The sequence below is a fragment of the Aulostomus chinensis genome, chromosome 20 (assembly GCF_037954235.1).
Source record: "Aulostomus chinensis isolate RoL2024-O1b breed Wild chromosome 20, RoL_Achi_v1.0, whole genome shotgun sequence".
NCBI classification, from domain to species: Eukaryota; Metazoa; Chordata; class Actinopteri; order Syngnathiformes; family Aulostomidae; genus Aulostomus; species Aulostomus chinensis.
In genome coordinates this window covers 4,349,699-4,421,787 of record NC_141339.1, presented here as the reverse complement: position 1 = coordinate 4,421,787, position 72,089 = coordinate 4,349,699, and the positions used below count along the sequence as shown (strand labels likewise).

Below are 72,089 nucleotides of genomic sequence, written 5' to 3'. Positions count from 1 at the left end.
CTCATGAGATTTCACAGCGAGGCTTCTCGCTGAGTGAGAGTTGGACACAGACCACAACAAACGTGGCGGGATCCAGCCGAAGGTTCAGACCGATGTTTTTTTTTCCCTTCATTATGTTGTCAGACAATTCTAATAAGAATCTGAGCATGTCAGTGAGGAAATAAGATGCTTTCCTTTAGCATAATTTGACATTAACCAGTTGCCCCATTGGGATTACATTACAGCTGCTTTTGAGCTTCAGGCAACTCTGCCCTTGCTCCATACTGGAGCGATTAAAAAAAAATAAAAATCTGTTTTCATCACTCAGACTAAAATTAGTCAGGATAATGAGGTCCTGTCTGGATGAAAACCAAAGTCCCCCTTTAACTCTGTTCATCACTTTAACCTATTAAATCCTGTGTGAATGAAGGATTCTTATGCAGGCTTCAGTGCAGTCTGTTTGTTCTGGACATGATCTTTCAAACATTCCACTTACGTATCAGAACTGTTCTTACAGAAGTGATGTTCTGCTGCTAGTTGTGGGTCATTACTGTCACGTGTGCTCCGTTGACAGGTTTTTGTTCCCCTCCCTTTGGCAGCACTCGGCAATGCTTAGACCCTGAAGTGTTAGGACACACTCCTCTGTCTTAAACACCGGACCGGCCCGATTTAACCACAGCATTGTCTGAGAAGGCTTAAACACTTCAGGTTCTCCAGCAACCTTTTGGTGCCATTGATCCTTCGCATTTAAATCTCCCATCAGTCTTCCACCACGTCTGTTTGGACTGATTTCCATGTGTTGCAACGGGTGTTTCTCCCGCTCTCACATTTTAACTTTAACGTTTAACTGATGCAGAGGAGCAATGTTATTTTTCTCTCATCACAGCACAAAAGGGCACATTTAGCTGAAGTGTAATGGAACAGGTTCATTGGTAAGATTGTTCTTTAACAAGTAACATCTCAGACTCTGGCTTAGAACCAAACATCATCCCTTTAAAATGTTTTTCTTTGAACCCAATCAGTCCTATTCCAAGGCACACTAGGAATTTCAGATCAAATATATGCAAACCCTGCTTTTGAAAGCTAGTCATTGTTTTTTACTTTGCAGGAAAAAAAAGTGGCTTCAGGAGAGCCTCATAAAGTTCAGTGTCAGTTACTGTTTCAAGAGAAACAGAGACACCCCTCACTTTGTCCGGGTTTTTCACTTCAGCGATGTTTTTGGTTTGTTTTTTTGCCTTGAAAAGATTTTTGGTGAAAATATGTTGACCAAATATAGTTTATACTTAATAAAAATGTTTCGTTGGTAAATTGCCTTTTTTTTTTTCCAATTGTCTCAAATGATAAAACATAGAAAAACAAAGCTTAGCTAATAAAATGATGCAGGAATGAGTCATACAACCCAGAAATAACTGAATAGTGTTCCTTCATCTCAAAGTTGTTTTTTTTTAGCAAAGAGGATTTTTTTTTAACTATGAAATGAAATGAAATATTACACTCATGAACAGTGATGCTTTTTAAGTGTCTTAGCAAATGGCTAAATGAGATTACAGAGGATGTTGCAGATACTAAATGTCCCAATGTCAAAAAACAGAGGAAGCACAAAACTAATTGTGTTTACGTGCATGTGTGAGTCATGCATCCATAGTGTGCTACTGTACGTTAGCAAAACGTTAACTTTGTACTTCCAATGGTTACATGCACACTTAAAAAAAAAAAAAATCAGAAAAGTTATGTTAATTTGTCAGAATTATCTCGTAAACAATACATGCAAGTGTCATACATCTTTGTTAGAGCCACCGAGTTTATTTTTGGCAATAACTTAAAAACCTTGTTCACCCCTTTTTGGAGGGAAACCATGGCGATCCTACAAAAATTGGCATTCCCTGAAGCACTCCATTCCAGGGAGTTGCAATTATCAACCAAGCCAATAATTTATTGATACAGTGTCGTAAAACATGTAGAGAATTGTAATGATTGAAAAACATTTTTGCCCATATGACAGTAAAAACATGTGTTTTGTTAAATTCAGGAATGTTTTCAGAAAATGTATGACAATCATCAGTTGTCAGAAATCATCAGCGCCAAAACAGGCTTCAAGAATAGACAATACCTTCGTACTTGCACTTCAATGCAATGTCACATCAAATATGCTGGTTCAAATTAAACTTCAGTGAGGGACTGCACAATGGGAGCATTTTACATTCAAGAAGTGATTTAAGTAATATTGATTTTAGCACTTTGTTGGAATACAAAAAAATGGGTGTTCATGTTATTGTCTGTAAAATTTGGTGACAGTGTTTCTAGATAACTTTTACAACACAGACTCCTGCAATGACTATTTTGCACCAACCTAGTGTTACTGAAGTCCTGCACAGTCTGTACTTTATATATTTATATTATTAATGACATTCCCAGATTGCTTGAACCTTCATGACTCTGCTTGCATTTAAATGTGTTGTCAATAATCACAAATGAGCTGATGATTGACTATTTTTTTAAGAATGTTATTTGGTTTCTTTGGTGGGTAAAGGATGTCATGTGACTCTGTATCCTGTCTGTACAAGGTTGACGTTACCACGGAAGCAAAGAGAAATGTGAGTTTTAATGTTCCAGAGGATAAACTGAGCTGAAAACTTTGAATCAGGACTTCAACTGATGATTATGCACACTGTAAAGTATCATAAAAGGCTGGAGTTTGTTTGCTCTCAATTGAAATGTAAAATTTTAACATTCTGAAAATCAAAAGCTGTACATATTTACAGAATAAATGTTTGTAACTGATGTGAGCAGTCTGGCCTGTCGTTAGATGTTGGAGACGAAGATGCTTTTGTACGGTGTCAAACCGAATCTCAGGTATTGGATTGTGAGTTGGTTTCGTCGGTTCCTTATCTGTTGGTTTATGAGAAATTATGTTAGTGCCAAAAATATGTCGCACATAAATGCTGCTTTCACAATTTATCATCAAAATTACTTTTGTTTCTCATGTCTGTTTACATATTTAGAGACTGATGTGCATTGTTAAAACTTGGATTTTTGGCCGTCCATTGTATAAGAACTGACAGCAACATTATGTCTGTTTAAAAATGATTAATTTTGATTGACACTCATGACAAAATGCTTGCCATCATTAATTTACCATATTCCATTAACACACTGATGTAAAAACAAAAAATAAAGAATTTTACTTTATTCGTCTAGCTTGGCTTGATTTTACTATTTCATAAACATATAATTTTGAATGGGGAAGCTGATTGATCGAATGGACAAGGTGAGTAGCCTCTCAAGCTCAAGGGCCCTCCGAGACTCCAAGGGCCGGATGTTTCTGAGACTAGAGAGGGCAGAGCCCGGCTTACTCACTCCAGCAGCTTTGTTACATGGAATTTTCCACTTTTTCCACTGAGAAATAATCTAATAGCCCTAATTTCTGATCACTTTCACTCCAGATTTGTTGTAATGTACCAGTACTTTACTCATTTTTTAAATTTGATAATGAAATAAAAAAATATATAAATATATAAAATATATTTGTAACACCATACAAAAAATAAAACAAAAACAATTCCTACTCATCTATGACCCTCATGAACTCTCTGAAGGGATCTCGGTGTTGCTGTCCTGTCAATCAAACTATGATTCTGTAATCTGTACCTGCAACAAATGTCTTGCCCCCTCAAATCAAAATTTTAGATGTTGAAAAATAAACACTTTTTGATATCCTCAAAAATTAACATATTACGAGTTGACAAAATTATCTGCAGTAGCAGAAAAATCCACTGAAAAGGTTTGTCATACAGTACAGCAACAGCTTCCTCTCATCCCTCTGTTGCTCCGCTGTGTGTGTGTGTGTATCTTCTCAGGCTGCGCGACGTGCGCGCACACACACACACACACACACACACACACACACACACACACACACACACACACACACACACACACACACACACACCCCTCCCAACCCAACCCCTCAATCAACATCCAATCACTGTTTGGATGCAAATGACCCAAGATTGCACTCGGAACATGACGTGTGTCTTTCTCTGTCTCTCTTAGGAAAATAACAGATTACCAACAAACTGAATATGGACAAGATTTCCTCCAGCAGCTGAAGCATCCACTGGAAAAGGAACAAATGAGATGATAGGTTTCTGATGATAGGGCTCTTTCCCTCATGAGTCCGTGCTCTGTTTGTGTGCAGTCTCACACAGCACCCGGCGGAGACCCCCACTCACCCTCCCCCCAGCTAAACATCCAATCATTGTTCGTATGCAAATAACCCGGTGTCAGATTGTCTTGTTTTTCTTTGTTTTTCAAGACTTGGTGAAGGGATTTTTTTCAATAACTCTGCCTACCCTTTTTAGTTTTGTTTCTATTGGCAATAGTGAGAAGTGTTCTTGTTGGGTTTGAATATATTTGATACAGGCCATCCAATAAAGGCAAAGGTCAAGTTTTTAGTTGTAATCTGATGAGAAATAATTGTTTTTAGGTTTTGTTGTTTTCTTTTTTAATTTTTCCCCAAGGGATTGCCCCCTTATTGTAGTCAGGGGGTTTGCGTGCCTCAGTGACCCTAAGAGTTACAGAAGCATAGCCTTCAGGTGGGACAGGTGGGACCAAGTTGGACAGGTCTTTGGGTAAAGGTCTGACAAAGCTCAATCCAATTACATGACAAAAAAAGTTATCCAAAGCCCACTGACCCCCCCCCCCCAACACCACCACCACCACACCCTTCCTGCCTCTGTCCCCCGTCACATTTCTGTCTACCCCTTATATATGCCTGTCTAGAACCGGCCCTGGCACGCAGTCAAATTTCAATAATGTAACTAACCAAGTCAAATACATCATGTGTAGTGTCCATCCATGCATCCATCCATCCATCCATGCATCCATCCATCCATCCATCCATCCATTTTCTTCTGCTTATCCTGTTGAGGGTCGGGGGGGGGGGGTGGAGCCTATCCCAGCGGCTTTCGGGCAAGAGATTCAGGGTTCACCCTGGACAGGTCACCAGTCCATCACAGGACCAACACATAGAGACAGACAACCATTCACACTCACAGTCACGCCTACAGTCAATTTAGAGTCTGGATTAACCTGGTCCCTCTTGATGTCTTTGGACTGTGGGAGGAAGCTGGAGTACCAGAGAGAACCCACGCAGGAACAGGGAGAACATGCAGACTCACCCAGAAAGCAGGGACTCGAACCCGGAAACTTCTTGCTGTGAGGCGACAGTACTAACCACTAACCACCGTGCTGCCTCCCACCCTCTTTTCATACTCTTCTATTTGCTAATTGTCTAATAATGTATTTGTGTGTGTGTGTGTGTTTTTAACATTTGCTTTTATATACATTTTCCTATTGTGTTTCCATGGATGTGTTCGTGTTTCCAGTAAGGTCATGTGTCTTTAATGTGCGCCGAAATGAGCTCACGATTCTGTTACCAAACCTTACAGGGATGCAGTCTCGGTCAGCATCAAGGCTGAGTCTGGAAACATATCTGGTTCAAGTAATTGCACGGGAGGTAGGAGGCATTGACCGATGGCAAATGACTCATACACTACACATACTGAGCCACATTTGTTTCGATACTGGGTCATGTTAGATTCTAGTAATGACTAGTCAGGACTCACGGGGCTGGTGTGATGCCATCCATCGATCTCACGATGTCAATTCCTTCATTTATGTTATCGTTTCAGGGTTTGGTACAACTCCACTTCATGAAGTGTTAGGTTCAAAATCAAACACTTACATTTCGACTCATGTAACTTAAACATTAGCAAAACACAAGACGCATTTATTAAAACATTAGATTGCAACCTCATGGAACATTTTTACTTTTGCTTTTGAAGTGATTATTTTGAATGGGTTTTTGCTTCTACATTGGAACTTTTAAACCACTTTCCTTGTTTTCCTTTAATTAGCCGTTCATTGCAAGTTTCTCAGGCTCTATGTGATCATGACCATCAGGACTGACTGTGAAAGACCAGTTAGACACACCGCAGTGGGACATCGTTTGTCTATGAGAAGAAAATCCAAATTTTAGAAGAGAAAGGCTTCTTTTTTAATACGAGGGCCCAAGCTCATCTTGTTTTACACTGGATTTGAGATCTTCTTAACTTTAAAACTTACAGCAGAATCTATAAAGTCACATGCAAAGTCGTGCCTTAACGATGCGAGAGCGTGGGTCAGCTGTTAAAAAAAACAGAGCATTACTAAAATGATCGATTTGAGTTAAATAGGACTTATCTCAACTGTTTATTCGAGGAGACCAAAGCTCACAAGGGAGCGCTCCTTGAAAAGCACTGATTAAAAAGCCCCCTCTCCTAAAATCAGTTCTAGTGACATTATTGATCGGGACATACCTGATCAATTAGACTCCTTTTGGTTTTGGCAACATAATCTTTCAACTTAATGAAACGCACATAAGGGCAGGCTACTTAAGTGTCATTTTCCAATTAGCATGAGCCCCATGACACCAGTGAGTAATGCTCTTTAGACAAGGAAAATTCTGTTTAAGAAATAGGTCAACCTTTATCTCTGAACTGGAGAATGTAGGGAGGACATTCGCTTAACCAAACATTTAATAAAAGACGAAAGCATGCCAAAGAGAGGTGAGTTTTAGGTTTTTGTTTAAGAGAATATAGAACTTGTTTTCTGTAGAGACTTTAGTCCCCGTTTCCTCTTAAATGAAGCACGTTGCCTGTGAATTGGGCTTCACAGGAGACCTTTGTTAAGCTCTCATGCTGCACCAAATCAAACTTCTAAACAGGATTTTAATTAGCATTTGATTTGGCAGGATGACTGTAACAATTTAATTTGCAGCAATGAAAAAAAAACAAGCGTATTTGGACAGAAACGGAGGAACTTGCTGTTATTACGTGGTTTTATTGTGTAACTTTGATTTCACAGAGAGAGTCAATGAATAGGTTATTGGATGAAAATGACACAAGCTGGAACGAAAGAAGCAAATACTATATATATATATACATATATATATGTATATATATATATCATTTTATGTGAAATAAGCAGATTTTAATTATAAATGGGTCAGACAGAAACAGGGAAGAAAGGAAGAGAAAAATTAATGCAAGTTAAAAGTGGTAATGTAGTAACCGAGTGAGGCATATTACACTGATTTACTTACATCCAGTTTTTTTTTATGCATTTGGTGAGCATGGTGACTTGTGTAATATCTCCCAGCAAGCATAAGATGGAGAGAGCTTTTCGGTTCTGTCTCTGCCCTTTGCACCCTTTCGCCGCTAGTGTAGTTGAAAGAACTGAAAAGGTGTCATGGATACAGTACAAGGTAGCTTCATCATTTTTACTTTGGCAATTCATCCTATCAGAATGGGAGTGAGAGCTTTTAAATTCATCTTTCTCATGAAGCAGAGGGGGTTTGATTGAGGCTCAAGAGTTCTGACAGCATAATTACAGGGGGAATTATCATACCTGGATATTTTACAGCTGGAATGAGATGGGAGGATGGAATCTTCAGGCTGGAATGAGGTGGGAGGATGGAATCTTCAGCTGCACACTGTCCAAGTGTCACCTGGCAATAGCGGTATAGCGGTTGAGGGAGAAGTTGGTGGTGGTGGTGGTGAAAGTGTTCTGTAAATTATGAAATCATCTGTGTGACGGCTGATTTTATGCTGTGAACTGACATCCTGAATTCCTTCAGTTTCATCATTCTGTTGCTTGTTGGCTAATTCTGCTCGTATTGTCATGCTTCCAAAAACAGGAAGAGCCTCTGTCGTGCTTTGCCACATTTTAATGAAGTGTTTACTTTTTGCTGCAGCTTGCACATCAGATTTGAATGCACCACACTCACCAACTCACCTGTTCTTAACCAGGTGGCGCCGGATTGGCTACACATATGAAACAATACTGATACACCACGAGGATGCGCTCCCCCTGTGCGGGTGGAGCCAAGAGAGTGTAAAAGACTGTGTAACCCGGACTTCAAGGCTTCTTCGACTCCATCCTTGAGGTGGTTAGACTGAAGTGTCAGCGCTAACTCTGCATCTATTCTGTGTGCTAAAATAAACATTACTGGACCAGAGAAGTTGATATGTATCCTGTTAATCTGTAGACTCAGGTACAACGATCCTGGGCAGAATGCCAGTGATTCCGTGAAAATATCGGAAAAGGACGTAAAGAGAGGCGGCACGGTGGAGCAGTGGTCAGCACTGTCGCCTCACAGCAAGCCGGTTCTGGATTGGAGGCCCGCCTGGAGCACGGGATCTTTCTGTGTGAGTCTCCATGTTCTCCCTGTTCCTGCGTAGGTTCTCTCTGGTACTCCAGCTTCCTCCCACAGTCCAAAGACATCAAGAGGGGACGAGGCTGAATGATACTCTCAACTGACCGTAGGTGTGGCTGTGAGAGTGAATGGTTGTCTGTCTCTATGTGTTGGCCCTGCCAGTCCAGGGTGAACCCCGCCTCTCGCCTGAAGGCTGCTGGGATAGGCTCCAGCCCCCCCCCCCCCCCCCCGTGACCCCTTAACAGGATAAGAGGTAGAAAATGGATGATGGAAAAAGAGGTCTTCTTTGCTTGATCACATGACAAAGTGTGAATCTTGCTCTGAGATGAATGGTGCTATGCAATTGTAGCCAGACTAGCTAGACTCAGGGTAGGTGTGTGTGGGTGAGGAGGCAGAACCCAGATGTCAGAGCAGAGATGTGGATAGCTGCATTTGAAGAATGCTCCCGTGAGTCTTGACAGATCTGACTCAACTCTTGTAGGAGCGGTCAGTTTTAATTGTGTTGCTTTTGGAGTCAACAAGATGGAATGATGAAGGGAAAATGTCTTTTGTGAAATCAGTAATTGTACAAAGTACTTGTTTTCCTTACAGAACAAAATTAGCACTGCATCAATGCATCTTTATTATTTGGCAGGCATGAATGGTACCATCGGTAATGGGTGTGGGCAAGACTGGATACATGTCTTGTTAATGGGCCCTGCTGTACAATACTTGTTGCGGATGCAGGTAGTGATTGTCAAAAATGGAAAGAATGTGGTCCCACACAGGGTCCTAGTATGGCGCAGCACTGCAGTGTGAGTCTTCATAAGAAGAGAATCGATGCAACTATCATCAGTTAGATGAAGTGAAAGTCTGCGTCATATGAAGCGTGTTCAGACTGCAGAGGAAGAGCTCAGCTAACTGTATCTTCAGCCCTGTGAGTCAAGGGCATCTATAAATGCATACCTTTTTTCATTGTGTTTTTCTACAATTTACAGCAATGACCACTCTCTTTCTGTCTGTTCTTGATCCGTAATGCTATATGAGAGTTTTATGTTGCGTGGTGACGGCATGTATTAGTTGTGCTGTGTACAAGCTGTGTGGTTAAGAGTAGAGCGTTATTTGCCCTATAGAAACAACCGAGCTGCTGCTTAGGGCGCCGCAGACACTTGGGGTCCCCAAATTTATGCATCACATGCTGAAGTTACTCTGACCTGGCAACAGGGCAGACTCACAGCCACGTCTTGAAAACCTGTATTTATCATAGTATTAAAGCATCACACTCTCCACTAAAAGAATAAAAGCTTACAGAAAGACTCTTACTTTTTAACCAAAACAAATGAATCTCAATGAAATGTGGGGAGGTTTCAAAAAAGCCAGGCCCACAAAAAGTATGGCTTGAACTGAGGCGGTCTCCTAGTTAATTACTTCCACGCATGTACATTAGTCCGACTCAAGGCAAGTTTGCAGGGTCTCTCATTAACCCTGCGTCCAGGATAGAGAGGACGGTCAGCAAGACAATGCAAAGAGTCCAAACAGCAGGAAAGCTCGGGTGGTTTTCTTCACAAAGGCTGAACACACACTGCCGATTGAACTGTTGTGAGAATACAAAGAAATACAAAAAAGCCCCCCAAAAGACAACAAAAAAATGACATCACATTGGCCAGTCATTAGACATCGTTGCAAAAACAGCAATCGTATTTAAGTGTTGAATTACTCACGGCAGGTGAAGCAACCCCAATAAACCCCAAATGTCAGCAAAACTGAGACAAACTATGATTCCTTGAGCTAAGTCTGACTTGTGTGTGTGTGTGTGTGTGTGTGTGTGTGTGTGTGTGTGTGTGTGTGTGTGTGTGTGTTACTGAGCTTCAGATAACATAATGTCACTAACAAAAATTAAGGGATTTCTCCAGGTCACGTGGGGGCTGCCAGGCTTTATTTTCCTGGTTTCCTGAATATATACTGACCTCTAGTGGCCAAACATAGATGCAGCAGTTTTTTTTCCCCTGCCACAGCCAAAGGACGCAGTTGGCATTGACTTCATAGCCAAACCACTGTTGTTTGTAGCTGTGAGCTTATATAACTGTACAAACAGATGGTACTCAAATGTGTGTAGTGGTGCTGTAATATATTTTTCTGTATTTATGAACTGCCGACTTGAAATAATGTAACATTCCAACTTGGTCAATAAAGTTGTTTTTGACAGATGAAACTATCCTGCCAGTTTCCCCTACTCCCCCAAGAATGATCGTAACCAAACACTAATTTTTGTGCCTATGAGGAGTCTGTGACATAAATACAACCTCCTCCTGTCCTACGTCAATTCAGGCTGTGCAGTTCAGTTGGAAAATGTGCCACTAGGGGGAGCAGTTGTTCTTTCTCTGAAGTTCAAAAGGCTCACAGACGGAGCCCCCCCCCCCCCTCTCCTTCAGTGATATTTTTTTCCCCATATTTTAAAAAGTTGATTTGCAAAATTAGATTAAGGATATTTTTAACATGGATGAATGGATTAAAAACAATTAAAACAAACTCATATATAATTTTTGACTGTATTTAAATTGATACTTCACCCAAAAAGTGTGTTTTGCCTTTCAAATACTCACAAAGGGTTGTCTTGAGCTGAGCGGGACATTTTCCTGCGCTCCATCACATCTTTGAGGCTGCAGAAAAGCTGGCTATGTATTTTCAGCGTGAATCACGTTGCACTGCCAGCATCCATTTACCGCCTCTCGGGTGCATCGTCAGTATGGAACGGTACTGCAAGAACATGTTGAACTGTGCCTGAAACAAAGTAAATACAAACCATCAGGCAGAGCATAGGCCTGGATGAAGAAGATGGGTTAAACCAGACAACGTGCTCCAGTTTGTTGACTGTTTGGACAGTTTTGTTGTTGCTCCTGGTTGGTAGTTTTGGGGCATCATTAGCTCCGAGCTGAATATATGTATCTGACTCTCTTCACTTTGGAGTCATGACAAAGCAGAGAGAGAGAGAGAGAGAAAAAAAAAAAAAACTTTGGGAGCTTAAGACACTTATTTTGTGAGCGCATGAAAATATGCTTTTTGGGTATAGTATCCCTAAGAGTTCAATTTTTATATAAAGAATAGATTTTCTACTGTTCTGGAATATTAACCCTGAATTTGATCCCATGAAAAAGCACAACGTTTCACTCGTGGAGAAAATGGGAGATAACGGACACGCTGCATAATGTGAAACGATGCTGCACTGTAAACCCTTCCATTCATCTCCTCCTCTCCCTCCCCACTTATTTCTCTTGTCTCCCCCTTCTCTCTCTCTAGAGAGACACCCTGTCTTCATTCCGTGTTACCCTTTCCTTCCCTTTGTGTACTCCTTTGTGCGGCAGGCAGAGCGCAGGCTAGTTAGTTAGCAAGCTGGATATCTGCAGTGGAATAAGCAGGCCAAGATGTCTTTCTTGACATAAAAGCTGTTGATTCTCAGGTACTTGTGATATTATGGTTATTTATGAATGAAACAAGAATGCCTGAATGGAGCAGCTTGAAACTCGATAAAGTTTATCGATGTAACTATGGGATTGCCGTGAGACGCAGAACATGAGGTGAGCACAAACCCTGCACACTCAGCTGAGCATACAGAGGACTCATGATATAAAGGTCGACTTGGGCTCTCGGTCGCCACTGTGTCGGGTCTCTGGGGCCAGAGATATCCTTAGTTTTCATTCACACCGTCATGTAGACAACCAGCTGGGTCTTCAGCGTGCTTGTTCATGTAGTTGTCGCATGTTAAACAAGAAGGAACACAAGACAGAAAAAAAATCCCAACGTAGAAGAAGAATGAGGAATGAGGAGGACCGTAAACTTGGGTTAGTTTATTTTATTGAAAGACGGACCAGGGATTGATGAAGGTGCTCAGGCATCTGACGACCAGGGGACAGCTTCCACCATCTGCACTGTCTCACTTTTCCAGGATTCAGTTTTAGTTCAGTTTTGCATGTTTTCCTGTCAGCTTCTAAATCGTACCGATCTCACCGCAGCAACTATGGCAAGCACATAAGTCCCAGCGCAGCGGCAGTAACGTGTCGAACAGATGTGGGTAAGTGCGGACTCGGTCGATGAACTCCTCCTCGCTGCTTCTGCTTTTCATTCGTCCAGCTTTTAACTGATCAGGTCTGCTCTGAGACCTGTCACTGGCCCTGACAGTCAGTTTTACACAGGTAGGCTTAGACTGTGGTACCCCCAGACCACCTGTCAAGATGATTACTATCGTAGGCCCTCACGAAGGAACACAGCAAACCCGCGGTGTTCTGGACTACAAAAATGGTTGATCAGCCATCAGAGTGTATCACCATGGTAACTTATGCAGCAGACCTAATCTGTTCTAGGCAAGTGGGAAGATTCCATATAAAAGCGCTGCCTCCTTCGCTGTATCATGAACAATGATGTCACTGATGGTCTGACCTCAGTGCAGGGAGCGTGGGAGGGTCTCTCAGGAGTTACAGATTTTAAAATCGAATTCATTCATTCACGATCACAGTCGTTAGGTCTTCCATTCTCTGTTTGAAAGCCTCAGCTTTTCTCAGTAACACTTTGAAGGAATTTTCAAAACATCTTCATACAATCCACCTGTTACGTACAATGTGGTCTGACTGGCAACGTCAGCGCAAACACCTTGAAATGACTACACTTGAGTGAATGAACTGAAAATACTGATATAAAAGGAGACATTACAGCCTGGTGTCATCGTTCCCAAAATCTCTGTTACACGCGTCTGCTTTAAAACAACAGTGTTTTTTTGTTCTTTCTTGACGGACATGATTGAGAAAAAAACACGTTTTAAATTAATAAATGTAACTCTGAGGATCTACACCATGAAATGGGAAAGGAATGAGGGACGAGGAGCCGCATGCAGATCAGTTATCCTCACTGCTTTTTTCCTTTTCTCAACATTTTACTTCATTCCATCATTTATTAGCCACTTTGCACAGTGAGTTTCAAACAAAAGAAATTAAACTGCCCAAGATTTTAGAGCACTCTCACAGTTAATGCCACTCAACAAGGGTCGATTGAAGTACGGCTTCTGGTTAAATATATATTCCTATATCCTTCTAATCCATTCAGTGCCAGAAGTCTTCAGGACCTATTTTCGGTGGCGAGAAAGAGCGAGTAAAGGGGAGAATTTTCAGAAAGTAATTATCACAGCAGCCCTCGGCAGCAGGAACTCAGAAGACTTCAGAATGATGTGAAGAAAAAAATGTGTGAAGGAAGGCGAGAGGGTGGAGGGATACATTACAAGGTAGGCACTGGTGTTAACAGGGTGATTGATTTATAGTTTTTTTTATTCAGAGAACACGTGGAGAACATGACTATCAAACCAAATGAATAAATGATAGACATGATTGATCTCTATTGGAGCACACAGTGGAAGACACAGGGATCAAGCAGGCATGATGATATGACACAGAGGGGAGGGCTGGCGGGGCTGTTAAAGGAAGTGGCACAGGAGGGAAGCCTGGAAAAATGTGGAAATGAAGCTGAGAAAGAAGGAGGGGGGTGGGGGGGGGGCATGAATAATCCACTGGAGAATCACGACAGGATTAAGACAAGGTGGGAGCCAAAAATATCCAGGGCCAAGGCAGCTTGGCGCAATAACGCAGCCGCGGAGCACAACATGACAGCAGCTACTCCTGCTGCCAGTCTCTGTCGGCTCACGCCGGAAGTTAAATATTTGGGGGATTAAAAAAGAAAAAAAGCCTTGTGCAGTCATGTACAGAGCACCTTTATTTTATGAATCATGCTCATGATCTCTTAATCCAAGTTTTGAAATGAGGAGCCAGAGCCTCACTGATGGATGCAAACATCCTCCTAGAAAAAAAATAATAAAATATTTACTTCAGAAAGAAGTAGGAAATTCAACTCTTTGGTCCAAAAGCTGATCTCCTGAACAAGTAGGAAGCACAGAGGCTGCTCATGTTGGCTGGCTCAAGATGACGTGCTTGCTCTCAGGATTAAAATCTAAACTGGTGAAGCTTCAGTTGCTCTGCCCCAAATCAGCAACAAGAAACTCTAACATGAAATAGATGATAGCGTTTGCTCTGTATGTCATGCTTGTTTTGTTTTTAGTCATTTTAAGGAACTCACCAACTTTTTGGGACATACACTTAGTGTCCTTCATTTTTAGAACAAGAAAAGCAGATTGACATCGTCTTGCCTCCGTGTGTACATTGCAAACATGCACCAAACTGGACCACAGCTGGGAGCCTATTGCGTCGTACCGTCAGCACTTCTCAGCACTGATGCTCTTTTCTTCAACTTCACTGCTTGTCCACAGGAGACAGACATCAGACCCTTCCAGTAAAGGAGAGACACTCAGTTCAGCTCGTAGCAGACAGGCAGTGGCGATCAGCCACCCTGCACAGTAACACAAAGCAGTTGTGTAGCAGAAAGCTAACGTGTTGTTTACGCGTTTAGAATGCTTTTGTTGGATGGTTTTACAGTTAAAACAGATTTTAGCAGTACTGCTGAAACTGATGTTAGCCGCAGGTCTGCATGGCTAGACTCCATTTCATAACTTGCTCTGGACCACCTGAACCTGCAGTAACGTAACAGAAGACATGCGGCTGATCCATTTACTGTACAGTCCCTTCTGAGTTTCAGTAAAAATATCGCATATCACCAACTCAATTCACTTGGGCTTTTGGCGCGGTTTGCTCCCTTCATGACAAATGCTAGTTTGCATTACAACCAAACCAGTTTAAGCCAGACGCCCAACTGGGCAGAGTGAAAAATTCTTCTTCTCGTTTCATCCTTTTGTTTCAAACGTTCTTTCAATAGCAACAGCTGACAAAATTCTTTGCAGTGTTTACCAAACCCTGTTTTCCACATACACCTCTACAAACATCAGACCCGTCTGTCTGCCAGTTAGCTTAATCTCACAACTTTGATCAGTAGTTTAGGTATAATCTTGTCTTCCACCACAGTGTGCAGTTAAACCTCTGATAATGTGTGCTCATGTCACGTCACTCTATATTTTCCAGACAACATGATTTCCTGGAGAACAGCACGAGCGGCGTGTTTCTCCGCGAGCTTCAATTTGTCTGGCTCAGCCAATTCAGAGACATGGCACCAGGATGTGACTGTGCGTTCTTTAATTATCAGGCCGTCAGATCGGTGTCCGTCCTCTCTCAGTCCCTGCTCCGCTCTGCAGCACATACATGAGCCCTGGGAACACCCACACGGTCTTTGCAGTGGTCTTGCATGATTCAAACAGAGCCCTTCCATGTTTCAACATCACGTTCAGTTCACTTGGCATGACTCAACATGGGAAAACATGATCAGCGGTTGTTCTCTGTGCTCTGGAGAGAGCGTTCCAAAGCTCACGGTGAAAGAAGAATTTGGTTAATGCTAATTTTGGGATGCATTCTGGGAAATGTGGCATCCAGTGAAGCACTTTTGAGTGAGCCCGGATTGCAGTCGGGACCCTATCATGAAAGCTCCAGGTTGTTTGTGTGGATTTTAACTCATAAATTCCAAATGTGCTTGTTAACATTTTAATGTCCTTGCTATTCCATTTTAAAGATAGAGGAAGTATATTTATAATTGATAAGTCCTGACTTACACTGACATCAACCATATTTCAATGGATTTTATTCTGGAGAAATCTGGCTGATGCTGTCTTCTGAGGGGCATCCTCACTACAACACTAATTACTGAAAATATCATTATTGAAAGACTTAAAATGTTTAAATGAACAGGACAAACTTTTACAATAATTAAATAATGGTTGTATTCTAGTAAAAAGACCACATCAAAATCTTTGCATGTGTGTGTGTGTGTGTGTGAGAGAGAGAGAGAGAGAGAGAGAGAGAGAGAGAGATTCTATGAAAATGACAGATTACAGTTGGTGGATCTTTCCGTGTGCTTTCATTAACGCTAAGGGTCAACTGGTTCCATCATGGCAGAACTATTGCTCTCCACTACATGGGAACATACTGCATTAAAACCAACCAGATATTCCATGAAGAAAGAGTCAGGGTCTTCATTGAGGAAGTAGATATGACGTTGGTGCTCTTGATGCTCACGGTCGTTCTCTCTTCCCTCTGTGCTTGGTTCGTTTACACAAGTAGCACAGAGGGAAGAGAGAACGATCGTGAGCGCGCGCACACGTGACGTCATCTTTGAAAGCGTAGATGGCAAAAAACAAAACCAATCTGTCAGCAACAATATAAGGTAGCAGTTACATATCACCTCTTGGATTCGTAACAAGGATTTATTTACTGTTGGGACATTACCATGTGTTAAATTACTCTGGGACTGAAAGACTACTCAGTATTACAAGTAACGCGCTATTACGTGTCAAAGTTGAACTTTGGTCATGAGGCCTGGTTCTGAAACACGACAATTAACTTCAACTTGACGTTCTTACTGGTTCACTGTCACTTTTTTCTGGTTGTTGGGTTCTTGGAGTGCTTCGCCCAGGCTAAAGCAATCGATTTAGATTTCCTACCATTGAAATATTTGATTCAATAAAGGATTTAATGAAACTCAACTTCCTCCAGAACGAACAGCCCCCCTCCCTTCTAGCTAGGCCCCTGCTCCATGCTGGAAGTAAACCTGTAAAACACTTGACATGAATATTCCCTACAGTAACGCAGTCACCCTTGATTCCCTTCACTGAAAATATTTCCCATCATCCCTGCAGCTGAAATCTTCTCAAATTCAAATGGGAGCTTACCTCTTGTTTCACCAGCACTCCTTTATCACTTCCTTCCTCTAACACCCCGCCTCTGTCACTGAACTCAAACGGGGTTAAATCCTTCAGCTGCTTGCTAAGCAGCACAGTTTAGCAAAAAAAGTTCAAGCTCTTCCAACTTCAGAAAAAAGGAAAACAAACGTGGAGCTTCTACTTTCCTGTTCCGTGAGGAGCACGACCAAGCAACATGTGTTTCATACGCAACAAAGCTGTGCAGAAGGTGATGAGAAAGGGATTATAAATCATTCTTTAGTGAAATCCCACACATGTAATCCATCATTTCTGGACAGAAAAATGCACCTTCCTCTCTCAGTATTACGTAAAAAATCAAGGTGGCGTCGCAAGTCCACCTTCACTACATTTGGTTTAAGAGTCACAAACTTTAAAGGGTCATTCTGTCACCATGGTTTTAGCCTCCCTGCTCACTGTAGCCTGGAACTCCCAGCCACGATGCCATGTTTTCAGGGAGGCTAAAAACATGGCATCGGAAACCACTTTGCATGACGAGGCTTCGGGTCACTTGGACCACATTCGAAGAGCAGTATGGAGGGATATTATGATCTTATGATGTTTTTTTTTTTTTCATTTAATGGTCCCGATTCACTTCAATCGTTTGGGGGATTACTGCAGTGCCCCTTCCTGTGAAATTCCAGCAGTGTTTTGTGGACTCAAAAAAAAACTTCACCCGTCCTTCCGATGAGGCATGAGAGTGATGACTGCATTTTCATTTCGTGGTGGACTATTCCTTTAATCACGTAATTTGTATACATGAGCACAATCATCTTGACCATAAAACCATTGCTAGAAGGATCTTTCATGCCTGCACCACTTTTTCCTGTGTTGGAAAAACATCCTCATCAGTGAAACTACAGTGAAAGCAGCACACTTACGGATAAGCGGGGAGACGGTTTCAGTTCTCGCAGGGTGCCATTTCACAGGGAAATGTCTAACTTGCTAACTCATTATTATTGTTATTATTATTGTTATTATTATTGTTATTGTTGTTGTTGCTGTTGACTCTTATTGCCACCCTCCAGAGGCAAACATACAGTACCTCAGTGATTCCTTCTGGTATAGTGGGAAATGACAATAATCAAATTAATGACATATTCACGCTCAACTGCAGCTGTGCATGTTTTGTGATGCAGACTTTCTTGCATTTTAGTAATAATTGTCCAGCATGTGTTATTAACCCATGGATTTGGTGCAAGCACAAAATAAACCGACCAGAATACAATTAGAATTCCCGTTCCCCGACCCGAAGGTGCAAGGAAGTAACCCTTTCCTCCACCGGGGTTAACCCCAACGTGCAGGCAGATGGTTGGGGACTATCAAAAGGCCCTCCGCCTCTCACCCGGAGCAACTCCAGCGAAGAAGAGAGTCCAACCCCTCACAAGGACTTGGGTTAGCTATGTGTTTAGGTGAGGCTGACTATATCTAGCCGGTAACACTCAACCTCTTCCACCAGCTCCAGCTCTTTCCCCACCAGAGAGGTGACGTCTCAAAAGCCAGCTACCATGTCTGGGGATCAGACAGCCAAAGCCTTGGTCTGCTGCCCAAACCACACCGCACCGGACCCTTCTGGTTCCTCCTGTGGGTGGTGGATCCATGGGGGGACAAGTCCATGTCACGTTTTAGGGATGGGCCCAGCCAGACTCTATGGGCTAAGGCCCAACCACCAGGTGCTCGCCAGTGGGCCTGTACCCCAGGCCTGGCTCCAGGGCCCAGTAACCCTCCGGGCTGGGTACACAAACTCCTAGTGCTTCTTTCCTCCTTAACCCTTAATCCAGAAGTCCTCCACATGGTGACCTCAGCAGACATCTAAGATGGTGCTGCTGCGCGGCTCAGCGGGGTTGGAAAACCACGTAACTTCTCTTAGTTGTTATTTAAGTTATAGCATGTTTTATATACTTTATATAAACTCATGTTCCATAAGATATGGCAAAATAATGTTCCTTTTAAGTGTGTTTATGTGTTTTCTTAAAAAGAAAAGAAAACCAAAAACATGCAATATAAATGTGGCGGTCATCGATGAAAAACAAAACAAATAAACTAATTAAAAATATTTTTTTTACACTTTTTTCCCTCAAAAAATTAAAACAAAGTACTGCATTTTAATGAGTTGGCAGTATTAAGAGTAGCGATGTATTATTTGCTGTTTGGTTTCAATGCCAATTACACAAAGGAAAAAAACAAAAAAACAACATGACACACTCCCCAAGGCTGGCTGCTACATTCAGCGTGACACACACGTGGATTTCCCAATAAGTCAGACTCAGACCTTTCATTTATATTTTTGGGATCATAGCACAACCATCTCTTTAGTCAAAAATGTTGGGACGCTTTCTCACTGAAATTAGCCTGTTTTGTCTGTGGCTCGTTCCAACTCATGGAATTCTGCGGTAGAATTATCAAATAATAAACTGACAAGAGCACAATTTAGGGTTGTTTTTGTTTTTTTTGTCCCGATAAACTAATAAAATGTGGAACACCAAAACACTAGCAGATTTAGGTTGGTTTCATACTGGTGGCTGATTTGGACCACTTTAAGCTCATTTCAGGGTAGCTGACGTTATTGCGTCACTTCCCAGATTCTATGACTTTTCTTCTCGTGCAATTTTTAGCCGACACTTTAGCACGCACCTTTTAATAACCCTCATGATATCGTCTGTCTCGTCAAAGTCTCGATTCAAAGAATTTTCTTCCAGCCGCGGATGTATGAGCAGTTCAGTCTACAACCAGCGAAAAAAAGAAAAAAAATTCTCCACCTCCTTCAAAGAACATTGTAGTAATCTTTAGCAGCTTAGGGGGTCTTGCAAATGCGATCATAGAACCAAAGCGAGATCACAGAGGATCTGCTGCTACATAAAAGACAGCTTCACATAATTTTTTTTTCTTCAGGATTCAACTTCATGCTCCTGCAACATTCCAAGCAAGATTATTTAAATTTTGATAGCAGTATACTGTCCCATGCAAGAACTAAATGTTAAATACACAAGTAGAAATTTGACCGTAGTCCGGTAGGCACTAAGGTTTTCACCTCCCGCCTCCCTCTTGATGGACCAGTCGTTTGTGGTTTGTTGTTTGTGTTCTAAGAACCATCCTCTATGTCACTCAGAAGATACGATAGAGGAGAAATTCTTAAATTCAATTACATGTACATTCCACGACAATCAGCATTCTCCCAACATAATTTCCAGGAACTGGTCAGTACATCCAAAGAGCCTCATAGCCATCGACCTTGTGTAACCAAGCACACCAGCCCGGGACCGCCACCTCTGCTCCACCTGTGAGATGGCCTGAGACTGACCAGCAGCCCTCAAAGCTGATGCAACAATTTACTTAATCAAAGAATTTCTCTAATAAACCGTCTCACAAAGAGATTCTTACTTTGTTAATTCTTGACCTGTCTTCCGTTTGTTGGCATCAAGTGAAGTGCAGTGTTCTTTTCAGGGATAAATCCTGGTTTATGTGGTGCAGTACCAGGAAGTCAGATGATACTGTGCAGGCAAACTGTTGCTGATGTCCACATTGTGAGTATTGTGGAGGTGAAGTCATGTATGGGCCACAGACAACAGTGCATTTTATTGACAGCAATTTAGAAGCACAGGAACCGTAACGACATCCAGAGGCTCATTGTCACCTGCTACCATCGCCTCATTGATCGCACGACTCCTTGTTGCGACGATGTCAACACAATACCTGGCAGCTGAAAACATCCCCGTTGTTGTATGGCTGCATCCTCACTGAGCGTGGTTGGGGCGCTCTGGGTCTGCGTGTGTGACACACAAGTTCCAATTTCCGCTAATATCCAGCAGCATACACAACCATTGAAGAAGAGGGGACAAATATTCCACAGGACACGATCCACAACCGGATCAGCTCTCTGTGTGAAGGAGATGCGTCACGCTGCATGAGGCAGCCATACCTCTCTCCCTGAAAAAAGCACTTCTATAGCCTGATGTGCAATGGCCCTGGTTCACTGCCTGATTAAGCTTCTATTTCTTTGACCTAGACAAGCCAGTGCAATAATCCTGTGGGTTCATCAGCATACCGATCGGCCACACGTGGAATGGATCTTCACGGGTTGTAAGGCGTTTGTGAACAAAATCCATGAGAAAGAAACCTTTTTTGTACATATAAAAGAAACCTCATCTCTTTTACTTCATTTCACGAAAAATAGGAGTATGTAGTGGACTCTTTATACTGTAGTTATTAATGACCGATATTAATGACGCACTTTAAGCTCTTCCTAAAAGCAACTGTAAGTGTTGTATTTACATTTTTGTTGGGTGTAATAGCATTGGTCCAACATGCTGACATAAAACAGGGACATTAATTGATCATTAGCGAAGTTGTTGAGCAAGTATTTATATAATGGAAAAATAAGATACAACTTAGACTAGCTGGCCCTTATTGGGATTTTTAACTGTTCTCATAAATGTATTTGTGAGAGTATCCCCTAAAATGCTGCAGTAATAACATTTCTATAGTATCTGTGCGATAATTGTGAGCTAACCTGATCCCAGAGCATTTCAGTAAGCAGTAATATAAGCTAACGGTTCAGTGGTTTTATGGGGATTTGCTTCAAGGCAAACTAGCTTGAAAGTATATACCATTTCAACACACAATATGTAAGAAGAGTACATCCTAAATTAAAACTGTCCGGCATCCTTTTAAGAGATCAATGAACAAACAACAAAATGTCCTCTTGCAGGCACACATCACGAATTGCTTGTGTTTGTTGCACTGAAGCGCTGCGTGTGAACTGAATATCTGAATCCATCGGCAGCACAAGACTTGGTGCGAGAGGAAACCTGCAGAAAGCGTCCGCTGCAAACATAGGAACAATTTGTTAGAGGTTTTTGGAAATGTTAATGAGCAACACATACCAGTGTTGCAGGAGTCAGCAACATCCAGAGAGGAGAGAGAAGTTGAAACAGATTATTCAAAAAGCCAAGTGGAGATTGCGTCATTTTATTGCCCGGTAGTCTGGAAATATTGTGCTGTCTCTTCTTGCGCAAACCAGAAATGCTGGTGGTGCACTCATCTTCTCACCCAAGCTTTGGCTTTGAACAAGTCACAAGTGTCGTCATGTCTATTCGTATCTGCATTCCGATGGTCCTCGTGAACATCATGCATTTACTCAGCCCATCTGTCATATGGATATTTTAATGGAAATATCAAAGTATCGCATACATTTGTGTCATGTGTATAGAATACAATAAACGTGGATGGAGTATTGAATCAATCCAATGAAGTTTTCATAAAATCAGAAAATGAGTGACCCTTTGATTAGAGAGTAAATGCCATTAGAGACTGCCTTTGAGGGAGGTTTAATGCATGTGAAGCTGATTATTAGACAAGCTTTCTAATGGGGTTAAGTCAACCTAAATGTACCAAAAATAACTGAGAGTAAATGTTTGTGACGAGAAACACGTCTTCAGACATAAAAAAAAAAAATTAGAAAATAAAGACATACAAACTTTTAATTTTAGCGCACAACTAATATTAACCATTAAGATGACACGGAAAGTCATCCAATGAATGATGCACCCTGTAGCTCTGATTTAAAGGATAAAAATGAGAAATTGCTTTGTGTTAATTAAAAAAAAAAAAAATCCAACAATCACAAGTTGGTCCTATTAATATTTAGAGTTGATGCCACATTCACCAAACGTGTACACAGCAAGTTTCTGAAGTTGACCGAACAATTTAGAAAACTTGCAAGGTGGGGAAATAATTTTGCCATCTGAAATAAAAATGTATATATACATATGTATGTGTGTGTGTGTGTGTGTGTGTGTGTGTGTGTGTGTGTGTTAACAAATGGACAATATACATGTTTTGGGTATCTCTATTAAGAGGTGATATTATGCTTTTGGAGTTTTGTGCCTTTCCTTTCTTCCCTTCCTTTGGTGTCTTATAAAACTTTCGTAACACATCCGCAGTTACAAAGCTCACACCCAAGGAAGCTATTCTCTTTGCCAAGGTCCAGCTTCTTCTACCATGACCGACTGCATCTGAATCACCGAGAATTGTTGCCTCTCCTCCAGCCTCCTCGTTGCCTGCTGCTGCCATATGAACACGTGGAAGATACGCCGAGAAAAGCGTAGCTTTCATGGACTTCCACTTCTGGAGTGAATGGACAATGGACAGTGTGTGAAAAATAATATATTCATTTGTACATATAAGCTTGTAAACCAAGATGAAAATGCACATAATACAACTTCTTTAAGGCACAAGATGCAATAAAGATTTTTGTTTAATATCGAAATTTAAATATTCATATGAACAAAAACCTGGAACTTCGTTTCTCACCTTGATAAATCGGCTGAGAGCATGTAACGCACAACACCAGTCCGAGTCTCTTTAGCGAGACTCCATGAAGTTTGGCAGTCAAACACAGTTCTAGTAGTTTGCTCATAAGAACATATAGAAATATGATAAAAGCTGGACTAAAAGAACATATTGAGTGTTGAATACTGGATATTGCATGCGGTTGAAATAAATTCTTGATGCTTTAGGAGAATAATTTTGAGAAGTTTCCATTGCTGAAATCCGGTGAAAAGTAGTAGAATTAATCACAAGCATGTGCCAATGATATTCAGGTATCCAACTCCAAAATACCTTACGAAGGATTTAAATATTGACATTTTTGCTGTGAAGTTTAATCAGCCTTCAGTCGACTTTCATGAAACCTTTTTTTTTGTTAAGAGCAATTTTTACAAAAGCTGTATTGACTTTTGTATTGACCCTTTAAATGTGAGAATGTGGTACATATATATGTGTGTGTGTGTGTGTGTGTGTGTGTGTGTGTGTGTGTGTTAAACAAAAAACAATAGATTGGAGACCGCAGTTTCCCATTTAAAGTGTGAATGAACAACAAACATTGACAGTGCAGTGTGCAAGAATAAGGTCTAGTATACTGGTAACATTCCACTGTTTATTACTGGCCTACTGTGTTCAACTTTTTTCCCGTAATATTCTTTTTTTTTAAGAAAATCCTGTCAATAAAAATCTTTCTATAGTATATTTTTTTCTTAGAAAATATAAAAAAGGGTAATGTACAGTTATAATACAGATGAAATATCGTCTGGCTTTAGTTTGGGATCATGTATGACTTGTTTCGTTCTTTTGCAGCACAAGGTGTTACAGAATATGCATTGAAACAACAAACAGAAGTCAGTACAGCGTAGCAAAGTAAAGATTAAAAAAACGCAGACTTCATACAAAAAAAATTAAATACATGCATACATACAATACAGTGCCATGCAAACACAGTCCATTTTGGGAAGTAAATTATTTAGGATTTGCATTTCTTTCCTGTTCAAACATTTCATGCCTTCTTGCTATACATATATGACATGGCTTTTACAGAATGTGATGCTTGAGTACAGCTGCAGGAAGTGCATTGCCAAGAACCCCTCGTTTCTAAGTAGGCCAACGTCTGCTTGATGACAGCTGTAATGTTCCTTTCAAACTTCACAAAAGCCTTTTTGACAGCTAGTGATTTGTAACTTCAGATTGAATGACAATCTTTTTCAATCACACACTCTCCAAAAACATCACATACTTCTCAGTCTCATGGATATTTGGTCCGGCATGAACATCCCTCCCTCTGCGCGCGCGCGCACACACACACACACACACATTCATTCTCAGAATGGCACCACAAAGATACAAGTCAGCTGCAGTGTCCCCTCAATGACAACCCTGTAAGAATGTATTGACGGGTCTTTAGTCCCATATTGGATGTTTCTACCAACCCCCCCAAACAGTTAAGATCTGCCTGCCAGAGGCCAGTAAGATAGCGTCTGCTGACCTTGACTGTGTTTGTTTCAGGATTGCAACAGAGATTATTATCAGGGTTTGGCAGACATAGATAATACTATTTATCCTCTTGGGTGAAGGATTTTATTTATTTATTCAACAGATGGAATATTCAGTAAGGATTATGTGGCAGAGAATTCTACTTTTTGTTGGAATGTTGTTTGAAGTATTCCCTACGGAGCTCCCCTTGCATCAACTCAAATAAATAAATGAGGCAAATCTGTACTCTGGATTTACAACCGCGCACTCAGATTCCTAATCTGTACTGTGCTGTAATCTGTAGGTCTTTCCTACAGACAGGGAGCAGGTTTACCTGCCCATTCACAGACCTTGTGTTGAACCTTTCCAAGCATTCTTACCAAAAAAAAAAACAAACAAAAAAATTCAAAACCACCACATCAGGTTGGAACCCAACGTACTTTAAAATGAATGAATCTTGAGGCAGTTTCAGTTGTTCTGTTTATAGGCGACTGAATTTGTATGGTTAACCCACTTTATCGTTTTACTTCTAAATGTTTGTAGCCTATGACCTGAAAGACTGAGAGAAATTACCTACTTTTTAAAAACGGCTGTGTTTGGACAAACCTTTAATTTTGCAAGCGTTCAGCTGAAAAATAGTGAACTGGCAGGCCAGTTGGGTCGTGGATCAGCCAACGTCATCATGACATTTGTACAGCCGGGTAGAACCCTTATCTTCACTACTTCATGAACTCGCACAAATTAGGAAGGAATAGGGTCACAGAGTCGCACTCAGTATCAATGTCTCATGTCTTTTCTCGGCTGATATCAGGGGCGTTCCAAAATTTCCTTTATTTTCCAACGTGTCATGTGAAGAGTTCTTTTTTAGGCCTTCATGTAAAAACGCTCTTCACACTGAAATGGGAAGCCAGTTATTTATGCGGTTTAATTACAAAGTAAAGTCGCCACATAGACACCAAGAGACACAAATTTAGATCCGTTCCTTTCAGGCAGTGGGAATGAAATACGCCAAAACTGACACGTTTTTGTATCTCTGCATATTTAATTTTGAGTGACAAATTGTCCTGAAGTTTCGAGATTCTCCAGACATCACTGACATCCTGTTGATTTGAGGCAATGGAGGACCGGCTGATCGTTGTTTGCTCCTCGCCCTCCAGTGTTAGTGCACCAGAGCTGAAACCTTTAACCACTAGGATACATGGGACCTGAGCATCTGAGCTAGCCGATATTTTGGGTTGTTCCGGTGGTATGGGTCCCAGCTTGACAACCCTGCCTGGTGCTGTGAACCCTGATTGGCCGTCAACGGAAGCTGAGATAGGCTGTAGCATGCTAGCCATCTCTGCTAGCCACAGCTAGAATTATGTTGAGGTTTGCCAGTGGCTTGAATGTCTGCTGTGTGCTACCAGATGGTTGCTGCTGCTGATTTCGCCTTTATGAGGGAGAAACATGTTAATGTCTCAAATGTCTGTCGTGGTTAAACAGGCGATGTTCGGGATTTGGGCTGGCAATGGATTTCAGGGTCTTTTGTTGATGTGGGGCTGTTTTCATTGCACCAATGACTGCAACTATAGACTGCCTGCTGCTGGCCTCACTAGCTGGCACTCACCTGGCTGTGTGAAACTGCATGGTCATAGCTGACGTGCGCCTTACATTGATCAAGCACGTTGGGATGTGAGCTCCTTGGAGCCGGGTCAGAACAGTTAAGAAGCATGCTTCTGCACTGAAGAGCGCTGTCCAATGCCAACAGCTCAAAATAAAGTCAACTAATTGTCAGCACCAACTGGATAAACAACCATGTACTGTATTAGATGTCTAAACACCAAAATTCTCAATTAAAATAGGCTTAAAACGTACATGAACAATGGTGATGCAACAGCAGCAGCAGTGTCCCCCTTCTCTGTTGGGTAGAGCACTCTAGCAGAATCCTCTTCATGACAGACTGCTTTTCGTGAGGGGCGAATCGACACAGATGATCAAGCGTCCAAACTTGCAACAACTCAGAGATCAAACTCCCAAAATGGAGGTGACGTGAACATTCACCTCATGTACGAGCACAGCCTTAGAAAGTCGGGTTGGCCAGCTATTAGTGTCGCACAGTTCGGCCCACAATCTGTAGGACCTGCTCACACACACTTTAATCAAGAGTTACGTTTGTTTCATCAGGAATAAAAAAAATAAAAGCAGCGACATAATTTGTCTGTTTATTTAGCCTCTTTCTCACACAGATGGACGGGGCCCAAGAGCTCACTCGGAGCTTCATAGCAGCAGTATCAGCACCACAGAGAATGCTCAGTCCGGGTCTTTATTGGAACTGCAATATTGTCATCATTACAAGGCATAAAATAGCATAAAAATAAATTTGGTCAATAGCAGGTTGGACGGGACATTTTGGCTCTCGAGGGGGGTGTTGGTTGCAGAGACCCCAGACCTGCACATCGCTTCACTCTTGCCTCGGCTATTCCTTCCATGTGATCATCATTTGATGTCAATATCACAAAACAAAACACAGGAACTGTCATTCTTGTTGAATTTGTTGTCACCAATGTAAGATAATTCCTCAGTGTAGTAAACTCCAGCAACTTGAGCAGTTAATATCAACGAATGGATCAACAACATACGGGGCTGTCAACTTCTCAAGATATCCCAGGGAGCCAACCATGACACTCTGGTTTCGGACCTATTTGGATTTGTCACTGGATGCCCAAGACATTTGTTTCCCCTAAATATTTTCCCATATTTTCGTCATAAATTCTAATTCTCAGCTCTTGAGTTAAAATTAACAGAGATATAGAGGAATGTTTGGTGGTCAAGTGAGTCTGTGAAGGACATTGCCTCTTTGTTAAGAAAAAAAAAAAGATTTTATAAAAAGAAATGTAAAATACCCCCCCCCCCACACACACACACACACACACACGCAGTCAGACAAAGCATGACACAAGACACAGCACGGCTCAATGTGTGATGAATGTGTGTAATTTGCTCAGGTCAGCTGACCCTTCTAAATAATTGCTTCTTCCAGTTCTTTTGTCTCCATAAATTTAGGATGCACAGATGCAAAGATTATAATCTCACTGAATTACATCTGCTCCTTTCTTTCCTCCTGCTGCACTTGTTTTTTTTCTCAAAACTTATTCACTGTCCCTCTTCTCTCCTTCACTCTTCTTCTGTCGCTCCATTTCTTCTTCCTCTCACTGCACAAATCTAAACTTCCACCTCCGTCATCTTCACACAAATTCTCCTCTCCTTGCCTCTCATCTCCCCTCCTCCAGGCTCCACATCACATTTTTATCTTCTTTTTTATACACGCTTTTCATTCCTTTCTCACTCAATCATCTGACCGTTTAGCAGGTTTTGAGGAGTCGCAGCGTACAGAGGTTTACATTTAGCCCAGGAGAACTGAGTTGTCTGTAGCAGCACAGAGCATTTAATACCTCTTGCGCTAAAAGGAAAATGCACCCCCCCATCTCTTCATATTGTTCAGCTCCACTCTGCTTTTCAGTATCTTTGTCTTTTCTGTAAAACATTTGTCTGCATGTTTAAAAATTGAAAAACCCAGAACAATAAGTGAAATGCACCCTTTCACCGACACTCTTCTGGAGGTAAAACAAGACGTGACAGAGCGGCGTCACAGAGGAGTCCCTGATCGTCATGTGACACACAGCTTGTCCCAGCTGCTGTCTGTGTTGCTGGAATAAAACAGGATGTCATGAAATTCAGCAACTTATTCTGCTTTACGTTTATATACGAGACTTTACGTAAAAACCTGCCTGCCAAAACCCCAGAACACGTGAGATCAGTCAGCTGCAGCGAGCTAACCGAAGTTCGCGCTCACATCAAAAAGCACTGACCTTAGGTTAGGAAAGGCAGCTGCTTCCGTCCAGTTGGGATCCAAACACAGAACGGACGGTTCAGTAGCAATTCAGAATGACTTAGAAGCAACTGGTAAGGAGTGCTAAAACTGGGACCACGGCTGGTTTTGAAAGGCAGCTCTTCATCTTTTGGTGGTACACAGTGAGGTAATGTACCGGCCTAATTCACCCGCGCTCAGTCGTACATTTATGGCCACTACAATAACATTAATATTCTTGCCTTGGGCAGCACGTGACAAGCACCATGCAACTAACGCAAACTGATGGGAAACAGAAGTGATGACGTCTGTGCGATGGGGATCTTTTGTGGCTGCTGTCACTGTGGTCATTGGTGTTGATGGGTCCTCCATTTTGCTACCAGGACGCCATTATTTCAGTTCATTGATAGGTCAGAGGAGATGCAATGGGTCAGGATGATGGATATTTTAGAGCTCCCTCTGTTGAACAAAAGGTACCCATTAGCGTGAGGAGCTCGTGTGTGTGGCCCTTTGAACATCTTTTACAGTTCGAATGAGCTTTTCGCCTTACCTTCAAATGGAAGTTTGAACCTCGAATAAAAAGTGACAGTGTGACTGTTCAAATCATTTTCCTATGAGTTGAGGAACTACTCAGACCATTGGCCTTTGCAAATGATATTTCTGACATAATCTTTAATATTAGCATTTTGTGGCCAAGTGTCCATCTGTGCTTTTAGGACTAATCTATCTTGAGGTCCATTGCTAATCTCAAAAATATTTAACTTGTATACAATATCACGGTGGAAATCAAATGTATCCAGCCAGGTTCCTCACTGTCGGTTTTGGAAAAACACATGAAACACAGAATGGGCGACAATAATAAGTGCATGCAACGTATCCATGGTGACAGCATACTCCACCAATCACAGACATCGCTGTTACACTTGTGGATTGTGGCCAGTCTAGTTCCCCTCCATAATTCAACAAATAAAACTTTCTCAGAAGAAGGTTGATGTCATTAACTTGAGGCTCCTGTGGGAGCATGCGTCACAGTCCGGTAACCTCACCTTGGTGAGTTGACCTCAGGTGGTTACGATACTATGGCTACCGCTGAAATCCTCAACTGATGACCGGAATGTCACTGTACAGCTCAGTTCTAACGCACAAATATCTTTTGGTTTGGTGTCTTTTCATTTGTGTGAAGCGGTGTTTGAATATTCTGCAAGTCTCAACTGTTTTTTGTGGTCACTTGGGGGCAGCAGAACACCCCACAAACATAATAGCGACATACTGACATGAGCATTGACTGGGAATCATAGTTTTACTCATCTAACAAATCTACGTCCAAAAGATGTACTTCTAGCTCTGTTTTTGTCTCCTCAATGTCTTCTTGTCAGCTAAATGCTCCACTATTTTTATAATTAGGTTTTTAATCGTGTTGCTAGGCAAGTTACGTTCAGTGCATTTGTCCAGGCCTTTACTGGTGCTGAAAAAAGAAAAAAAAAATTGAGGAATGCCATTTGATGAAAGAATGTGGGTCAAAAATAGAAGCAGTAATCTAAAATGGACTGCATGAAACAGAATATCCACGAGATGGTCACCACGAACGCTGCAATGGAGCAAACTCCTTCCACGTGACAGGCTGATGAGTTATTTGATAAATAGTGGTGGACATAAATTGAGTAATATACTTTAATCAAGGCTATAGTGTTGAGTTGATTTTTCTCTTCTTTTCAGAGGGTTTTCCTCCTGTTGGGAACAGTCCCAAAGTTTTGGTTTCACTTCAGACTTTTCAGAATTTTTCTACAATATTTAGACACTGCATACTTTATGGAATACTTCATTACTTAACCAAAAGCCTGCATGAAATAGTTATCATTTGAATGAGCTTGATTAATTCACAGCGACATGGTTGATATACATGAAGGCTGAAAATTACCGAGATGTTTTTTTGTTTTCGTAAAAATCTGCCAGAAATAAAACTGTACAAACATTTGGCAACACTGCCGACACTGAATCACATTCAAACCTTGCAACTGCCAGGGCCATGCCAGTGAGCTTTTCTAAGGTATCGTGGAGACATTCAGAATCTCACAGAAACTTTCCGTTCATATGTACTTATTGGACTATTTCAAGCTTTGTACATACTCTTCACTTTTGGTTTTTCTGGTCTGCTGCAAAGCAGTTTAAAGTCTCATTCTCATAATTCTCAAAGACTGCAGCACGACAGTCAGATATCATTTGCTCCTAATACACTGCAGCCCACTGCAGTTCTTTTGCCATCGCCCAAGACCTGATATGGCCTCTGAAATGAAGCTGACACATTTGCCTCCGAGAGAAACCTCAACAGACCTTTTCACAGCATGCAATATGCAAAGTAATTCTTCATTACAGACACATTGTTTGCCATCTACCCAGTTCAGCTGTTTGCTAATAGTAAAGGATGTGGTGTGCTTTCCGTCCTTAGTGTCTCTCTATCCACATAATCTTGTTTCTTTGGAGCAAAGAAAGCTACGAGGACCTTTTAGTGCCCTCAAATGATGAATTCCAGTGAATTTTGGAGAAACGAACCTACAAATTGAGACTTACAAATGATGATACAAACCAACAGATTCACATATTACTGCATTCAAGCATTATACTGTATGGTAATGCACCTACGGCTAATTGTAAAATGACTGTAGGAAATACTGGGATTTTCATCTAGACTAAACGTATATTCACTTTCCAATTTATTAGGTGCTTCTAGATCAAACTAATGCAGTATAATACAACAGCCGACGATTATAATCTGTTTGAAAGACGTGTTGATTTTGATTAATGGTCATTTTGCTCTTGGACTGTACTGGGTTACAAGAAGAGGTGTTCTAGTGTTTTGCCACGTTAATTCATATAAATAGAATGGATAGAATATCAGCAACACCTCTCAGTAAGCAAGTGAGTAAATAAAACTCGACACAGTTTTCTGTTGGTCTACCTTCATGCATAAAATGCAGTGTTTCTCCAATGATTCTGTTTTACCACATTGATGTGTTATCAAAGCTATGACATTGACATAATCTGACATTTATAGTTGTAATCTCTCTGGTGTTTGAATGTGTGGAATAACTTGGCATAACTGTAATCCTAACAGAGACCAACATAATGTAGTGAAAATGAAACACAGTCATATATCAGAACTGTCAAACATCTTAAGATTATCGTGCAGGGACGTAGCACTTGGCTCATATTTTAAACAGCGAAGCAGTGCTTCAAATGCTGGGACACAAACTGATGGCACCGAAATCTATGTAGTCATGTCATTTTATGTGTGGCCAGTTGGGGTCAGTGTCTATACAGCTTGCTTTGTCAGTCGATGCAATACAAAGCAACACAGGCAAGTAATCAATCATCAAATTCACACACACACCATTTGAATTACTATGCATCATTTTTCAGTTTGTAAATGTTTTAATTAAGCACTGCTTCATCTGCTTCATTGGATGAGACACGCCTGATTAATTTGTACACAAACCACTTTCACTATCATGTCTGAGCAAACTGCTGTGTTCCTCTCACTTCATTTGTAATAAGGGCTGTTGGAGATGAAATTAGAATTGCTATTATTTAAGTGTAATAATATACTGTATGTTTATTACTGTATATTTACTTACAGTTCTAGTAACAAAGTTGTTTCATACCAAATAGTTAGGAAAGTGTTTCAACCATGAAGATGTTGTAGTTTGTGCAAATGAAATACACTGTCCAGACTGAAGGACCGATGATCGTCCAATGGGGCTGCGCTCTACTCTGGCCGGCTTAGCTGCTATTGGTTGGGAGTGACAAGTGCTCACCCCACAGGGGACTTCTCAGACTCCCCCTGCACTTTGAGGGGTGCCTCATCAATGGAGAACACCTCTCATCCATCGATACCTGACGTATACCCACTGATACTCAGTGCTAGAACAATTCAGACATTCGTCACATGATCAGGATTATCCCTGACTTCAATGCACTCTATTTCCTCCCTTTCTCTTTCCCTCTCTCTTTCCCGCTCCCTCTCCCTTTCCCGCTCTTTCCGCTTGGCCCTTTTCTTTTTCTTGTGTCTCTTTTTGGATGGTGGGAAGAAGGTTAGGAAGACGGGAAGGATGACAAAGCAGTGCAGCACGGTGCAGCCCGCAGTGAGGAGGGAGCACTTGAACAGTGTGTAGGTCAGATTGGAAGGCACAAACACCAAGGGCATGATCCCAATCATGAAGCAGGATGTGTTCTGCAGAATGGCGGCCCCGTGCTCCTCCAGTGCCAACTTAATGCACTGTGTTCTAGTGTGCTCAGTGGCCAGTACAAATGTGTATAGGTGTGGTGCACAGTGATCCATGGCAAAGTTGAGGGTATAAATAAGGCACAGAATTGAGATGCTGTCCATGCCAACGTTCCAGAGTGTCATCAAACCCAGAACACCCAGCTCCACGGATGTTACTGTGAGGATGAGCCAGAAATTCCCCAAGGGGTTGATGACCAGGAAGAAAGTGAGTATAAGGATGGTGAGTACACTGAAGCCTGAGGTCAGTATGGGCGATATGACAGAGGAGCTGTAGCGGTCCATGAACACAAATGTGGGATTGAAGGCAATGAACTTGATGCTGTTGATCAGCATCAAAGGGCGAAGCTTCTCTAGAAGCTCCACCACCTCCTCACGCTTCTTCTCTGTGGTCCGTGCCACTAAATACATGCGTGAGGCGATAATGTCATATTCGTCTGTCTCGCGGTTCTTGGAGAATATGATGTCCTCAGTGAAGTGCTGGTACTCAGGACTCCGCAGGAAAGAGCCCTTGAGGATGGTGATGAAGTCACCCTTGGTGGATGCACTGACATTCACCACCCGCAGGTAGTGGAAAAAGTTGTCCATCCAGGAGATCTTATTGAAACCATGACTCAGAGTCTTGAGGTGCTCCTGCACTGTGGAGTTCCAGTACTCAATAGGCTCATAAATGTAAAAACCAATTACTGGGCTGTAGTTGCTGAAGTATTTCTGCTGAGTCAGAGCATATGAAACACTTGGAGAGTTACTAGCCAGAAGGTTTACAATGTTTGAACCATCACTGATTTGTAAACATCCCATGAATGAGAAGGAGGCATAGATGAGATACAGAATGACTACAAAGGGTTTGACATAGGTGTTGGTAATCCACTCTGTGTAGTGCTCGCGCAGGAAGTGCTGGATGAAGTGATTCTGGTAGGGGACACTGTCATGGTGTGTGGACAGATCATGGCCATCACTCATCATGGTTTTAAACCATGTGGGTTGGCGGTCCAAATACTCCACTGAGGGTATTTTACAACAGAAAACACTGTGGTAGCGGTTCTGCTCCAGCTGTCCAGCAAACACAAGGCAGGAGCCATAGAAGGAGAATACATAGAAGTAGTTGACCAGAATTGCAACACACATGCTCTGGCAGAAAATCTTCACCGACTCAATGTTGGTGAAAGGGCTAGCTCCCATGCCAAAGGTGATGATGTACAGCGAGCTTGTCATAGTGTAGCACACCATCACGTCAGCAAAAGCATCCGCCACACGCTCCTTGAAGGGGAGGTTCTCCCTTGTTCTCCTCCAGCCTGCCAATAACTCGAACACCCCTTTGGTTCCATGGCCTAGAAGACAAGACAGACAACCAAGTAAGGACTCTGTTTGGACTGATAGCACTTTGGTGAGATTGTGTAACATACTTTGAAACAGTGAAATGCCAAAATAAGCAACAAAGGCTGACCTTTTTCAGCAGAAACCCTCTTATCTTGTGGATGGTTTATGTATGGTGTTTGATGTTTGACGTTTGATATGGTTTTATGCTGGGGTTCATGTAAGTACCACTATTGTCTACATAGTCATATGCTAGGTCCAGGCAGCTGAGACACTTCCAGGGTCTGTATGGCCACAAAACATGACCAGCTGCATTAAAACTGTATGTCCAATAGCCAGTCCATCGAGGTTAATCGCCGATGCAGGTCTGTATCCATGCATTTACAGCCATCTTTGAAATAAGAGTTGGTAAGTTCCTGGTACAGTCCTGGAGCTTAAACAGTTTTGATTTTATGCAACCTGGCAGAACTGTCATTATGACTCATTCTGGTTAATTAAAAATGACTGCTAAATACAAATCTTTCCAATGTTCAGCTCATTCACATCTGTCAGCTACTTCCAATGTGCTGGTCTGTGTCCTTGCCATTTAATGAGTAGACGCCAAGAGAACTGTGTCCCCTCACTAGGGGACAGTACTGGTGATGGTCTAATGTATAAAATCTTTAGATTTGGCAAAAGGTCTTTTTATGTGTGACTTGGGGTGCAGCTGCAGCCCACAGTAAAAGCCTCTGTACTTTACACCACTCAGTAGTGGTATCTGGTGCTGTAATTAGGTGTCTTGATCTAGTCTGTTGTTTGGTTCAATATCAAACTGGTCCAGTCCAGTCAAACCCAAAACTCACTGATATAAACCCTGTTAATAATCGTACAGGGAAAGTTGGTGCCAAAGCTTTGGCGCATAGGGAGGAACTCTTTCTAAAGAGGGATGTTGGAACGAATGCTAGATTCGGGGAGTTGTAAATAGTTGTGCACACGCATGATGACCTCAACCTCATAAATCTGCTTTGCTGTCCAAGGAAATAGGAACAGCCTAGAGTTAGGAGATTTTTACTTGCTTTTTTTGGCATCATTCACACGAGTTTGGACCCCTGATCAATGGTTTGTATGCCTCTCAATATCAGTTCTTCACGGAGAGGTTTCTTATGTTCTCTGGAAAGTTCAAGATTGAAAGAGAAGGAAATACTGCTGCTAGTGTACTGCTACTGTTACATACACTTCAGGCCTGTTTCATGCGAGAACGCAGATGTTTAGACATTTAATATGTGGTCAGTTCAAATAGATGCAACTTACACACACACTCACACAACACTTTGATGTCAGAACATCCTCCCAAAAGTCACTGGCAGCTCACAGGGTTGGAGACAAACAAAACAAATATTTGAGTCTGTGCAGACCTCTGCATGATTCTACTCAACAGCATGACCGCTAGCACACTATAAGCTGCTTCCAGCTTCCAGTCACTGGCAAAGTAACAGCACCGGCTAACGTACAAACTAACTAACTGATTGACCAACTACTGACAGCCACCTACGTGACAGATTACCAACCTCCTCCCTGCAAACGCACAGATGGATATCAGAGTAGTGGCATATTCCTCCCTTGATGTAAAATAAAAGCCTCTAATTTTTCTCTCCAACAAGAAAAAAAAAATTCCTCAGCATTTTTGTCTTATGTGTATTTAAGCGTATGAAAACCTGCCACAACTTTTCAAGTGGTCATATGGACAATGCAAAGTATAAATCTCATAAAAATATGACCTGCACAATGCTCCTTAAGGCTACAGGAAAGACATACTGGTATGTGGGATTTACTTCGACTTCTGCTAGTGATTTGTGAGGGTATTATCACCCAATTAACAGCAAATAAAAGGCCATGTGAGTACAGCATCTCCTGATTTTACAGTTGAGCACACAAAGTTATTTGCTCATAACTTTTTGCTCTGCTGCTGACTTTTGATTGTGAGTTAACCTTCAAGGCTCTCGTTGCTTGTATATTTCACATGGTATTCCCTTTTCCCTTCAATGGTATTCCACACTCCCACTGATAGAGATCGATTTAATTAACAAATCTCTGTACCTCCACATTTCGGCAATTATTTTGCAAGTAGCGTTTTTACAAGTTGCCAAATTCCATTGACATTGCATGTTTATTGTTATCTTGTCACTTTCCCATGCAGATTCAGGTTTTATTAGCCACTCCTTGAAGCTGCCATGCCAGTACAAACGAGCATTATTCTTAAGTAAGGCTCTACCCAGATCAGCTATTGACTAATTCAGGAATTTAATTAAATTCATTGATTTGGGTGGGAGCAGCATGGCTTAGAAGAAGAGTGGCTGTCTAGCAACCAAAGGGTCGCTGGTTCGATCCTCACTTGCCCAGGTCACCATGTCGAAGTATCTGTGAGCAAGATATTGAGCCCCTAATTGCTCCTGATGGCCCTGCAATGGACTGGCGACCTGTCCAGGGTGAACCCAACCTCTAGCCCAATGTCAGCTGGGATAGGCTCATCCCCCCCAACCCTTAACGGATAAGCAGTATAGCAAATGGATGGATGGATGATTTTGGTAGCCTGTGTTTGATTTCAATAAAGTCTTGGGCTTTTCTTGGCCCTTTCCCTTTTTACATTTTAGATAAATAGTAGCCTCTATAACCCACACCAGTTAACCACAGACCCGTCCTTGTGAGTGAAATTTATACAGGATTTCACCAGTCAAAATGATTGGCATGAATTCATAACGTTCAAAGACACATCTCAACACCAGACCACCCACTCACATTGTTCATTCATTTGTAACATTCTGTGGTAGTGGGGGTGAGGGCTGCTGCACCATGTAAATATTTCAGTATCCAACATTTCCAGCATCTGCTTTAAAATAGTTCAGGTAGAGAGGCAAGTGAGAGGGGTTGATCCTCTTGACAGCATTATAAATGTCCCCGTTTGACACAAAGAAAAAGTTAATTAACTATAAAGGATTAGGCCTATGTAATGAGTCGGCTAGATGGCTCTTCCTGCTTTTAGTTTTATTAAGCTGTGCTGCAAGTCAATTAGTTAGTGTCAGTTGGTTTGGAGGGGTGGGGAGTGGGGAGGAGAGAGAGAGGAAACCCTGTGATTACTTCGACACTACAGAAAGGGGCACCCCAGTGCTCCCCCTCCCAGTTACCAAACCGGATGGTGGTAGTGTGTCATTTTTTTAGGCATGATAGAAAAAGCCCAGATTTAGTATTCCTGACAGGTGGACGAGCCCATCTGGTGGAGTGTCGTATATTTAACACCGCTCAAACCTTTCAGCAAGCACATTGTTGTGGGGAATGTCTATGCGGGAGTGGCTTCTTCATCTACTACTTAAGAGATACTAGACCACCAATAACACCTAAAACTCCTGTATTTGTGTATTTTCCGTAGGTAGGGCCATTTAAAGAAATGTTCTTGCGTGATAGTTCAGTTAAATTCATCACATTTTGAGAACATTTGCCCTCAACAATACTCATGGGCAACATACTGTACCCTCTCAGTAAATCTGCAGATCCCTTGGGTGATTGTCTCTACCCGTTTAGCATCATAGATTTTCTATGCTAATGATGCTAGGTTGAGATGAGAAGCGCGCATCAATGTTGGTTATCTTTAGGGTGATGGTTGTGTTGTACGCACAGCTTTGCAGTGTTTAGAATTAATTTTGTCAAATTTTTGTTTAGAAATGGTCCCCCACCAAACTTCTCCTTGACCCCTTCATGTTCATGTTGGCAGCAGCAGCTGGTCGGGAGCAGCGTATTTCCGTTTCTTCTCTGTTTCCTAAACGTAGTTAATATTTCCCTCTGATGGTAAGATTGTTTCATTGGTCTAACGTAGTGAAATTATACGACCCAGCACGGCCTCCTTTGATCGCTGAAATTTCAAGTGATCAACAAAATTTTTAACAATGAATTAGCAATTGTTGATAAAACTATGCCTCTCCCTAATTTACTAGTTCTGCAAATTGTGCTACTGTGCATAGCAACTTCCCTCCACCAATGCTATGCGACTGCAGTTGAAGGCTTGTGTTGTTGGTCCTGTAATGGAGCCAGTCCTCATTACCAACAAGCCTTCCTCTACCCACTGTGAGTTTGGTCATCACCCATTTTTTTTTTTTTAATTTATTGTTATCAAGATGCTTCATTCACAGGTTTTGGGCTGTTTTAGTTTCGCTTGCATTTCAACTAACAGGTGAATCAAATGTCAGTTGTCATCCCTTCACTTTCCATGTGAGAGATAAACAGATTGTTCAGAGTGGCAGAAAAGTGATCTCCCGCCTGTTGTGTGGGGAGAGCTCATTACCAGGGCTGAAACCAAATGCCGTTATATACATGATGAGTCATGATTTTGGAGGGAAAAAGTCCTCCACATCCGAGAGAGTGATTCTATGTAGCTGAACTAAGACTCTTGTGATTTATCTTTATTTTGTCTCTGGGAAGCTTAAAAACGGCGATGTCCCGCTGTCGCTGCTCAGTCTGACGGCTGCAGAGAGAGGTGAGTGTGTTGACATCACGACAGGGAACCGATTACAGAACGTATTAACATTCAGTGTCGATCTGCTCACAAACTGGCTTTTCTTTCTCTGTTGTGATAAAACAAGCTTCTCCTCCCCCATGTTGGTTACCACGGTGACAAGACCCATCTTCTGGCACCTATATGATTGGTTCCCTGGAAAAGATAAGCCAGTGATGGGACAAGCACTGCATGTTCGCGCCTAATAGGGAGCAATTAAAAAGAAAAATGCTGTGTGGAAACAGGTCCTGAGGCTCATACCACTGGGTTTCCCTGCTCATCCTTTTATAAACTCACCATCAGTTTGAAAGAAGCAAGAATAAAAATGCTCAGAAGAAGCTGCTGTCCTGTCTCTCAAGTCTTGGAGCAAGCTGTTAGAACCATAGCAACCATCTGCAGCCAAGCTCATTATCACTGTTCAGTGCTAATAGCTAACCAGTAGCTAGTTACGATTTCTTGTGTTCTTGTCCTGTGTGTTGGCTGTACACAGAAAAAAAAAAAGTCAAGCACGGGGAGGGTTGATTATGCAAGAGGGAACAGCTTCTGGAAAATGTATGATTACACATTAGATTACCATGCACACCACTGCTTTTAAAATAATCATAATAAAATAAGTTAGATTATATTATTATCATTATTTCGAGGGATATAAAAATTGAAAATACATAAACCTATTTTGTCATGGGTGCAAAAATAAAACAAACAAAAAAAAAAACATTCCAAGAAGTAAAAATCCTCGTCAGCAATAACTTGTATATTAACACTGAAGGATGAGGCGGTATCTCCTGTCGTGTCACTGAAGAGGCTTCATCAGAAGCGATGAAATGAAGCAAATGAGAGCGAAGAGAAAACAAAGCAACGCTTGTAGCAGGGATGATTTCTCATTCATGTCAAACAAAGACGCACGTCTATCATCTTTCACACGTTTAGTGAAGAACTTTAGGAGAAGAAACACAAGGAAGGTTGTCTCCAGGTCTCAGGTTGCACACTCCTGATAAAAATCGAATTGTGATTATTTGGACTCAGACTAATGATAGCGATATTGGAGAGAATATTGATTTTTCTAAGATTTTATCGAAAATTCCATTAAAAATAATAACGGTGTGATTTTTGCGAGGATCTGAATCACACAAAGATGCTTCTGTAGATGTCACCGCAGCACCAGAATATTTCATTTAAAGTTGTACTTGGAAACACAATAGCCCTTTATCAAATACTGATCCTTCTTGCTATTGGAAAATTGTATTATCCGCCACATTGTAAATTGTGATTAATTTTTATTAATTGTGCAGCAACTTCCATCCATCCATCCATTTTCTATCCTGCTTATCTGTTAAGGGTCGCGGGGGGGTGGAGCCTATCCCAGCTGACACAGGGTGAGAGGCGGGGTTCACCCTGGACGGGTCACCAGTCCATCGCAGGGCCATCAGGAGCAATTAGGGGTTCAGTATCTTGCTCAAGGACACTTTGACATGGTCACCGGGGGAAGTGAAGCTTGAACCAGCGACCCTTCCATTGCTAAACAGTTGCAGTACCTCTGAGCCATGCTGCCCTTCAGTTGTGCAGCCCTTATTCAGTCCAAACACCTGTATGTGGAAGTGTGTCTCGCTGCATAGAAGGAAGACTATGGTTGGACACAGTAAGTGCCAGGTGGAATTATTGTATAACTAGATGAGCTAACTGGTGAGGCTTAATTAGCTTGCTAATAAATGGCCATGTCAGGCTGTAACTGGCCAGAGACACACAGAGGATGTTATGACATTAACCACACTCAGCACACAATGATGTAACTGATGGACAGTGAAGCTGCATTAAAGCTCTGAGCCCATGTCCAGGAGAAGCCCACCAAACCTGAGTAAAGCCCAGGAGAACCCCACTAAGGCAGGTCGCTCTTTCAGCTACCTATTTACACATTTTTTTAAGTGTTTACTGGTTAAGACACCAGTTTAAACTATTAGAAACTGCAGTTGATTTGAACTTCACACACAAAGACACTCCTCACTTTTAACTGGTGTAAACTGATCCAGGAGGTCTGCCCACGGTTCTCCATGTGCAAATCAAGAAAAGGCAGGAAAAAGTAATCTGACTAGTGTTGATGCAGCAAAAGCTTGAAGCAATAATAAAGTGAGGAAAAGACAGAGGGAGAGGAGGAGATGAGCACATGGCTGGAAGCATGACTGTAGCTTAATGCTAATCAGATTCACAGCTCAATGACCATTCTCTGAATGTCTGAATGCTGACGGATGCAAAACCAGATGCTCAGATTTTTGCGTGGGCCTTTTAACTGTACAGATGAATAATGAAAGAAGAGGGGAGGAGGGATGGGGGGTAACACAAGGGTGTCAGAGAGAGGGAGGCTGCAGAACTCCTGTTAGCCATGATTTTAGCATGGAAAAGAAACCTGTGTCAACATGATATCCCCCATGACACACCCACACCTGCACACACCCACACCTGCACACACGCACACACACACACACACGTCTTTATTCTGCACTAGTCTGCAGGGACAACCACAGACTTTCATTTCCTGTTGATCTCTCAACAGAAATGATATGGTAATTGATAGTTAATTTTCTAGACAATCAGTGATCAAACATACATGAAGACAGCCGATGAGGGAGATGCCCTCCATACACCAACCTTTCTCTCCTTTAAAGGCAGGGTAGGCTCCCAGATTTCGATGTACTTTTTGTTATAATCCCTGAATTAGTCATGATGTCTCAATGGCAATCAATAAACTATTATGTTTAAAAAAGGAAGCATCAAAATCCCTAATACATAAGAGACATAGGGCCAAATTACCTCCCCCCAATCGAAAACTGCTACCAGTTAGATTGGTTGTCCCATTCAGCTGTCAATCAACAGCCAAAACCAGACTGGAGTTGATTGGGCAGCTCAGCTGTCCATCAAAAGGCTGAGACCAGGAAGCCTGAAGCAGGTATCAACACCTTGTTTGATCAGTGTTGGGTGAGCAGCATCGAGGAGGACGAGCATGGATTCCAAAAAGCCAGAAGAAAACACTTCAAAAAGAAAGAACGAGCAATAGATAAGAGGGAGAAGGACAAAAGGTGCAACGCCGGTGATTCCTGGGGACTCATTTGCCTGCAGGAGGAGTCTAAAAGAACCAGAAGGTTTAGCTACGGACGCCCAAGTAGCAGCCTTTCTTTTGGACATGTAAGAAACCCATTTGCCAACTTTTCTAGCTAGCTAGGGAGGTTCAATTTGCATTAATTTATTGTCGATGTAGTTTGTGAGCTCGAACAACACGCTATGTAACGGTCGATGATCTATTTAGTGACCGCAGAGGGCGAGAGGGAGTTCGGTGGGCGGGTTCATGATCAGTGTATGGTTAAAAAAGACGATTTAGACAGATTTATGCCATATTGTTCGAATATTGTGGTTCTTTTGTTAAATTAAAAGAAAAATTTTAAAAAACTTAAATTTTTTTTTTAAAAAAGCCCAAAACAGGTGGCACCTACCCCTCCTTTAAGTCTCCTCTGACTTTACTGACAGGAACCAAGAGACAACTTCTTTGTCTGAAAGTGAGGCTAACATCAAATAAAATTGTTCCATTTACTGGAGTGGCCACTTGAGCACCAAAAATCCTCGCAGTTATTTTCCTCTGTCATGATGACCGTGTATAGGGTGGTAACTTTGAATGAGGAAAAATAATGGACTCCACCTCAGTGGCTACATGTATGAGGAAAGGCAAATCCAGACATTTCATTTCTTGCATCCTGATGAACATGTATTCATCAATTCGTTTTTTTTGTCTACATCACTTCAAAGTCTTCTTGTGTTCTTAACATGATTACAAAGAAAATTAAGAATACAGCACAGTTTCCGCAAGCAGCTTGTAGGACCAATAATGTTGCCGTGTCAGCTTGTTAGACTACTGTTTGACCTACATACATTCAAATGATACAGTCAGCCAGCAGAGCTGCAAATCATCAGGTTCTTTTTTCTTTTTTTTTTTTAAATTTCATTGTCAGATGAATCGGAACAACTGTCCTGACTGTAGTTTTGGAAAAAACATCTACCTGAGAGAGGGAACGTTGTAGAACAAAATACTTTCTGATGTATCTAGGTGATGTGAACCTACAGAGAACCATAAATAAAATGAATGCACTCTTTAGGGGAGGTTGGCTGATGGCTAACACGCATCTCAAAAAATGAAACAATGACAGTAGCTTTGGATTTCTCAACATGCTGAAGCAGCATGCTGCTATCATGATCCCATGTATTTATTGATCATCGACTGATCGCCAAGCTCAAGCCATTCTGTAAATATGGGTTTATCTGGTGACAGCAAGTTTTCACACAGTTGTGAAGCCTTTGGTCATTTGTCCCTGTTCCTTCTGCCTATGCCACTACAGCAGTTTGTCAGGAAGCCTGGTCGGCTGTGGAGAGAGGTGAGATGAGAAGCTCTGGCTCAGAGTGAAAGGACTAAGAGGTAAGAAGAGTTTCTCCCACTAGCAGGTACAACCCTAAATGGAGTATAACAGGGCAGTTTGTCAGTAGCTGTCCAGTGGACTATTTCATACTGAAATGAGCGGTGGGGGTTGGAGTGAATGCAGGATGAACTACAGTCTCACAGCCTGAACACGAGTCTCCAATAATGGGAGCCCTGGCTATATTTACCTCCCTTGGCTGACACAAATATCCAGTCAATGACCTGCTAGATCATTTCAGTTTGAAATTATACATGTTTTTGACATAACTGCTCCCGCTAAGGTACAAGTTGTCTCTGTTAACAAGGGAGGAGGAGATTTTGGACAAGGGGACAACTTAGTGAGCCACCATGAGCTCCTGCACCTCCATTGAGGGAGGAATTACCCTAATTCCCACCAGACAACTGCTGAAACACTCTTTTCTCCACACAGCAGCAAGTCCCACAAGCAACATTTCAGACGTGTCGTGCCACTGACGCATTCCCCTCAATTCCCAACAGACACAGCTGCATTGCGTCACATATATCACGCACATTCTAAACAACAATTGTGTCTCCAGCGGAAGCTCTGCGTTGAGTTTCAGGTGCATCCCACAGGCAGCTCATCTTAGCGCTCCACTCCACGAAGAATACATGTCTATTTTGATGAAGCGCTGATCAAGCTGCATAGAGCAGATCAAACCAAACAGGAAGTCCCCACACGAATGCCAATGAGAATCAGTCAATTTTCAAAATAAACTCACACCTTCAGACTCCCGATCGCAATAACCATGAGAAAAGGACACATTACTGGTGCTTGCACTGCATACATGTGAAGGAAACCTGAACCAAGAGACAACAACCAAATCAGCAGAATCTGTAGAGGTTAACAAAGCCGGGCAAGTAAAACACAACGCGTCTGAAATGCTACTGATTGTAACTGCAACTGTGCAGTGGATGCGTTGCAGCCATAACAATATGCAGTCGTGCCGAGGGGAAATTAGGGGGTTAGGGTATAAATGAGTGGAAGTCACTGAGTGGAAATCACAGGGAAATCAGTGGAAATTAGTGGCTGGAGATGGTGCTGTTGGCACCATCCCCATCAGTGGGTCCAGAATACTGTAATTAACACAGAGAATGAGATTGAGGTAAGACCCACAGCTAAAGTGGGCGTCTTTGCTGTATCCAGGGCGAATGAATTCTATACAAGATTGAACTGATTTGGAGCTGCCTAATATTCAGGGCAACAATTTTGCTAATCTGCATTTTCAAGTTTTGTGCTTGTGTAAGAGAATCTAGCTAACTGCTTCTCTGTAGCATCTATGCTTTGTGTCTTGGTTGCAATCACTAATAATATGGCCAAGTGTAATTTGTTGAAGTCGCCTCTTTATTTGTTGAAGCGGTGCAGAGTTGAGAACATACTGTGATTATCTGATATTTTTACTTGAGTCAGCCTGGATTTGTATGTCTGCCTGGCAGTGGAACACATCAAGTCAGAGGACTAAGACAACATTTCCATGGACATTTACAGGGATTGTTTAAGCTTCTAATATTTATATGTCTCCCCTTGACTGTGAGGAACTTTGTCCAGGGTCACATTCATTTACACTTCCTTATTCAGTGTGTTGGTCGTTTTGGTGTCGGTTGCAATAGGATTGTTTTAGTCCAAGAGGTGAGAGAATGAGCACTGGTTCTCTTCACCAAGCAACAGTATAGTATTAGCAGTGCTGCTGCTAATTGGCTAGCCCATTCTGTTTGAAAGGTTGTCATCATGTCACCTGTCCTGCTCTTCTACTGCCGTCTTCTCCATGGGCAACAGTCTGAATAGTTCTTTTTGTCTTTGAACATTTTCCCCTTTTTTGATTCCAATTCTGTTCTTTCTTTGTTGACATCATTTCCGTTGTTTTTTTCTCCCATGACCTCTGATGTTATATGGACTGATCCACTTGAAGTGGAGGGAGGGAAAAGGATAATCTTTAAATACACTGTTGTTGCACCAAGGTTGTAAAGTGGACTAATGCATTGCATACTAACACGTGTGTGTATGTGTGTGTGTGTGGGGGGGGGGGGAGGGGGGGGCTCTTATTCTTCTCTCTGTATTGGCTGAATGTGAAACCAGTTGAGGGTATGACCGAAGACTTGGTTAAGGGTATGTGCTCTGGTCTCTGCACTAACACCTCCTGTGGTCAGTCAAGGGGGAAAGCATGACCTTCCAATGTGTTACGTCGCCCTGGTGAAACACCTCTCTGTCAGATGCAGAGATATAGCTGAATTTGGGAGACACACTGGGAAAAAAGAAACAAAAATAGATTAAAACATGGGCTGGTCCAACATCAAGTCAGTCACCATGGCCAGCAGGTCATTTTTCATACATTTGTTGGGTGGCCCCTCTGGCACCAGAACAACCAGATAACCAGTCCAAGCCTCTCTGTGTCCAATTATCATTTCAAAGCATCCATCCATCCATTGGATGGGGGAGCTGGAGCCTATCCCAGCTGACATTGGGAGAGAGGCGGGGCTCACCCCGGAAGGGTCACCAATCTGTCGCAGGGCCATCAGCAGCAATTGAGGACTCAGTATCTTGCTCAAGGATAGTTTGACATGGTCACCGGGGAAGTGAGGCTCGAACGGTTCGGTTGCTAGACAACCACTCTACCTCTGAGCCATGCTGTTCATCTCAAAGCATTCTTCATAAAACGCATAAAACCAAGTTTCTCCTTTGACATTTTGAGGATTTGACAGAACTCTGCAAAGATATTAAAATATGGGGGGATGGCATGCATACATCACAGGATGATTTACTGGTTGTCATTCTGCAAGACAATAGATAGAAGAGACAGATAAAACACAGCGAGTGCAGGACGTTCATCATCACCCCCTCCAACCATTCAATCAGACGCCTTTTTATGTTTCTTAAATGATAAACAGAAAGCACTGCTGTCACTCTCTCTTCTTTGGCATTAAGTGATTTAAGAAGCAAGACACATAAAAATACCACAATGGAGCCAAACCCATATTCGTAGGGAGGAGGCGTGCGCAATGAATAAAATGCGCCCCATTAAAAATGTCAGTGCTCTTTGATGCTATATTTAGCCCTCTGTTGAGAGGGGTCCTTTAGAGACCACTCTTTCTGCTGAATGTCCCATTAAAAATGGATTATCCTCGACACACCTCCTCATTGATACTCATCGACACAAGTGGATCTCATCCTAATGTATAATATTCACGCACACCTACACGCACGCACGCGCGTATGTTCGGATTTACCTCTCAATTCTCTGTAGCATCTGAAATCTTGGAAAAAATAAAAGCATCAATGTCCTTGACACAAGGCCTTTGACAGGTTCCATGACTGTCTGAATCTCATTGTCAACATCTTGAGTTCCTGTAAGAATTTAATGCGCGCAGCAGTCTTTTATCTGAGAGGGATGCGGCAGAAAGCTTCACCCGTTCATTATGAAAACTCCCCGCCACACCAGTATAATCACACAGCAGTTTATGTTTTGGGTTTTTCCCACACATCCAGTTGTTCATCTCCACAGCAGCACCTCTCCAGATGATTTCCACTTTTGCAGTGACATCACTTCAGACGTGGAGGAATTTCCAGCCTCTATGATTAATGAAGGAATATTTACAGAAGAAGAAGCCACAGAGGCAAATCATAGTGATTTCTTCAGAGGGTCGCTTCAGCTAGAATCCCTCATCTCACTTCCAGCTTTGAATGTTCGGCAAAAGTCTTTAGCACTAGTTGTTGTTTTTTTTTACTACACTTCAGAATAATTTTGATTTATCTTGGGGCCTTATTGGCATTGTTTTATACGTGATGCATGTATGTAATCAATGTGTACCAGATGTCTAGCTAGCTCTGTTGCCATTTTGGCCATTTATTTATTATAAAATAATGTATTTTTTAACCCTTTTTTTAACCTGGTTATTGTCTTGGATATTTAAACACATGTCAAAATGTTAACTTAAGAAATGTATGTTTTTTATAAAAATAAATACAAAGGAAGTCACAAGCAAACAAACAGCACACTGCAATATTTTTCTAAGTGTAGGGTGTCAGAATGGGATCTGTCCACCCTATGGAGTTATTACAGTTCTTTCCTAGCAGCTTTTGGTGTGGATTCACATTTTAACCCATTTATCATGAAAATATCATCAGAGTGTTTCAAGTTTTATCTCACCTGTTTATGTGTCACCAAAACACCACTGAAAGCGCCATGATGACAGCTGACTAATATCTGCGGCATCATGAAACACACTTGACGCGCTTCAAAGCTTAGTCAGCTGAGTCCAGAACAACAGCAACGACTCGCCTGTGCTGCTAAAGAGGCTGACAAATGAGGCAGGGAAGCAGGTTACCTGGTGTTTCTGCTGCTGCAGGATTGTGTGTGTGTGTGTGTGTGTGTGTGTGTGTGTGTATGTGAGAGAGAGAGAGAGAGAGAGAGAGGTGTTGCAATGATGGTCTCTCCTAGGAACTCACTTTCATTTCAAGGAGTTTTAAAGATGCACAGCTTACAATTAGAGTGCAGTAGAGAACAGCTGTCTTGCTGGGCATGGTGGTTTGGTTAGGGGACATAAGAAGAACTTCAGCTACATGATACCAGGATGGTAACCATGTCACACTCAAATGTTGCCTATGGCTCTATCAAATTCTGCTGTCAAGAGGATGATTTTACAGTATATGGGCTTCAACAGTCGAAAAAGTGATGTATGTTTCCACGCAGGAGCATATGGTGATAAAGCTGTATTATCTAATGACTAGATCTGGTTTATGATTCCTTCCTTCAGCCCTCAGTAACGACCCTGAAGATGTCACGCCACTGCCACGAACAGCAATAACATCCATAGACCCATCATCAGTCTTCCCACCCCATACAATATATAGAGTCAGGCAGGAAATCCCAGGAGGCTTTTCACCATCACTGGAAATGGCTGCTGCGTGTGACTGGCAGTTGAATGTCTATCCTGCCCTCACACACACAAAAAAAAGAAAAAAATATCAGTCCATAAAAACATCAAGGTCCAGAAAATGAAAACTCCAAACAGCTTTTAAATCATGACGCGTCACTGACAGGAACATCATTGACGGAGATGGATGTGGCAGCAGCTACATTTAATGAGCCGTTCCTCCGGCCGCCCGTCTTCTACTGGCTGTTTAATAGCTAGATCATGGTGAAAAGATGCAGTTTCCAAATACTTACAGATATGGTATATTACTACCATGGGGCTTTGTTTAAGAACATTCAAATGAAAGCATGGCCGTCTTTCACGAGACTCATTACCACTGTAAAACTCCCCTAAGCAAGCAATACTGAAGGAGACGTTGATAAATGCAACACAATTCAGGACTTTTAGCTTTTTAAAGCCAATTCAAAATCGTAACATTCCCTTAATAATACATTTTCTCAATTAGACTTACTTTATTTCATCCAACTAGTTCATTGTTATGACAGAATAAACAAAAAAAACCCCAGCTTTTCAGCAAAATTACAAAAGCAGACTATTGAGTAGACCCAATTATGAGATGAAAAAACAAATCGCTTGCTGATATCAACACTAATGTACAGTACAATGTGGCTATAAACTACGACTATTGCAGTTACATTTTCTAGCACACACACACACACACACACACACACACACACACTCGTCCCACAAAGCTCAATTTTCACCTCAGTTCACAGAAAGAAAATGTTGATTCTTCGTCTTGCCACTCTATATTTCTCTTCATGTTCCGTCTAAATACACTTAAGGACTCGTTGCTGTTGTTAGACCAGACATTCCCTGGATCCGTTCATTATGCAAAGATGTCTCTGCTGTTGGTGGAAATGAATTTGTATTATTAAATACGATATTAACCTTGAACAAAACCTTTTATTGTCACATATTAAAAAAGAAGTCTATGTTTTGCTATGATGATTGGACTTGACCCAAATGTAATAGGTTCTTCCTTGGCCAAATTGACCTTGTAGTTTTTGCACAATCCAGCGAAGAGACAATCTGTGGAGGTAATCACAGAAAACAATGATAATGTCCAGGTAACGTCAATAAAATAAAGCTATAATTTCTACATTTAGTATTAGAACAGCATCAGTAATAACGCTGGTAGTTATTGTCAAGTCTTGGAAATGCAATCTTTTATTGCAAAGCAGGGTCCCCAGCTGCCTGGCTTCAGACCGGTACCAGGCCTTGTGCTGTTTTAAGCTGGGCCGCAAAAACCCAGGTGGAAGTACGAGTGTCGATGTTCTTGCAATATCGGTACGACACTGTGTTTTCTTATTTATTTTCCTGGAAATGTTAAACCTTTTTGCTTCACATCACAAGGCAAAGTTACTGTATATACATGCAAAGTTTTGCGATGTTTTGAGCATCTTAAGTTTTTCGTGTAATGCAGAGCACAAGTTACAGACCAAATGTGCTTGATAGTCACACCCCCTGCTGTTAACGCGCAACTAATTATTTCATCTTGCGCCAATAACATCGAATGTTTATTTTTCAAAAGGACTTTCAATTCGTCAGACCCTAAAAACTGCCTGGCAACACCAGAGTCACATGACCACCAAGCAGCATACCAGTTAGAAAGTTTTAGAATGAAAATGTCACTTCATTCTTGTCTTTTTCTCTCTTATATGGCTGTAAAAAAAAACAAAAAAAAAAACTGGTCATTCGTAGAAAGGCAGTTTTGCCGGCTGTCAGACCTGTTTGAGTTCCCCACGGTAATAAACCTGCCCCTGGTTCATTCAAGGTAGCCTGTTCTCACAGAGTCAAATATGAGTGAGGTGAGAGAGATTGGATTACAGCTCAGCACGGAGCAGCACATCATGTCCCACTGGGATGTACAGTAGCTGTAGATTGTGTTAAGGTAATAAAATAGACTTCAATACACTCAAACCTGTCAGAGGCTGGAAGAAGAAGCCCAGCCGGCACTTCCCCTCTAACGTCTCAGCATGTACAGTATGTTTCATGAGTCATTCCCTGGTTTCTTTACTTTCCTCCTCCTCCTTCTGGCTTCAGCAGCTGTCACATACCCAAAGAGAGACTGAAGTGACAAGCTCAGCAGTAATTGGCCACCACACTGATGACACGGCAGATAGTACTACTTGGGGGGGGGGTTAGTGAAAAATGTATTTTATCAAAAGGACTTTTTGGTCTCTCGTACCCCGTTCTTTGACCTTTATTCTGTAATTCTGATTAGAGCGCTTGTAAGTTCAATTTTAAATTTTCATTGAGCCTAAAACCCGCCTGTGGCACTTTCCTGCACATATTGTAATGTTCAACGTCATATTGTTGTTTAATAAATACCTACGGTATTCATTTGTCCTTTTTATCTTGAATATTGCAATAAATACAGTACTGTGGTACGGAGCCCCCTAGGGGACATAAGTGCCCCCTAGGGGACATTCGCCTCACACTTAATTTTTTCTCCTACAACTTAGTTTTTTTTATATCCTAACACTTTATTTTGTTCTCCTAAATTTTTTATTTTTTCTCCTAAATTTTTATTTTTTCCCCTAACACTTTGTCTTTATTTCCTTCCACTTTTTCTTTTTCTCCTTCGACTTTTTTTTTCAGGAACACTTTTGTCTTTTTTGCTGTTGTCTTTGTTTTTGTTCCTTCAACTTTTTTTTAAACTCGAAGTACCACTTTAAACCCGTACTTCGACTTCAAACTCGTGCTTCGCAAAACGTTTCTCCGGCTTTTTAGCCTCGTGGAATCCAAAATACACTGTGCCTTCTAGAGCGCTCAGGTATCTTTAAATTCTTGTCAACATCAAACAATACGGGCTGTATGTGATTTACCCTGCACCAGCCAGCTGTCCACGTCTACCCCACCACCACCACCACCACCACCACGCACACACACACCTCATTACACATACATACAGTAGCACCTAAGTGGGAGTTTAATTTATCAAACTAAAGAGCTTTTAGGCTTCAAGTGCCAACACAGTCAAATTGCTTTTATTCAGGAATGCTTTCATCCTGCCAGTTGTTGGTGCTGGAAGGAGGGTTTCACAGTGATGGAGCTCTGTACGCTCCCAGGGACCTGCTGATTGATTTTCTTTCTCTGCCTCAGCGCAGTTACTGTTACTGATGAGTCATTTGCTTAAGATGTGTAAAGCCAAACACAAAATCTGATAAAGGAAATATATTACTGTGGTTTACTTTACTGTTGTTATAGGGATGAGGGAAAAAAACAAAACAACAAAAAAACACCTGTGCCAGCAACTGACATTGAACGTGGCATCCAGAGACGGAAGTCTGCAATCTAAACTGATCAACGTCAGATGCTTCAAAAGATCCAGAAACTGGGTACACAGGTGCTGCATTCTTCCTCCCGTGGTGAGAGAGGAAATGTCAAACCATCTGTCAGCGTACACAGCTGAATTACTCGCAATATCGCTCGCAATGCAATGGGCGGAAAAGAAAATCAACTAAGAGTCATAATCGCCTCTGATAGTTTGTGAGTGTATTCAGTCATTAACCCTGGGAAGTCGCTATGCAGGCAGGATATTCTCCATAAAATCTTTCAAGTAATTCTCAGGATCCATTAGGGAGGGTTGGGTGTCTGCTTCCTCTGCGTTCCTGCCCAGGTGGGAGAGGAACGGAATGGCAGGATGTCGCGCAATCAGAAGGCAAAATATAATTCAGAACTGCAACATAACATAACTAATTTATTTTCTCCATTAATTTAATTCCCCTTGACTGACGAACTACATTTCTAAATGTTCCAGAACACATCAAAACCATGCATTCACCTCTCATTCAGCTTGGTCCCTCCAGCGACTCCTGACAATACACTGGCTCTTAGCTGCTAAGTGCTAATTATGTTTTGTGCTGGACGTGTACTGAACTGTGTTTTCTTCATAGTTTTTCTTTTTTCTTCCCTGCTGCCTCTTTCTGCCAGAAACAAGGCTGGTGAGAGTCCAGTGAAAGACGGAACGTGCTCGTTAAAGCAGAGGGAAAGGCTCAATCCATAAAGCGACCCACAACTTCTACATTGCACATGCTGACTTGATCTATTCGTGATCGACTCGTGCCTGTGACCTTGAACTTTGACCACCGAATTATTTTCTCTTCGAGACCCAGATTGCGTGGAGCAGCAGCTGCAGCAGCGTGGAGGCATAAAAATACACAGTGGCAGGATGTTGTAAATAAAACTAAAGATATTAGGCTAGTAAAATAGATCTCCTCATCGGGGCTTTAAGTAGCATGCTATGACCCCAAGTGTAATCAACTCAAGGGATGATGGGACACAGAACCAACTAAAAAGCCGGGGGACCCACACTCAGATAAAATAATTAGGTCTACTGTGTATGTCGCTTCCACAAATGAATTATGAAGCCATTGAGGATCAAAAGTGTGTGTGTGTCTGTGTGTCTGTGTCTGTGTGTGTCGCTTTTTCGGCAGATGCTTTTTTTTTAACCCCTGTGGCCAAAGGACCGCAGTAGCTGCCGGCTAACTCATTAGCACAAAAGTTGAAAACATTCCTACATTACTGGTTCATGCCAAGATCTTTTGAAGTGGATACACTTTGTAAATTAAAATTTAAACAAAGCTTTGTAGAGTAATGAGGGTGAGGCCACGCTGCAACCGCTGTGGCTGACACAAAAATCGGTATCCGTTTCCTTTCGTTGTGTCGACCCTGATCTGGCGTTGATTTAGTGATAGGGGTGTGTCTCAGTCGGGGCCTCCCAGGAGGAGGGTGGACATCTGCTGCCTCTGAGGTCCTGTCACATGAAATTATAGACTTAATCAAGTCCTCTCCATCTCCGTTGCCCTTCTCCACCTCCTCCTTTTATATGTGACTTTTTCTCCTCTACCTCTTCAATGTGTTTCTGTTCTATGCCTCCTCTTCCCATTTTTCACTGTCCTGTACATCACATTCTTTTTTGCCCTTGCTCTTTTCTCCTTGACTTGCCTCTTTAGTCTAACACACACACATGCACACGCACGCACACACACACGTGCTTGCACACACACACACACACACACACACACACACACACACACACACACACACACACCATCCCCATCTCAGCTCCCGTCTCTCTCAAGCCCTGCCTGCATGTCACCAGGAGCTCATCCAGCCTCCTGCTCCTGAGTCTTACTTAAACTTCAGTTATATCACACAGCCTGCAGCAGTTTTACCAAAGCCCTGAGGATCCTGTGACCTTACAGACACGGACAGGAAACACAAGATATACGGGTGTATTTTTCAAAGAAGCAATTTAAGAGGAAAGGAAAGGAGACGTGTATGAAGAGGCTGGGTACGCTGAGACAGAACAAAGAAACAAGGAACATTATGAAAGAGCGCAAAAACCATAGCATGTCCAAGCTGAGTCCATGTATGACAGTAATTCAGCAGGTCATGTAGGCCTATAGGGGAGTTCATTCAAATGGTAATTAGAATGAAAATGTAATTCCACAAGAGCTTTATAATTATTACGTTTCCATACTGCTTTACTGTTAAGGGTGGGGTGGGGGGGTGGAGCTGACATCGGGCAAGTGGCAGGGTTCACCCTGGATGGGTCACCAGTCCATCGCAGTGCCATCAGGAGCAATTAGTGGTTCAGTATCTTGCTCGAGGATATTTTGCGTGAGGATTGAACCAGCGACCTTTCGGTTGCCAGACGGCCACTGTACGCCTGAGCCACGCCGCCCCCAACATGATCATGTGATTAATCAAAAAACTACTTCTATCCAAAGCTGCTTGTTTGTTTGCAGCTTCTTCATTGTTGTTAAAAAGTGTCAGTGAGTCACAATGTTGCAATGGATGTTCACACACACACACACACACACACACACACACACACACACACACAGTCACTCATCATCTGATGTGGGGCATTTATCAATATCAATGCAGAACAGAGTCAAACTGCCTTGACGCTTTGATATTTTAACTAGTTTTCGCCACAGCGCATCAGTGAGGAGCACGTGTCTCGACTGTTACAGTGCTGTCCCTGCTTCTGCTGTGAGGCCATTTCACATCTGACGCCTGTGGCGCACCCTCGGTTCCAATTATCACTTGCTATACATTTGGGCTTTTCGGTGTTAGATACAAGCCTCATTCAGAGCTAAAATGCTCTCTCGAGTAAAGCCGTGGGTTTGATCTCACTTCTGATCTTTTCAGGGCAGTTGGGGCCTACAGATTAGAGGAACTGGTCTGGTATGACACGTTTGCCATTTCAAATGCCCAGACCAGCGGAAAAATGTGGGTGGGAGAAGTGAAGTGTAACTAATGCTCAAGTTCTCCCCAGGCACCTCACAGTGGCAGCCCCCCACCAATGTGTGTACGTGTTCCCTCTGTGTGTTCATGTTCGCTAGGTAGGCACTTGAGAATGATTGTTCTGTAAAAAAAAACAAAAAAAAACCTGACTTGTTGGGAGTTCCAGAAATCATTTACAATTCTGAAAAACAATTAGATGTGAATTTAACATCTGCATTCTTCCACCTGTGTGGGAGTGGGCGAGTATTTGTGGGTGGAGCGCTGCAGGACGAGAGCAACACCAAAAGACTAATATCTGCCATCATACAGGAAAGAAACAAATCCCTTTTAAATCATCATAAAGTCGTACTGCGTAACTTTAAAAAGGAAATATTTCCATACAATATTTTCTCCCTGGAAGCGGTACAAGGGATCATCAATAAGAAATATATAAGAAATATTATTGAATTGAAAAAAAAACAGTTCAAATTAGTGAGGCATGGTACCCCAAATATACTACGACTTTGTAGCTGCAAATACAGACATGAAATACAAAACAGATGTTCACATTGACAAAAGAGAAGGAAATGCTACACAATTGCTCTCCCCTATTTTATAACCAACAATGAACATCTGGAATTGGAAGAAAAAGACATTACGAATGAAGTTAATATCTTTCTTAGTCAACCGTTGTTGCATCCCCTGTTAAGACCCTTAAACACACGCGTGCGCACACACACACACACACACACACACACACACACACACACACACACACACACACACACACAAACACTTGACAGTCTCACCCATGGCAAAGAAGGGGATCCCAAGCAGCGTTGAGTTGAACTTCCCGTCTGATATGAAGAAGATCCCTGCAGCTGTCACATTGGCGATGCAGATGGTCAGCACGCCCAGGAGGCCCAGGAAGGGTTTCCCCCTCAGACAGTCCCGCATGGAGCTAGAGATGGTGGCAGCCAGGAGCACCAGCACCAGGCTGACCAGGACCTCCCCCTTGGCCAGCACACCTGTCTGGTGGAAGTCCCGCCACAGGCTGAAGGAGGTAAGGGACTGGATGTGGAGCTGGTCTGGTGTATGGGGTGCTTCAGTCGTGGATAGCCGGCTGACCAGGGCGCAGAACTCATTCTCCCAGCGCTCTGCGATGGCATCCTGCACCACTGGTCCATGGTTGCGGAGGTAGTAGGTGATCTGCACAGCACGGGCAAACTTAACCTGCTGGTCCCGGCTGTTGGGTGAGAAGGACACGCCACCAAGCTGATGGCCGATGAAGGACACTCGGCCATCCTGCATGGAAGAGAAGGACTGTGAGTGAAGATGGATCAAGGGAACAAGTTTGGCATCAAAGTACATAAAGTACAGTGCAGCAGCAGTTTTCCACCCTATTTCATTCTAACATGAACTCTGGGTGACATTTTGTGAAGGCTGATGTGCTGCTCCATATGGGATTAATTTAATTATTCAAGACATGTGAGATATCAGTGGGACAAGAGTGTGAAGATACTGCAGTTGTGCATGAGTTGCACTGCAAGTTTGCAGAGCAGAGAGGAGCTGAGTGAAGCAGCTGTCATGAGGAAATGGTGAAGCTACACGGGCTGATTGTTGGCACAACATTTAAAATGTTGCAACTATCGATGGTCACTACCTCAAACACTCATTCCTTCAGCACCATCTGGTTATGGGCATCCGAACTCATAGATGTTTTTTTTTTTTTAAACTGTTTTTTAACCTTCTATTGATGCTTGAAGTATTTTCCTTTACTGAATTACTGTCTAATTACCTCATCGTCATGGTGTTCATTATCTGACCTCCAGAGGGCTCCCGGAGTTATTTTGATGAGATCACTTCCTGCCTTTTGTGACGACTTTCTTTGGATTAAAGAAGTTACCCTGCTCACCTGCCTGAGCAAACTTTTTTTTATTTTATTTTTTTTAAGTCTGGCACCCTGCAAATTGCTAATGAATTCGGTTATTTTACATGCGGAAAACCTTTTTCCCTTTGACTGAGCTAAATGATTGCAAGTATGTCCCAGTATGCAACAGTGTTTTTGATGCAATGACAGTTTGGTAGATATTTTCCTCTCTGTCAGGACAGCTTTTTGGCATTTGATACATCTTTAAGACAGTTTCTTCTTGGTGGAGTCATTGCAGCAGAAGAGAAGCATGCATGCGTGCAGGGAAGAAAAAGTTTACTTGCAAAGTCTGCCCAACCGGAATGTTTCTATGTGTCTTGAGGGCATACAAATACAGTATGTTCTATGTATGAGGTTCCTCTGAGGCAATCCTATCAATAATGTAACAGTCATACTTCTGAGAGGAGAATCTGTCAAAAGTCTTTGAAGTGGTAATATCAAAGATTTGAGCTACGCTGTCATGAGCAGCCCCTTCGTCCATAAGCTGTAATTGTAGACACATTTTTTAAGACATCATCTCCCAGAGTTCATTTTGGAACTAAACTGTGTCAACTGTGTGATGTCATCAGAGTCCTTTGTTGTATCAGACAATGGAGGCTGAGCTGATCTTAACTTGTAAAGCTGGACGAGAGCTGATATGTTCAACTTCCACAGAAACATAAATACGGTTCAGTTCAGTATTATTTGGCAACGCGGGCGCAAACTGGATGCTCTCTGCTGACCACAGCTAGCATCATGTTGAGATGTGCAAACATGAGACGTTCCCAGGGGTGAGATTTGGTATGATTCTGGTACGTGGTAGTTTGATACAAGAAGCCAGAAAAAAAAAAAAATCCAGCGACCAAACTCCTGCAAATGAAGTGAGGTGAAGACACTTGGCATTCATCGCGAACAGAGCTTGTGATCGCAGCTTTAGGGGAACCTTGTGTGATTCAGCACAGGAATGCTTCTTCTAATTGCAGTACAGCCTAGCATCTCAAAATGAATCTGACCTCCTTCAGCGATAGAGACTTAAATTATATTTATGCAAATGGAAATCTTCAAGATAACACTTTAAAATGGAGAACTAAGGCAGCAATTAGTACTTGAGGAGTAGCTACAATCTTAAGTCAAGACAACTTCTGAACCAGTTGCTATTGTGTATGGGTTTCCTTGCATATTCCCATCCAATCATTGTGTTAAGGAGTGAGAATCATGAAGTTGCAGCGAACCACATGCTTCAGTATAGAGCTGATCTACCTTACCTGTCAGTTTACCTGAAAAGTAAGACTTGTTAGGGGATAACGTTGACCGTTAAAGCTGGGGGAGGCCAGTCTGTATGTACTCATATCACTTTCCTGAGCGTGTGCCCGTCATAGTGACTTGACACTCACTCTATTGTAGAAACAGGGTTTAGGAACATGTCTCAAACATGGTAGCATTGTGCCAAATGTGTATTGTTGCTGCGCAAATATTTAAATATTCAAAGAATGAACAAGAACCCTCACATTATTCCAACTCAGAAGTCTACCAATAACACAGCTGCATCTTTTTAAATGACCAACATGAGCAGGCGTAATCGTTTAGACGGATTTCTCAAGACACGAACACTCCAGGGTTCTTTACAGGTCGGAGGAATTTTTGGTTTTGTGTCAATATTGGATTATGTTTATATTAATAATAGCGCAATCCTAGTTCTGTCGCGCAAATAATAAAATACAGCTGTTACTGTGAATCAGAGCGAGGACTGGATCCTGATCAGGACAGTGATTCAGTTCAGAGATTCAGGGTCCGGGATTCATGCACCTCATCGAAGAAAGATAACAATGACTTCAGACATCACATATATGTGTGTGCGCGCGTGTGTGTGTGTGTGTGTGTGTATTAAAGCAACTAACCAAGACTTACAACACTGCAACATTGTGATATTAATTAGAATTGGTATGGGATATTGTTTTGCTTTTGCACACAGAGCAACTTTAATTTTCAGCTAATGCAGATATAATTTATCCTCTTATGAGCACCATAATCCACAACAATCAAACTGCCACAATAGGCTGTTACACAGCAGGGAGTTTGATATAAATCTACAGCTTCTGGAGAAATACATCCCTCTGATTGGTGGTTTCAATTTCTGTAAACAATTTACAACAGTGAGGAGAAAAATAAATGAGTTATGCTGATTTGACATTATGTGGGCAGCGGGATATGTTAGTGCTTGATAACTTTGCACCTTCGAGTCAAATAATTTATCCAATTCATAAGTCAACAGCCAAGTTTCCTGTCAGAGTTTAATGTTTGCACATTATCAGGAACACTCTACTAACGCTGGCTACGACTTCCCTGCTCTCACATCTATGCCGCAATCAGTTCTCGGTTGCCCAGATTGTCGAGTTCTCTGTTCTAAGACACATTGTGATGTGGACAGACATGTTCTCCCTGTTCCTGTGTGGGTTCTCTCCGGTACTCCAGCTTCCTCCCACCGTCCAAAGACATCAAGAGGGGACCAGGTTAATCCAGACTCTAAATTGACCGTAGGTGTGGCTGGGAGAGCCAATGGTTGTCTGTCTCTATGAGTTGGCCCTGCGATGGACTGGGGACCTGTCCAGGGTTAAGGCTGCTGGGATAGGCTCCACCCCCCATGACCCTTAACAGGATAAGCAGTAGAAAATGGATGGATGGATGGATGTAAAAAACAATGTTATGTTGACCTTAAAGTAATTTGATCAAAACAAAACAACCACAACATCAAAATATCTCATCATACTCACCACCGTTGATCGTCACACTGAATAACAGTTCACCTATGATCGACACAAATCCGCAGCAGCCTAATTACTATCCTGACCGCATGTCGTGTCTAGATGAGTAGGTCACGCATCATTGCAACAGCGATGTGATTTTTTTTCAAATTGGTTCACCGTGCAACGTGAGTGGTGGAGCAGGGTAAAGGCTCAAAAGTGTGTGGCTTCACTTCCCTTAACAAAATGACAAAGTAAAGAGCTGTGGGACGCTTATCAGCTGCCCATCAAATCAGAGCAAACACTGAAGGCAACATGGGGTCAATGTAAAAGACGACACAGTCTATGTCTTGCTGTCTCTGTGTCCAAGGCTGGGTCGTCCGTCTCCCTGGTTCTGCAGATAAATCTGTCCGAAGACACAACATGAGGGCAGATAAGTGACCTGCACACATCTTGAACATACCCTCTACGTATGCACTGGCTTTGCTTATTTTATATGAAGGCAGATAACGTTATGCTATCGTGCACTGAAGTCCCTTTAGTTTATGGCCCCTCTTGCTGTTTGGACACACCTTAATTTTTGTGTACTGACATGGAAATGGGGGTCAGTAGGAACTGATAAGCAGGATCTATGAAGAAAATATCAATAAATTCCAAAAGATACCCAGTAGTTGTAAATGTATGATCTATTGCTACTTCTAACAGCTTTTTTTAATGGATTACTGCAATCGAGAGACACTAAGAGTGAGAAAGGAGCCCCACATTAAAGCAAAAATGTGTGTACGGTCCGTGTAATATCTGTCTGAAAATGACTGATGGGTGACATGCGACTTTGCTAAGTTTTCTTTTTGTCTCTGAGAGAAGATAAACGCTGTCGGTGTCACGGTGATGTGCTCAACGGCTGATGTTTAGGAATATAAATCAAAATGTACTGCGTGGATTTCTACAGCGGCCTGCATCCATCCTTAGGTGGTTTAAGGTCTTACAAGTAGAGCTGAAATGATTCCTCAAGAAACAGATCTTCAGATCTCGTATCATTCGTAACTACAGGGTTGAAAACAAGGTGTTGGATCTGTACCTGTAATTTTGTAAACTTGTACGTTTGTTTGTCTGTGTTAGCTCAGTTTTGGGGAATTGTAGACAGATATTTGTATCCATAACCGTAGTTTTATATACTTGTACATTGTGGTCCATGATGTAATGAGTCCAAATATACTGGAACCCCCCCATGCATACACTTCCGTTGGCCCCCAATCAGCCTGACATTCTGCGCATGTTCTGTAGGATACACTGCTGTGTTTAACCAGGACAAGGGGAGAAACTACAGCAAAGCCACCGTATTTCAGGAAAAGGGACAAACTTTATGCTGTCTCTCCCTTAGGAAGTTGTCCATTTTTGTTTATCAGTCTTGAAATTTAAGTCTGCCGTTTAAAAGGTACACCACTTGCTGTTGATTAACTTGGTTTGGTCTGTGATGAATAAAAGGTGAACCCGGAGGGAAGTCTGACAGCTGTGGGGGCATTCCAAAGGCCGACAGACTCCCTGTCCCCTCTGATGTACCGGGGCAATGACGGAAGTTTAATTAAATGACCTACACAAGATACAACCGTAGCTCAACTTAACTGCTCATGTAAACGCCAGTAAAACGTCAGCATGGTTTTGGTCCATTTTGAAATCCGTCAGCTAGGTTTTGGTGTCAGCATTGACAGAGACACAACAACCCACAGTTTTATGAGACATCCAAGGACACTTTGATTATAGCCACGGACTCCCAGTCACCTCTGGGTTAATGTCACACGTATGTGAATAACCCCTATAAGTCAAAACTGGCACCTCATCTTCACCCATCCTCCAGCCTCATCCTCTCCTCTGCGGGATTTACACTGTCACCTCAGACATGCCTCTGCAGATCAGCTGATGTATCCCCACTCCCACTCCCACTCCCACTCCCACCTCTTATTATATGATTGATTAAGGTGAAACGGGGTGTTGAAACATTGACCTTAGCTTGACGTTGATATGTAGCACACAACCAAATATCCAATAACTCAATTCAATCAAGCTCTTCACTGAGGACAGTAAAAAGATGATCTAATCATACAAAATATAATTAGAAGAAATGCAACGTTGACTTTTTTTGAGAAGATACATTTTGACCATCGGGAGCTCAGAGTAGCCGTCGGTGCTGTTTTTAAGTGGTATTTCTTAGCAAAATACAAGTTCAAATTTGATCGAGGCTAATCACAAACTTATTTGACATAATGACATCATGTTTGTCATTCATACCCTCAGCTCTTTACCTTGAGATAACAATTTGAGTACTTAATTTAAACATCCTACTCCTTTTCAGCCTGCACCATACCTTGATTTAGTTCTCATTGGAATACATCGATATATTTTTGGTGCTGTGTTCCCCTGCACTGGTTTTCACACTAGCAGAGTGCTTCCTTGGGTCAGATAAACAATAAGAAAGTTAATTGCACCAAGAAATTGCAGACTGGAGCAGACTTTAAGTAGTGCACAGGCACACTCACACACACACACACACACACACACACACACACACACACACACACACACACACACACACACACACAAAATGATCATTGGCACTGGCCTCAAGTCACCAAAGAAAAAAAAAAAAGACCCTCCCTCTAAGTGATAAATTAGTGTCCTTAAGTTTAACCAATAATAATATTATCCTCATGCTTCTGCCTTATTTGTCTCAGTCTCTGACCTTCGTGTCACATCTCCGGTGCAATGTGTTATGTAGAAAAGTTGCTAAGAGCCCAGACCCAGCCAAGAGCCTTCATTCTGAGTGTAAAAACAAGATGAAGCAGCAGCGTTCGGGCGAGAGGCAGGGTTCACCCTGGATGGGTCACCAGTCCATCACAGGGCCAACACATAGAGACAAACAACCATCGGCTCTCCCAGCCACACCTACGGTCAATTTAGAGTATCAATCAGCCTCGTCCCCTCTTGATGTCTTTGGACTGTGGGAGGAAGCTGGAGTACCAGAGAGAACCCAGGCAGGAACAGGGAGAACATGCAGACTCACACAGAAAGACACCGTGCCCGAGCCGGGACTCAAACCTGGAACCTTCTTCCTGTGAGGCGACAGTGCTGACCACTGCACCACCAACATGGATCCAATGGGGGGAAAAAAAAAAAAAAAACTTGCCATGAGCTCCTCTTAGTTCCTTGAATCAAGCTAGAAAATGTTTTAAGAATATATGGAGTCTAAAAACATATTATATAAACATATAATACACAGAGCATCATATTATATGCCTTTTTCACCAACCATTCATGCCAACATCTTCTTAAACATAGATGACCTGAACCGTCATTTCCTCCCTGAAGTGCAAACTTTCTTTTGATAAACTGAGATTACGGGGATGAATCATGAATGCTGCGATGCTCCATTCACCCGCGTAACCCATGTTAACGGAGCTGCAAACTGTACGTCTCCATATTTGTATGACCCGTGGCAAACTATGCACGACTGGCAGTAAGGAAAAAGCCTTATTGGCTATCAAGCACATAATGACATACCAGCATTACCATATGTCCAAGCTGCTGCTGTAACAACTCTGGCGCTTTAACAAGCCATCAACAAGCTCTAATTACCCATCGGCAGCAGCGCAGTGATGTGGTGGCTGCTGGTGTGAATGCAGGACCAAGCCATAGGTTCAACATCTAAGAGTGCTGCTAAATCCTTTTTTCGATCATGTTTAGATTTAGATCCGCTTACGTGTGTCCTGTTGAAGGAACAGTGGCAGGAATTCCAGAAACATAGTTCAGAAGCTTCTCGCACCCACAGGACATTTTGTGAACTGACCATCCAGTTGGTTATATATCGGAGAACGTGTTTCCTTCAGGTGGGTGAATTATGCAAATGTGGATTCAGAGAGAGGCGTCAGAGTGGATCAATCCACATATTAATACTCCAGCGACACTGACATCATTTTAGCTTCAGACATCTTCAGTTTCAGCTTTTTTTTTTCCCCTTTTCCTACAGTTTTGTGGTATAAGCATAAGTAGATGCAGCTGCTCAGTGGAACAGCCAATAGGAGAGGAGCACCCTCTCTCTGAGCTGAACTATAACTGGTCATACCCGTTACGGCGGGGTTAACCTCAGGCTGAAAACAGACAAAAGCAAAGCCAAGAGAAGGTGCAGAAGTCAAGTTTTCTCTCGTCACATTCATTACATTAGGGTTAAAGCTAATTATGGATTTTTTTTTTTATCTATGATGCTAGAAACAAAACAAATCTTCCATTCTCACTCTCACACGGGATGTTTCATCATACGTATACATCCAGCACTGTTCGTCACATCTACCCTCTTCATCTTTTGTGTTACACCTGAAACTGAAAAAGAGATCGCACAACTGAGAATGACACAGGGAAAAGCAAAACAAAGATGGATGAAAATAGCTAGTATTTTCATCCAGTAGCTCAGCTAAAGAAGGACTTTTACAAAGACTACGACTGTATGAAAAGCCCAGAAATAAACCCTGGTTGTGACATCAAAGCGAGAGGAGAAGCAATGGAAGGCAGGTAAATGAATTAGCCTGGACAGCTCCTCACACAGAGAGCAAAGGGATTCAGACGCAGAGACAGAAGCTGATCCTCTGTGAGGAGAGCGAGAGATGAAGGAGGTCACGTCAACCTTCAAGAGGTAAATAGTGTCAATTATATAGGAGCGAGGTTCATGCTAATGAGTGGGAGCGCTGGTGTTGGGGGGGGCACTGTAATAGGTTACAGTGCTTGGGTCACTTTTTATGTTCCTAATGTAACATATTGATTTTGCAGTGATCAGTTCTTCATCCGACTAAAACTAAGACATTTAGAATATACGTAAACACATTCAGGGCTGCACGGTGGTGCAGTGGTCAGCACTGTCGCCTCACGGCAAGAAGGTTCCGGGTTCGAGTCCCGGCTCCAGCACAGGATCTTTCTGTGTGAGTCTGCATGTTCTCCCTGTTCCTGTGTGGGTTCTCTCTGGTACTCCAGCTTCCTCCCACAGTCCAAAGACATCAAGAGGGGACGAGGCTGATTGATACTCTAAACTGACTGTAGGTGTGAGTGTGAATGGCTGTCTGTCTCTATGTGTTGGCCCTGTGATGGACTGGTGACCTGTCCAGTGTGAACCCCGCCTCTCCCCGTGACCCTTAACAGGATAAGCAGAAGAAAATGATGGATGATAAACACATTCGTCCAACTGAAACTGCACTTTTCAGAGACAGACCAACATACCAAGATAATGCAGCTGGGAATCGATCAACTTCAGCGGTCTGTGCATGTTCCATAGGTCCAAATAGCGCGTAGTCAGTTGGGCGGTTACTGTCTCGCTCTGAAGAACGAGTGCAATTCAATGTGATTCTTGACAGATGGGAGGCAAACTTTGTGCGGCCACAGCTGGAGTTTTCTGATTTTAATGCCGCAGTTCCTCAGGGACCCAGCTTGCTGCAGGTTCGCTCACTTGGAATAAGATGCGAAAGGTGGAGGAACAGAAGGACTGCACAGGGTTTCAGGGTCTCACAAGTTAATTTTCAATAGCAGTGATGCTGTGCTGAGTCAAATCAAGTTAATGCAACAGAAGTTCAGGAACAGGACCAATTCAACCACCCGCGTTGCACTAACTCAATGATCCACACCTCTGATCCAATCAGCAGCTCAGATCTGTGGAAGAGAGCCTTACCTCTCCTCTTTTGTTCGTCTCAAGCGCTCGAGCTGTCCTACTGACTTTGATGGTCCTTAGATGAGAAAAAGCAATTAAAACCAATGGCTTTATTGCCATGATTTGGCTCATCGCCAAAAAAGAAAATCTGCTAAATTGTGGGGTTGACATTCTCATTATTTTCAATTGTCCTGCTAATTAGCAAAGGTTAGCATGCTGTCATATGACATTAAGACTATAAATAACCAGTTTATCTTATCGACAAATCTGGAGTTTCCCACTGACTGTGCCTGAGGAGCCATATGTGGGGTCCAGGGCCATCAGGGGGCTGCTGACCGTCAGTCAACAACACCTACCGTATCGGCTTGGGACCGTCAGTCAACAACACCTACCGTATCGGCTTGGGACCGTCAGTCAACAACACCTACCGTATCGGCTTGGGAAGCATGTTATCTGTTTTTGTTGTTGTTGTTGTTTGTATGTTTTGTATTTTGCTAGTATCAGGTGATATTTTAGGACTGATTGGGGCAATATTTACCAAAGCCAATATTATCCTATTAAAAAGAAATGTGTATGGTTTTCACATTTCATACATACTAAAAAAAAAAGTAAAAACTTGCAATACAAAACAATTGCATAAACCCAGGAATCATATATTTACCAAAATTATTGTGCACCCCTAATATAGGCCTTTTTGACATAAAACTGCAGTTACAGATGCACCTCCTTTTAACTCCAGTATCTCTGTGTACTTCATTTTCTCTTCCACCAAGAAAATGAGAATCAGGGGGAAAATATGGTGTCACCTTATGCCCTCAGGACCCCTCGTGCCTTCAGAGAACAGTATAATAAAATCCATGTTTATCAACCGTTATATGAGAGAGGCAGGAACCACAGAGTTTTTGCTTGATTGATCGTTTTGATGAAATTCTTCATCGGGTTCAACAATAAGTTGACCGACCTGAGGAGCCGTATTTCTTTTTTAATTGTGGCGCACTGACGCTGCAGGAGCCCAGATGGGAACACGAGCGTAGAAGAAACAACATGAATACAAGCAGATCAAGAGTATGAATGAGTGTGAATGAACAGAACATGAGACAAGACAGCGACAGTGACTTTTTTTTTCTATTAGTGCTGCACATAATGCTTTCATGTTAAATATATGCGCTGTCATTTGCAGCTTTCTGTTTCTGAGCACAGTAATTTGTATTTGTCGAATAACTACAAAAGGACTTTTGACAGACTTGGAGAAAAATAAAGGAGACAGGTTTATTTAAGAGCAAGCAGTAAATTCACAAACCATCTATCTCCCAAAAGAATACACTTGTGTCCCAGGGGCTGCATTTTAAGAGGCCAACCAGTCTGCAGCAGGACAATGAATGGCCCAGCTACTACAGCCAGACACTGATGCTGCTCAGCTAGCGCGCATCGCTGAGGCACCTCTAACTGGAAGGTACAGCGGGCTTTGTTGGAGGTCCAGCTTGTGATACATTGTGTCAGTTTCAGCATAAAGTACGTGTGTGGTATCACAGTTTATCTTCTTAGAGCTGAGTAAGCTGTCTGTCGCAGTGACTGTGACTGTACAGTATGGAAGACAAGAAATCTTCTGAAGGCCACAGTGAAGAGAACTGAAAGTACACCGTCAAAAACAAAACGCACTCAAGTCCATGTGTTTTAGTTGATCATTCTTCCAGCTGAACCACCAAAAAGCCCGTTTGTTAGTTTTTTTGTTTGTTTTTTTCGATTTCTCGTCAGGAACAGAAAATGTTTTTCTGTACTGAATCAAAAAGGATTCAAACTCATATTCCTTTTTGTTTTCGTGTCTGGAGACAAAGTAAAGGTCAAAATAAAAGCCAAACAGCCGGTCGGGATACATTACAGACGCAGATGTCACGATAACTCGGAGTTGTCAGTTGTCACGGATACGGCATGGGTGTGTTGTAAAAGATGAATCACTCAGTGATTCTGGCGGATGCAGACCGGAAACACACGAACATTTGACCATCGGACATAGATACATCCATACATCTATGACCAGTTCTAAGGTCCCGGGAGAAGTTGTATTCACACTAACGTACAAACCCCTGGGAGATGGAAGCAAGGCTGATGTCGAATACTGTTGAAACAACAAGGTTGGACACTGCGTGTGCAGAATTGTTACGCTCAGCTCTGATTCTTTATTTGGTTTTCATCTGACAGCTGTAATGTCAGGCTGCTCTTGTCAAAATAGGTCACGGTGATGTTCACCCTCTCTACCAGTAGATGGCAGCACAAGAATTCAAACGTATGCCTTGCGTGTGCGTAACCTGCGTTGTGCATGCAAATGTCTGCCACTGGATTTGGATATTGTACCTTCAGCACGGGAGGCAGACACCCTAGCAAGGAAGCTAAAACCCGGGGGGCACTGGCATAGCATCAGTCACCAGTGGACATCTGGAGATGTTGGGAGGTTGACTTATTGAACAGAACTACCCACTGGCCACCATGACGTGTCTGCCAGGCAGGTTGTTGATACAAGCGTATGTACTATTTTTGATTTCATTCATCAAATACTACTTTTGTATATTCTTAAATTGTCAAAACCACACATACAATTGGCATACAAGGATTTTTGACAAAAAATTTCATTGTTATGTAACTGCCGGGGTTCACTGACCGGACACCACCAGATGTGCTTCCTGTTTTTAAATGGTGTCTTCTTGCAGGTTCTTTCTTCCTATCCACTATCATCATCATCAGATATCTCAGACCTGCACACGCTTCCGTTGCAACAACAGAAATTTCCTCCTGAAGGCCAGTTGGTCTGAAGATCTGCTGGAGCGCTCTGGAGGATCACCAAGAACAGCTTTCGCACTTGAGCATGTGAGAAATTAAAACACGGATAGTAAAGCTATCAGAGTACCGTGTCTTTCCTTTCCCCGTCAGTAACAACGTCTCTGAACCACTTCATTATTTATTTGCTGCAGTTTCTAAGGTAGTAGCTGTTCCAAAATGCAGCTCAAAACCTGTGCCACTCGCTTTGATGTTCTCACCACAGTACAAACGCTAAATGCAAAAAACAAGACGACGACAACGTTCTACTAATGAATGACCTGATACATGAGATGTGCTAACGTCACAGTATGAGAACGGACTTGAAAAGTCAGCAGGACGGAATAAACATGAAAGTCGTCATCAAAGAAGGAAGATAAAAAAAACTGAATTTTTTTCAACCGTTGTATGTCGGGTTCATTACAGGTTCTTCATGCAGGTTTTGAGTACATCGACATCAGAGTGATACCAGCCGTGGTTGGAAACAATTAGTGCTGTTTTCCCCTGTGATATGCTGTCGTGCAAATGAATGCATTTCGTCTAGTTTGAGCTTTTTTCAAATGGAGACAGTGTTTGTTATGCTAACTTGTTGCCACGGGATGATGATTGTAGCTCATATCACAAGTCTTGAACTTATCATTTCTCTCTCATGGTAACCACTGAAATTCTCTAAGCACCGGGTGTTCATGTCATTTCAAATATGGACCCCAGAGGCACATCTAAACGAGCAGACTCTTCACACAAAATCGCTGAGCTTGCTTCACAAAGTCCCCCTCACTCGATGATACCACCTTCATTCAAGATACTTTTGGTAGCCTTACATTAAAATGAGCACCTGGCTGGGATGAACTGTGATTGTTTTATGTGCATTGTGGTTTCATTTATCAACGCAAAGTGAGACTGTCAGACTCAGCAAAAGTACTTGCAGGTTTTAGTCAGAGCAGAGCAGTGATGATGAGGATGATGGATATGATGATGGTGATGCTACAGCGTGAAGCTACCATGACGCACAATCAGTGGCCCACATGCACTTCATGGGTTTTGCATTTATAGAGATATAAAGAAATTAATATGCGGCGTATATGTCGCAAATAATCCAAAAACATTGAATACTGAATGAAATTAGGAGCATTCCATACACCTGTATCAATGACCTGGCTAGCACGCACACGTAAGGATAGATTGAAATACTCATACTGCCATCTACTGTTAGAGAGTGTGAACATCACCTTTAGTCTCTTCACGTTAACAATTATTAAACTGTGACTCTGTGGGACATTAGACGTGCGTGTCAGTGGGACAGTCAGTCACTCCAGGAGTATTATGCTTTTGTATCAATAAAGTTTTCACCTGGACCAAGTCCGACTAAGACTAACAATAACAGCCTGTATACATATATATATATATATATATATATGTGTGTGTGTGTGTGTGTGTGTGTGTGTACTTTTATGATTCGTATCAGTTTGTTATTTGTTGGTGGTTTGATTGAAAAAACAACAACAAACCATCAAATGGTGAAAGGACCAGCACTTCATGCAACTTGAGCACAAACAAAACGAACTTACAACAACAAAAAAAGCATGCTGCCTGTGACCTCACTCAGCTTTGTGGCGTGAATGACAATTGAGTTTAAACTGCTGGCAAACAGCATGAATTCAACAGTTTACAACCCCAGGACCAGTACACCTTCCTCTGCAGAGCACATCTGCACTTTAGTGTATTTGTGAGCCAGCTGCATATGCATTTTTATGTCATATCGTATTGTGTATAAGTGCTGCAAGGTTGCCTTGTGTGATTGATGCACCTTCACGTCAGCAACAGAGAGGAAAACAGCGAGTTTATTAGCTAAGGCAGCAGTGTCATGCTGCATGTGCAGCAAGGAGAATGCAAGAGGGAACCACTGCATAAAAAAGACAGAGGATATCCCTCTGTGTGCTCTACGTGTGTGTGTGTGTGTGTGTGTGTGTGTGTGTGTGTGTGTGTGTGTGTGTGTGTGTGTGTGTGTGTGTGTGTGTGTGGAGGAACAGAGAGGAGAGCAGTCAGTCAGGGGCTATAAGCAGCCAATCAATTCACCTGCACCAACAAAGGAGGGTGAAAACTGCGAAGTCTGTCCGAGGAGGAGAGGGTTTCCTCGCCGGCTGATATGTGTAGCAATCTGCGCAGCCTAAGTGAACACTAGCCCACCGCATTCATTCAGAAATTATGGCAAGCTGCTGGGGCCAGCCCTCCACGGCTATTCACATGCTGACTGCTGCTGCACCGTCACTCTACTGGCGGCGGGGTGGGGGGGGGGGGGGGGTATTTGCAGGCCTGTGTGACATGCATGTCAGAGACACAATAAAACCTCACCTTTAATGTTGTGTTTGGATAGCTCACGGGCACCTTGTGGAAAGTGCTGTTGGAAAGCACAGCCTGCCGGATATCCTCGAAGATGGTGATGATATCATCCAGGAGGCAGCGCTTGTCCCTGTGGCTCAGGACGCAGAGGTGCGCGAACGTGTAATTGAATCCCTTGTAATTGACGCGCAAATCCAACACCTGCTTATGAACCTGCAGGACCTGGTCAGCCACCTCCAGGATGTTCCCCCCGGACTTAGCCAGCAGGATCAGCCTACCATATCTGCCTGGGGTGTGCAAATCCGAGTATAGCTTGTGCTTCGACTGGTCGATGGGAAAGAGGCTGTTGGCGAGACTCCGCTCGATCTTGGCGAGGCTGTGAGTCGGGGCGACCAGCACCTCCAGGTCCGTCTCCGGCTTGAATCGACTGAGAACCGTAGATCCGAAAATGATGGTGAGGACCGCGGGGACAGTGAGGAAGAACACGGGGTGTCTGCTAACGAATAAGCCCAGCCAGTAGAACGAAGCCTTGAGCCCTCTGTGTATCACTTGCCGCAGCATCCTCCACAAAATCCAGCTTGCAGATGCCCCGTCTCCTCCGATGAAGCACATGTGACATCAGACTCCGTTTCCCGGCTTAGTCCAGTTCGTAAGAGAAATACACCAAGCTACAACACCAACGCCACCATGCACACACATACACATGCGCGCGCGTACACACACAGACACACACTCTCTTACACACACACACACGCATTCACACACCTGGAAAAACAGCACTGCAGCAATTCGCGGCAAGACGCACGGACACACACACGCAAACACACACGCATTCACACACACGCACACAGGCAGTCAGGAATGTATCAGCCGATCAGTCCGTGTGTGATCTCCAGCCATCTCGCCTCCATGTGAGGGTGAAGAGCCGCGAGTGTGCTTCGCTGCACGGGCTGCAGAGCAGCGACGAGCCGCGGCGGTGGGATGTGCATGTGTGCCTCCTGTCTGCCTCTACAGCTCTCACACCGTCAGCGGTGGCGCCTGATTTATGTACTTGACTGTAACCATGTGGCGGGGTTGGAGAGGGGAAGCGAGGCTTGTGGGGGAGATGATGATGATGCCTGGTTATTTGGGGAAGTGTGCAGAGAACAGGCACAATGAGAGTTGTAAAATCATCCTGCAGGAGGTGGTGGTGGTGCTGATGGATGGGGGACTGAGAGGGGGGGACTTTACACAGGCCAGGGGAGGTGGTGTGAGGCAAATATTCCTCCCTCATTTGTTAAAAATAGCATTTGAGTTAGAGGCTCGTGACTTTGATTAAGTGAAAGCACATGCACGCACATGGACGCACCAGAGAGAGCCATGACAACTTAAAGCACTTGCATCACTATGGTGAAGATGGCAGCCCCCTTGATGCCTCTGGCACACTTAGGCTCCATTATATTGAATGACATTTGACAGCCGTTGTGATAGAGAGTCAGCGAGGGCAGCCAGCAGGTTTGACCTTGAGTCACCTCCTTTTATTGGATGGTTACAGAAGCATCAAAGCATCAGCAACACTAAGCAAATGCAGCCTGACTCATCACCAGTAGCACTGATTTGGCCAGCAGTGGCAGCGCTGAGCCTCCTTGCCGCTAAGCAGCGCGTCCACCATGGGCTGAGGAAGAAATCCTGCACGCTGCACATTTCCACGTTCTGCATTTCATTGAAAAGAGAAAGTACAGCTTTTGTGACAGAATTACTGTCGCAGGTATTCCAGATTAAACATCATTTGTCCACCACCCCTATAAGACTGACCCTAAAATGTATACATCGGAAATATGTATGCGAATAGATTTTAATCATAACACTAATTATTTATGTTCTGTCACCATGACTTAGGTCCTGAACTCACACCAAGCCCTTCAGATAGACACCCATGCAGTTCTCCTGAAGACTCTGTAGATGTTCGGAGTGAGCGACATTTCACAAAGACACATTAAAACGTCGTGTGTAAATGTACGATTTTTTCAAATATATTTCATAATGTTTAAATCAGAGGGTTTCAAAGAGAGGAGGGCCTCCCCATGGGGGCTCCAGACAGTTTCAGGGGAGGCTGAGTGAATGGAGGTGAGAGAATGTTAGTTCTCAAAAAGGAAATCATGTAGGACAGCTTACGTGTTTGTGATTTAGTTCAAGATATGGTTAGAAGACTCAGTAGTTTTGGGGGGAATCTGATTTCTCTCTCTCCTTCCAATAGTCA

The 72,089-nt window shown here is 42.5% G+C and overlaps 2 protein-coding genes across 2 annotated transcripts in view; one reads left to right on the top strand and one right to left on the bottom strand.

Moving 5' to 3' along the window:
• opn5 (opsin 5) overlaps nt 1-3,123 on the top strand; it is a 57,773-nt gene extending 54,650 nt beyond the window's left edge. Inside the window, exon 7 of the mRNA XM_086190238.1 lies at nt 1-3,123. This exon is cut by the window's left edge and continues 2,933 nt beyond it. The gene's annotated coding sequence lies outside the window, so the exon portion shown is untranslated.
• A 24,507-nt stretch (nt 3,124-27,630) lies between these two features.
• On the bottom strand, nt 27,631-70,851 carry ptchd4 (patched domain containing 4). The gene is made up of 3 exons (XM_086189797.1): nt 69,863-70,851; nt 55,176-55,671; nt 27,631-34,209 (listed from the first exon to the last, which is right to left on the bottom strand). The coding sequence occupies exons 1-3, from the start codon at nt 70,460-70,462 to the stop codon at nt 32,528-32,530; spliced, it is 2,778 nt and encodes a 925-aa protein (XP_086045923.1). The 5' UTR covers nt 70,463-70,851; the 3' UTR covers nt 27,631-32,527.
• Nucleotides 70,852-72,089: the final 1,238 nt, after the last annotated feature.

Excerpts from the sequence above, each read along its gene's own strand:
- ptchd4 (XM_086189797.1), bottom strand. The coding sequence starts at position 70,462 with ATGTGCTTCATCGGAGGAGACGGGGCATCTGCAAGCTGGATTTTGTGG. Across the intron at positions 55,672-69,862 it reads ATCCAAACACAACATTAAAG|GATGGCCGAGTGTCCTTCAT; the intron begins GTGAGGTTTTAT and ends TCTTCCATGCAG. Across the intron at positions 34,210-55,175 it reads GATCCCCTTCTTTGCCATGG|GCCATGGAACCAAAGGGGTG; the intron begins GTGAGACTGTCA and ends CTTGTCTTCTAG.